The sequence below is a fragment of the Botryllus schlosseri genome, chromosome 14, assembly GCF_051294905.1.
Source record: "Botryllus schlosseri isolate E-star chromosome 14, Bs_hap1, whole genome shotgun sequence".
NCBI lineage: Eukaryota > Metazoa > Chordata > Ascidiacea > Stolidobranchia > Styelidae > Botryllus > Botryllus schlosseri.
The window spans coordinates 18,109,706-18,181,794 of record NC_137249.1 but is presented as its reverse complement, the minus strand read 5'-3'; the positions used below and the strand labels follow the sequence as shown (position 1 = coordinate 18,181,794).

At 40.2% G+C, this 72,089-nt stretch overlaps 2 protein-coding genes and 1 long non-coding RNA gene across 3 annotated transcripts; 2 read left to right on the top strand and 1 right to left on the bottom strand.

The window, feature by feature from the left end:
* The first annotated feature begins 24,018 nt into the window (after positions 1-24,018).
* Positions 24,019-29,107, top strand: LOC145455779 (beta-1,3-galactosyltransferase 5-like). The gene is made up of 5 exons (XM_080333780.1): positions 24,019-24,132; positions 24,370-24,471; positions 25,246-25,418; positions 26,932-27,157; positions 28,413-29,107. Exons 1-5 carry the CDS (start codon positions 24,041-24,043, stop codon positions 29,002-29,004), a joined length of 1,185 nt encoding a protein of 394 aa, XP_080189906.1. The 5' UTR covers positions 24,019-24,040; the 3' UTR covers positions 29,005-29,107.
* A 17,066-nt stretch (positions 29,108-46,173) lies between these two features.
* Positions 46,174-65,461, top strand: LOC145455861 (cholinesterase-like). The gene is made up of 11 exons (XM_080333883.1): positions 46,174-46,322; positions 52,917-53,037; positions 53,223-53,343; positions 53,766-53,964; positions 54,914-55,047; positions 55,105-55,322; positions 56,371-56,629; positions 56,896-57,050; positions 57,158-57,316; positions 58,877-59,025; positions 64,835-65,461. Exons 1-11 carry the CDS (start codon positions 46,229-46,231, stop codon positions 65,149-65,151), a joined length of 1,926 nt encoding a protein of 641 aa, XP_080190009.1. The 5' UTR covers positions 46,174-46,228; the 3' UTR covers positions 65,152-65,461.
* Positions 46,622-50,370, bottom strand: LOC145456299 (uncharacterized). The gene is made up of 2 exons (XR_013920563.1): positions 48,821-50,370; positions 46,622-47,992 (listed from the first exon to the last, which is right to left on the bottom strand). It is a non-coding gene; the product is annotated as an uncharacterized LOC145456299 (long non-coding RNA).
* Positions 65,462-72,089: the final 6,628 nt, after the last annotated feature.

Below are 72,089 nucleotides of genomic sequence, written 5' to 3'. Positions count from 1 at the left end.
CTTTGTAATAAACACAATGGAGTGGTTGAGCTTTACATCATCAAGCTGTCATTAATAAATCAAGATTTCGGTAAACTTGTAACTGTATCGTTTACCTAACCGAGTTGTATGCACAGTTTCATATTTTTATCATTTAGTGATTGCTGAACATACCAAACGATACACATTCACTTCCGAAATACTGCGTTGATCTCAATTCCCTTTGTCGTGATAACCGAAGTACATTTGTTTCGAATTCGTAACAGCCGACTTTTCTATGACACGATAAATTTTGACAAGTTATGCTTGGAAGATTGGTTGTATATCACGAAAAATAATTACCGCTCATATTGATACTGTTATCCCTTGTTCGGTATTTTCAAACGAGTAAAATTTATTACTTGAGTTACTCCGCTTACTATATTCAAATGTAAACACAGCCGTCTTTCAACATCACAAAGACATCGATATAAAGTATACAATCAAACGCAACAAGTTTTACTTTTGTAGGTTGTGTATGATTATCCTGCATAACTCATTTCTTACCAAAGGCATATGAAAAATATTTACGTCACCAAAATATTCGACGTCACTCGATACTATAGAATGGTCGACTACGCTTTCAAAATGTTTCGATACCTCAAGAACTTTATTGTCTGAATGGTTGGTCACGTATCTTAATAATCAAGTAGTTCAACACAGAACTAGTATTAACAGAAACACCAGAGTTGTTTACACAAAAGTTTGTATGTGTACAGTATGCGAATACCATGTGTAAGTCCAGCACAATTGTGGTATCCATCCCATTTAGTTAACACAATTTACGACACCGAGGTCGCCTCATCTTTCGTAAGACAACAAACCAAGCTTCAGGATATGTCCATGTCATAGCAATAAATCAGCTACTCCAACAACAGAGGACATATGTTTTCTAGTTACGGTGCTTACATCTTACACACAAATCAATCTACTTTGCTAACGAAAAGTGCTGAGTCATCACAACAATACAACTAAAACATACTATCATACAAAATGGCCGTTATAGTCACCAATGGTACATCGTACAAGTAACAAGTCTCGAGAATCCAGTTATTCAAAAAACGTGAAAGTATTTCTACACCAAGTCGTTATGTTGACGAAGACGTATATTGTAATATCATGATCGATTTGTATTCGTTGACCGCAAAATGTCACTACTCTAAATAATTATTTTTCACTCAAACACAAAAACCTACTTGTCGCCATTCGATTTCATCAAGCACGAGTTCAAGAAACTTACTTACTACGACATGAATTGTTATTTTTATGTTGTGTAAATAGGTAATAATTAATTCAAGTAACACTATATCAACATCATCGAGTTTTGCGAATAGATTTACATGTGGTCTTGTGGTTTTAATTGAAGTACACAACGCGGTCTAATGTAGAGTCATCTCTATTGTACAGCAACTTGGTAATCGAAATGCATTAACATTTAAACAACGATCTTGGTTCGTCACGCGAAAAATATCTTTACTGTCGCAACACTCTGATACTCTGCACAAGATGTGTAAATCCTTTTCACACTCATAATAATACACTAACGGGATACCGACGTCAAGCAACAACGTTTAACAACATCACTGACACTGAACATACGATACCTACCCAAGTAAAAATATCATTTTCACCAGGAGGTCAGTCGTTACTTGTGTACAATTACCATTTTCCCTTGGGAGTTTAGCGTTACCCGAGTAACAAAACCCTTTTCACTTGGAAATATATGTTTTCCCTCAACAACAAACGTTTTTCACTTGGAAATATATTTTTTCCCTGGGTAACAAACCCCTTTTCACTTGGAAATATATTTTTGCCCTGGATAACAAACCTTTTTCACTTGGAAATATATTTTTTCTCTGGGTAACAAACCTTTTTCACTTGGAAATATATTTTTTCTCTGGGTAACAAACCTTTTTCACTGAGCAACAAACCCTTTTCTCCCCAGGCAACAAACCCTTTTCGTTTGGAAAACTATCATTTACCTGAGTACCAATACCATTTTCGTTTTGAAAACTGACAACTACACCGGTCAATTTGATATTTTTTGTATATTGTTACAACAGACAGTGACAAAATATACACCAACAACGACTCCGATACATTTGTGTAATCGCATATTCACTTGTTCTGGTGCATCCCATCAAAACCCTCAGTTACCCACATGTAATGCGCTGTACACCGATGTGAATGCTTTGGAAAATTGGGCAATAGGCTTCGATAGTTCTGTGATGTCCGGGTTCGTGCTTTGGATTTTCCAGAGTCAAAATGTCTGAATAAAACACCTCCTCGACGATGGTTGGTACGTGGATAACGGTGTTCGGAAAACGGTTTGATTTATGTCACCCATCGCGATAACAATTCCGGGTCGAGATTTCTCCCACATGTTTACTATATTGTGTCTTTATTGGTCAATGTATGTCTCAACATTCAGTTTGAAATCGGAAGCCCTGATAAAGTATGTAACCGGATCCGGATATCAACTCTGAATCGATAAAGCAATGAACAATATTCAAAGTAAACATGTTACACCCTGTGTTTCCACGAAAGAATACCATCCAGACATACGTCGCGCTTGTTTGCCCACATCAGTATACGCGTAAATGGAGGTGTGTGACATTGCATGCAATGTGTTGGTATACAAACATCGGGGAGTAAGCCTTCGATCCACAGACATTATCATAGCCGGTAATTTTGATGCAGATCGAATGTCATCACACCCGATAACAATGTCATACCAATAAGCCACATTGCAATAACTCTGAGTAAATCTGAAGCATGACATACAGACACACAAACATGAACCGTAACATGGGTTATTCGCACGACGGTGAAAGTGAACTATACAGCAATAGAGCGTTCACAGTCGAATATGCGAACCGTGCACAATCATATACCCAGATCTTTGTTGGATATGTACGAAACCAATAAATCGATACATTTCTGTTCCTTCGACATCAATAATACTAGCGGCGTTCCAATGCATCGCTCGAATGTAAGGTTCGTCAGGTGTAAAATCCATGTCAAATAAAAACAAAGTGTCCCTTCCGTGTTTTATTATTTCCACCGAAGCTTCTTGTCTGTGTCGTAACACTATGGTGCAGGGACTTGAAAAACGGTACAGAGTATAACGGATTGACATGACCAACTGAAACCAACGTCAATAGCCTTGTGGTGGTGACAGTTTCAAAATACTCCGATATGACGAGCGCAACCTCGATCTCTTGTGGCGATGACCGTTTCGAAATGTTACCGGACGAGCTGGACCCTTACTATGATGTGTATTATGATTGCGTGTGAAATCACGAGGCAGTGTTCTATTGTGGTGTACGATTGCAGTCTTCATTCCACAGAAACACACCTTATTGGATTACAATATCAGTCCGAGATTTGCAGAATCACTAATCACGATATTTATCTGGAGTCGTTATGTGGGAGTAGCGACATCCATGCATCGTGACTGACAGACTGATCGCAATCACTTCGAGCACCCGTACTTCGATAGTTCACCTTGGTCAAACGCTGCAGTCTCAGCAGAAAACTTCGGTGTCGACAACACATTGATCGATGTATCCAATTGGTCTGGGTGATCTGTCCGGAGATAGGGTCAGACTATCTTGTGATGTTACGACGCGATAAAACCATCGAGTAAATCAGTGAACGGTGTCGAAATATCGATGTAATAGCATAGTGTGACATCATGAGAAATGGAAAAAGAGTAAGTTTGAAGCTTGGTGCCGTACCCATCCTGGAAATGCCGGAAAAATTCAATTCACCCAAACCTACCCCGCGAAAATTTCCACCGACACGATTTGAAACCCCGCTAAAATTGCAACATAAATGCCGTACTGATATTTGGAAGTCGATTGAAAAGCTGTCATCAAATGCAAAAGGTAGCCTATATGCTTACCAAACGCAATTTTGCTCGTTAATCCTGAGATGAGTTAAGATCGGCACTTTTCACAGGAAATTGGGTTTTCTATGACAAAAGACAGATGTTTGTAGCAGAACTGCAATGTAGCGATGAAGTATCTCCCAAGATTAAGTATTAATATTTCCATCCCTTGAGTTTGATATGGAGTGTTAAAAGTATGAGTGTGTTCAGGTTGCAGTTTGATGACAATATGCATCTCTGTCTGATGTCCGTTTATGGCTGGAATGTCCCCCTTGAGGCATTTCCATCTGGCGTCAACTTGCAACATCAGACTTTGAATGCGTATTTACGTGAGTAACAGCCTGTTTACAACTTCGCAGTTATGCCTAGGTCAATGTTTGCAGAATAGCTTGTTGGGCGAAGGGCTTTTTAGAAGAGTAAATTATATGGATAGTGACATGAAACTGATATTCATAGGTGTGTATATAGCTTCAGTAACTGCAAGATAATAATTAGGTAGCGTTATAATGATTGTAAACTTGGAATAATATCGGAGCGCACTAATAGGTCGTGGTTTTGTGAGGAGCTCGAGGTAGAAATATGTTCATAGTAGAGCATCTTGTGAGATGAGAGTAATGGAGGAAATTTGCTTAGTGAAAAAAATGATAGCCCTAGGTAAATTTTATTTTAAATAAAGTGGCGACTTTTCAGGAGATGTGGAAGCTATCACAATATGTGAGGGTACTGGAATGCCATACAAAGTAGAGAACTCTGTTGTTCATCCGGTGATTATGTTGAATAACGGAAAGCTTACAGTCCATGAAATGATACGATCACCAGAGTGCCAGATTATTGGTAATAGTATGTTAAATTTAAACCGTTTTGTGAGGATATCTTGACAATATGATCCTATGAATTTATTAGCTGGCTGTGTTGAAGACAACAAGTGTTGCATGAAATGTGAAGTCTTTGAGGGAAGATCAGATTCCACATTACTTGTTGAGGATTCCGTTGACGTTCAGGTGAACCTCACAGTTTGAGTTTATATTGTTTGATAGTGTTATGATTGTTTGATTGCTGGTTTTTAAGTAATGGTTCCGAAGTAGCAAGAGCATGTACTTGTACAGTATACAGCGTTAAAGCCATCAGTATTTTTCATTATGACTGCTCAACATTTAACCTGGCTTGAGATTTTTCAGGGAATGCAGGAACCTGGTATTGTACAACATAATGAATGGCAAGAATTATTTTTACGAAATCAAATTGAAAATTCATCGGTTTGCTCTACCAGAAGAAGGTACCATCCGGATGTGATTAGATGGGCTATTGAGTTTTATTGTCGCTCACCTGCAGCATATCACCATGTTGTAAACAGTAAAGCCCTCGTTTTACCTTCTGGCAAAACAATACAACGTTACAGGTTTGAATATTTCACGGTCTCGTTGAATTGTCATCTGGTTTACTTTTACACTTTGATAGGAATTGCATCAAGCCCCAACCAGGAATCAATGAAATGGTGGTCAGTGAGATCACAAAGGTCATGAAGCAGCATGAATTCCTTCCGGCTTTTTTGACTTTGGATGAAATGAAAAGTATTGTACTGAAATCTTGGTGTTTTATAATCAGAACATATTGTTGTTATTTTGCAGTCCGAGAAAATTTGGTTGTATCAGACGGAAAGTTGATTGGGTTCATCGATCCAAATTTTGTGAATGACTGTCAACTGGCTACTCACATACTTGGTAGTAACAATCTATGATATAAAATTGATCGTTGATTCAAGGTATATTATATTTACAGTGTTTTACGTACGAACGGTTAAAGGAGAGATTTCCTTGCCACTTGCATGGTACCCAACAAGCATTACACCACAAGCGGATCTTTGTTTAATATTCTGGGAAATACTTGCTCATTGTGAGCGTTTGAATTTGAGGATTCATGCTGTAATTGCAGACGGCATGTCAACCAACCGCAAATTTTTTAAACTTATTGCTGGAGTTGACTCAATTCCGATACGGTGTGCATTCACAGCTCCAAATCCATATGGTCGGAACAGACCAATTTTACTTTGTTCTGACCCCTCACACCTTCTCAAGGTGAGTATAGAGATTGCATTTAGTCGTACATGAAGGTGTTGAGTGATTGATGTATATTTTGCAGACTGCACGGAATGCTTTATATTCCTCGAAACCGGGAGGAAAAAGGTTCATGAATAGAGCTGGGAAGCACATTTTATGGACTCACATTGCGAAACTGTATCATAACGAGAAATACAGCCTGATGCTCCGACGATCTCGACTCACCGAAAATCACATAAAGCTGAATCCTTACTCCAAAGTATGTATCATTTGTGTGTTAGCGTGACCAATATAGTTCAGGCTCATTAGTTGTGGAATGTAATTATTGAAAGATGAAGGTGAATCTAGCAAGGGATGTCCTGAGCTGGGAAGTGGGCAAAAATCTTGAAACCATGGAGGGAGCCAAGGGAACCTCGGAATTCGTCCTCATGATGAACAGGTTTGAATTCTTTCATTATTTTTGTCATGAAGATGGGTAAATAATTCTACATTGTATTATTGAAGCTGGTTCGAAATTGTCAACTGTGGGACGAGGAATCCTATCCGCACTATCACTGACAACAGAATTACGAAATTGAAGGAGTTCGTTGAAGAGCTACTGCGTTGGAAAGTGTGTATTGGTTGCAATAATTCAGCCTTATATCTTCCAAGACATTGATTATTTTATAGGAAGAAGTGGACGGATTTGGGGAACAGATGCGTATACTACCTCAGCCGACTTTGGAGGGGCTAATATTCACCTCAAGAAACTTCGTGTTTTTGTGTGAGAGACTCCTTCAAGAAATGGATTATGTGCGGCTGCGAACTTTTTCACAGGATATATTGGAAGCATTTTTCGGAAACCTCGTTAGTATCCTTGGGGTTTAGGATCACATAATTTCATTTGTTCAGATGACTCAATTTAACAGAGAACTTTGGGAAGGTTTTCCCAGAATCCGGACATCCAAGAAGTCGGATATGGAATCCAGCACATCATTCAACGAAAAATAATCAAGAAAGTCAAAGGAGGGAATACAACGTACGGTTCTCGTAATGCTTGGACTGCAATATGTCATGAGCCTTTACCAAAGCGCCAAAAACCTGATGGTTAGCCGTTGACCGAAAGTGGTTTCGGAATGGTCGCTTATATCTCGAATCATTTTCAGAAATTCCTGAATCTTCCAACAGCGCCAACTGATCTCTCCACGTAAATCCACACTTCTACATCCTCCAGCATTGTGTTCTTCAGAAGGATCAAACTGGCCATATCTAATTCAACAATGTCGACATCAATATGGGCAACTATCTCTACCCATCACAAAATATTTCATTATTCGACTTGAGTAGCTTCAATTTTGGCAACTATGTCGATGCGAGAGAATAATGGAATACGTCCTGGTATGGTCGAGATAGTTGCGGACATTGATACTGCTTGATGGTAACAAAATGTTCCATTGGCAACATTGACAGAATAGAAACCCTGCTACTTGCATGATTAAATTGATTGATTTATCTGTTTTCAATTTCATGATTTATGCTACTCCGTCGAGCACAATAAATTTCTACTTGTGCTAGTACTGGTAGTAAGACGTTTGATTCTTTGTGTCTATAAAAATAGGTGAGGTGACTACATTGACAGCTTTATGTAGCATACGATTAGACCTATTTGAAGCAGGTAATACTTGGTCATATTATTGCATATATCCTGGTAGAAGGTTAAATAAACCAATGAACCTGACCAATAGGCGGCTAGCATACTCTATCACTATGTAAGTAGCTCCAGCTGGAAGCCTATTTTCTTCCTTGGATGATGTCTTATGACTGCTGCACTATTGTTTCGTTTGTACACAAAATCAAGTCCCATATATTCAACATGATGACTGTAATTCGAAAAAAAAGCTGCAAGACAAATGACAAAAATCTACTGCTGCACCTGTCGTTTGAGGTTACCTCTCAAGCCTCGTGAAAGGAGGCATTTGCTGCGCATACGTTGAAATAATTTCTTTGCAAATCCCTTTGTGAGAAGTGCAATGACTGTTGTAAAAATTTGTAACACAATCTGTTCAGTCAAATCATGGTCAAGTTGAGACATCTCTTCTAGCCTTTCAACATACGATACGTAATACAAATTGCTCCGAAGCTCTTTAGTGAAGATGGTTATATCTATTTCGTCAGGTCTCCTTCTGAAATGCTCACCCAGCATCAAGTACAATTTGTTCAAGAACTGTGCAAGCTCTTCAGAAGGGCAATACAGAGATCCTACTTTTTTTTCCATAAATGTGATGAAACTTCCCGGTTTTGGTTGACTCGTCAAATTATCCAAGAGCGAGTTTTTTCCGAATTTTGCTACTGCCTTTTTCAGAGCAAATCCCCCTAGGTATTGGAGTGTGTCTGTCTCGTATGAAGTTATTTCCGTTGCTGTGGTCAATTCTGATGCGCATTTATTTTTCGAAATTGTTTTGATAATTTGAAGGAGACAATACGCAGGATCTCTGACTTCATTAGCATCTTTAAAAAATGAAGAAGCTCTAAGGCAATGCTTGCTTTGCTGAGCGACAAGCTTGTCTTTATTTCTTGTCACAGCATAATCCTGTATCCACATTCTGATATTTTGTAGTCCAAATGAAGTCAATTCAAGTTGCCCATCTCCGCCCTGACTTTCATGTAGTAATTGTGTCACTTCTTCGTCAGTTATTTCTGGCACGGATCTTTTTTTCGAAGACGGATGGATGGGCAAAATATCTTCATCATCAAGCATCAGTAATTCTTGAATCAGTTCCGGAGAAAGCCACTCAACGCTATATTCTGGAATATTAGCCATTGATATTCAATCTAGAAAAGTTCGAAAACCACAAAGAATTTCATGTACGTTTTGCCTACCAGCAATAATCATCCAAGGTAAAGTAATGCGCTAACAGGAAATTGTGTGCCCACTATATCCACGTCGACTCCATACAGCAGGCACAAAAACATATAGCATGATAACGATAACATTACCAAGGAAGCTATGACAGGCTATACCGTACTCCGGTTGCAATGTAACACGATAACATGCCGCTGGCACTGCCTGAAAAACCCTACCGGCAGCAAAATTTGACATCTTAATCTACGAAGTGATATCTCAGCATTATCAATTGCGTACAGAAAACATACCGCACTAACCAATTAACCTCCTAGATCTGATTAGAACGCAACTTTTCCCTGTGCTCAAGCGGCAGAGATAGCATCTTGGCGACGGCCTTTCCAAATTGACGAAGCGGAACGATCGGTAGTGTCTACACCACCTTAGAACACTATGGTAATAGCGCGAGAGTCATTGCAATGTGGCTTATTGGTATGACATTGTTATCGGGTGTGATGACATTCGATCTGCATCAAAATTACCGGCTATGATAATGTCTGTGGATCGAAGGCTTACTCCCCGATGTTTGTATACCAACACATTGCATGCAATGTCACACACCTCTATTTACGCGTATACTGATGTGGGCAAACAAGCGCGACGTATGTCTGGATGGTATTCTTTCGTGGAAACACAGGGTGTAACATGTTTACTTTGAATATTGTTCATTGCTTTATCGATTCAGAGTTGATATCCGGATCCGGTTACATACTTTATCAGGGCTTCCGATTTCAAACTGAATGTTGAGACATACATTGACCAATAAAGACACAATATAGTAAACATGTGGGAGAAATCTCGACCCGGAATTGTTATCGCGATGGGTGACATAAATCAAACCGTTTTCCGAACACCGTTATCCACGTACCAACCATCGTCGAGGAGGTGTTTTATTCAGACATTTTGACTCTGGAAAATCCAAAGCACGAACCCGGACATCACAGAACTATCGAAGCCTATTGCCCAATTTTCCAAAGCATTCACATCGGTGTACAGCGCATTACATGTGGGTAACTGAGGGTTTTGATGGGATGCACCAGAACAAGTGAATATGCGATTACACAAATGTATCGGAGTCGTTGTTGGTGTATATTTTGTCACTGTCTGTTGTAACAATATACAAAAAATATCAAATTGACCGGTGTAGTTGTCAGTTTTCAAAACGAAAATGGTATTGGTACTCAGGTAAATGATAGTTTTCCAAACGAAAAGGGTTTGTTGCCTGGGGAGAAAAGGGTTTGTTGCTCAGTGAAAAAGGTTTGTTACCCAGAGAAAAAATATATTTCCAAGTGAAAAAGGTTTGTTACCCAGAGAAAAAATATATTTCCAAGTGAAAAAGGTTTGTTATCCAGGGCAAAAATATATTTCCAAGTGAAAAGGGGTTTGTTACCCAGGGAAAAAATATATTTCCAAGTGAAAAACGTTTGTTGTTGAGGGAAAACATATATTTCCAAGTGAAAAGGGTTTTGTTACTCGGGTAACGCTAAACTCCCAAGGGAAAATGGTAATTGTACACAAGTAACGACTGACCTCCTGGTGAAAATGATATTTTTACTTGGGTAGGTATCGTATGTTCAGTGTCAGTGATGTTGTTAAACGTTGTTGCTTGACGTCGGTATCCCGTTAGTGTATTATTATGAGTGTGAAAAGGATTTACACATCTTGTGCAGAGTATCAGAGTGTTGCGACAGTAAAGATATTTTTCGCGTGACGAACCAAGATCGTTGTTTAAATGTTAATGCATTTCGATTACCAAGTTGCTGTACAATAGAGATGACTCTACATTAGACCGCGTTGTGTACTTCAATTAAAACCACAAGACCACATGTAAATCTATTCGCAAAACTCGATGATGTTGATATAGTGTTACTTGAATTAATTATTACCTATTTACACAACATAAAAATAACAATTCATGTCGTAGTAAGTAAGTTTCTTGAACTCGTGCTTGATGAAATCGAATGGCGACAAGTAGGTTTTTGTGTTTGAGTGAAAAATAATTATTTAGAGTAGTGACATTTTGCGGTCAACGAATACAAATCGATCATGATATTACAATATACGTCTTCGTCAACATAACGACTTGGTGTAGAAATACTTTCACGTTTTTTGAATAACTGGATTCTCGAGACTTGTTACTTGTACGATGTACCATTGGTGACTATAACGGCCATTTTGTATGATAGTATGTTTTAGTTGTATTGTTGTGATGACTCAGCACTTTTCGTTAGCAAAGTAGATTGATTTGTGTGTAAGATGTAAGCACCGTAACTAGAAAACATATGTCCTCTGTTGTTGGAGTAGCTGATTTATTGCTATGACATGGACATATCCTGAAGCTTGGTTTGTTGTCTTACGAAAGATGAGGCGACCTCGGTGTCGTAAATTGTGTTAACTAAATGGGATGGATACCACAATTGTGCTGGACTTACACATGGTATTCGCATACTGTACACATACAAACTTTTGTGTAAACAACTCTGGTGTTTCTGTTAATACTAGTTCTGTGTTGAACTACTTGATTATTAAGATACGTGACCAACCATTCAGACAATAAAGTTCTTGAGGTATCGAAACATTTTGAAAGCGTAGTCGACCATTCTATAGTATCGAGTGACGTCGAATATTTTGGTGACGTAAATATTTTTCATATGCCTTTGGTAAGAAATGAGTTATGCAGGATAATCATACACAACCTACAAAAGTAAAACTTGTTGCGTTTGATTGTATACTTTATATCGATGTCTTTGTGATGTTGAAAGACGGCTGTGTTTACATTTGAATATAGTAAGCGGAGTAACTCAAGTAATAAATTTTACTCGTTTGAAAATACCGAACAAGGGATAACAGTATCAATATGAGCGGTAATTATTTTTCGTGATATACAACCAATCTTCCAAGCATAACTTGTCAAAATTTATCGTGTCATAGAAAAGTCGGCTGTTACGAATTCGAAACAAATGTACTTCGGTTATCACGACAAAGGGAATTGAGATCAACGCAGTATTTCGGAAGTGAATGTGTATCGTTTGGTATGTTCAGCAATCACTAAATGATAAAAATATGAAACTGTGCATACAACTCGGTTAGGTAAACGATACAGTTACAAGTTTACCGAAATCTTGATTTATTAATGACAGCTTGATGATGTAAAGCTCAACCACTCCATTGTGTTTATTACAAAGTATTTGACACAGACAAAATATTGAACGAAGGCCCACCACTTGGTTTCATTACAAGGTGAGTGAAAATTGTTTTCTGTTGGTCAGGTATGGTTTGCATTTAGTAAAACGATCTACGCCGATTAAGTGACGCTGTTTCATATCCGATGAGTGAGTGAAATTTCCTTATGGTTTGATTTAGTGGGTTAATTACCTGCGATTCAATCACATACAAGTAAGATCTTTTATGGGTTGAGTATTGTGACGACCTTTACTTTGACGAATGACAATGGGGAAAATTTCGATTGCATTGTCGGTGTATGTGTTGGACCAGTGATTCTAGTACACCTAACTATAGGATACATTTGGCAAACATCGTACAAATTGTTTCGTTGTGATGGTAACGACTTTCAGCGGTTTGGTTTCATGTCGGGAATTATTATTTGGAGGTTCAAAAACAATCAATACTACAAATGAACAACAATGCAAAACACGTTAAGTGAATTACAGTGTAGTAAGTACTTCCTTGATATTACGATTGTTGTGTACCAGACATTTCTAACTGAATTGAATGCATCTAGCAAACATATTCCAATTTACTTTTGTAATGATCAAAGTATGTGAAATGGTGCGAACGGATTAAGCATTAATCAAGCGGCGGTATGTCAATTCACCTAGTGTGATATCTTGACATCGGATAATGTGCGAAAGTGTTTCAATTCTCACTGCTGATTACGATGATAAAGTATTGTACCGGTTATTGTTTAACAAAGGAAATTGTTGTTTCATCTTTAGTCTTGGTTAGTGGAGACAATTACATTTGTAAAATATTTTCTGATATCCGCGATACGCTGCGTGGTTTTTACGAACACGGCTTAATCTTCCTAATCAAAACATTTCAGACATGTTAATCTAGTTCCACAAATCGATATGCTAATAACAATGTTTCTGTAAAGTTTGTTTGTATCGTAATAACCTTCAACACAACCCCGGTCTAATAATGTCGTAATTTAATAATCAAGTCATGATCGACTATTACAAAATCTCATATGTCAAAATCAATGTGTTAATAAGAATGTTTACATCGTGAAAATTTTCAATATAACGCCTGCGTTCGATTGTAAGAAATGAATTCTCAACTACGTTGGTCAGACATTCAAATCTCGTATACTCAAATGTAATATGTTAATCTCAAACCGCCCACCGAGTAGTATTTATTGTGGTTTATAAAATATACCGAGTAGTAATTACTTTATCTTACAGAATAGTAACGACTTTTACAGTTGAACAAAAAAGACGATTTGGTGGTATATGACTACAACCGAACTTGCTTAGATTGTAGCGATTGTATGTACTCGCATAATCTTGTCTTCTTTCTGTACGGGTACTGTATAGTTGGTTGGCCGAGTTACAAACGGATTTACTTGACAAGGTTTACGGATTTACTTGACAAGGTTTTCATGATTGACTCTTTTGAGTATGGTAAGATGTTAAAATTTCGAGGCGTAATACTATTTCCATTAACTCAATTGCGACAAAAAAAAATACCCAGATAACTTGTTCAAGGCTTCTTTTGTTTCAAATCAACATGTGAATAATCAGTTATTGTGACAAGTTGAAATATCGTACCGAAGTTGCGAGTGGAAACAGTACGCGATTGTGTAAGTGTGAAGACAGCGAGATGGTGATCGTGTGAATAAATTAATCTGAAACGCATTGGAGTGAAAGTTTACCCAGTCTGTCTGGCGATCCTACTTCAAATCGCGATTTGACAAAGTAGGTTGAAATATTCCGATTCAACTCATCGCATTGCAACTCGATCGTGTTATGTGCAAGCGGTTGTCAAGTGTGAAATATTTACAACAGGTGCGATTTCATTGATTGACTTGATTGTGTGTAGTAACACATTAAAATATCGCGATAGCATAGTGAAATTATTTACTGAAACTCTATTTGACAAACGGAAAACTGTGAATAGAGTTGTAAGGCTTCATTACTTGTTTCAAATCAATATGCGTATAATCTCTAACTATGACTGGGTTGAAAGTTGGTAGTCATGTTTTTCAAACATATTTCAATTCACACAATGTCAAGTTCAAATATTTCATTCTGGATTATTTGGATTTACCTTTAGTACATCTCGCGAGTGGATTTCCGACGCCGTACTATAACATTCTTAATAATACGGGTTCGAGGATTTTCATGATAGAGTTGACAAGTGATAAGATGTGTGTTTTTGTTAAGGGATTGATTTCAAGTTGATAAAGACAATAACTGTATAATGCACATACTTGTGATTCTTGATTCTTGTAGAGTTATAGTTGGTATTGATTCTATAGACGTGAAAACAGCAGCGCGGAATGTGCGAATAATCCGACGCGGCCGAATGTTGGCGTCAGTAATATTCAGGTTACGTTCGATTCAACAAAAACGCGTTTAAAGGATTTCTCAAAGGATTAGAGTTGTACCGAATTAAAACATTCAGATACGAATCAACTTGATTTGTAGTGAGTTTCATTTCAAGTTGACAAATTGACACATTGATTGAATATTCTCATGATTTGTATCACGCAACTAAAGTCAGCCACTATTCGGGAGGCGTGAAACATATAGCGATCGCGGGCAAGTGACAAATTGTTGGTTTTCGAATCACCGTCTGCGACGGTTCTGGGACAAACTAATTACCGAAATATTACCTTGTGAGCGGGCATGAGGGATTGCTATGTCTGAAGCATTATCCGGTGGGTGGTCGTTGGATTTATAAAATGATATCACACCCTTTTGAATAAGCGTTCACTTCACAAAGGATTAGGGTTAGAGCGGAAATAAGTGACAATTTGTCGCTATTCAAGTTACCGACACTGGCGGTCTGTTATTCGATACTTATTAAATCCTACGAGTGAAATCAAGCTCTGTGTCAAACTGCTTACGAAAATTTCACCGCGTGAGTGATCGATATGCCTGTAACACCAAGTCGCTAAAGATGGTTATGTCCGAGACATTATCTTGTGGGCGATCGCGGAGTTTTGCAAACTATTTCACAGCTATTTGAAGTGTTAATTTGTGACCGTTGTTATTGTTGATATTCGAATCGCCGTCTACGCCGGTTCTGTGGTAAACTTATTACCAAGCGACTGATTCCTAGATTTAGCAAACTATTTCACACCTTTTTTACTGAAAGTACGACATGCCACCGCGGGCTATACCGAAAGTACGAATCATCGCCGCATCCATAAGAATAACGATATATCATTGTCACACTCACCGTAAACGCTGGGATTACTTCAAATTGGTCATATATAATAATTTGGGATATACACAATAACTAAGTACCAATCACGTGACTATTTACCATACCTGATACATATTCAACACCGGTCGAGAGATGCCTACCCGAAAGTACGATATGCCGACGCACCCATAAGAACACATGGCGAATCACCAGAGATCGCGTAAGAATACATGACAGGTACATCATCGCCGCAGCCTATACGCGAAAGTACGACGTGCGACCGGAGCCTATACCTAAAAGTACGATGTGCCAACACGAGTTTTCAATATGATATGCGACAGATGCCTATACCCGAAAGTACGATGTGCGAGCGCACCCATAAGAACGCATTACGATGTGCGACCGAGAGGGGGGGTCAAAAAGTACGATGTGCCACCACGAGTTTTCCATACGATGTGCGACCGCACCCATAAGCCACAATGGCCCGTCACGAGCGATCATACTAACTACTGTCGTTACGCATGACTCGACTCAAGTCATTGACTCGGCTTATTTTATATGACTTGAAGGTGAAGAAAGCTGCGAATCACAATGGTTAGATCAACGCATGTGACGAATTCTGTCGACATCGCTATAAGTCACCACTGCTTTCGTTGCACTCGTCTGATATCAGATATGCGCCGCCGTAAAAGCAAAAGACAATGGTACATAGTAGCAAAGAGCAATGCATTGTACAAAATCATCCAGTGATGAAGAGGTAATAGATCCTCCGCCATCAAAGTACCCAAGACATTTCAATTATACAAGCAAACAATCGAAGCAATTAAGTCCAATTAGCGCCAAAGAAATGACTCAGATGGTCAAGTAGCCTACTTGGAAGAGACTGATAAGCTCATGTGTAGATATGAAGGCGATGATTCTTTGCATTTTGGTCGACTAGAATGGATGAGTATCTACTGCTCTTCAGTGTGGTTCAAAATTGCTTTTCAATTCCTGCATCTAATGCGCCAGAGGAACGTGTATCCAGTGGATGTGGATTATTCTAAGGCCATGCCGCCTCAACATATATGAGAATCTCCTTTCCACTTTAGTATTTTTCAAGTGTAATTCATTGATTTGATCTGCTGTCTGTGAAAACACACAATACCCTCCGTCCGTTTGACGTTTTGTTAGGTATGTGCATTTTGCACGTGATAATAATGAATGGCTAATGTTGTGTGATGTTTGTACAATAGGGCCGATCAAAAATACCTTCTTTTTTATTCTACTGGGTGGCTACTTGTCAAAATTGCTACGTTGCATAAAAAGAACACTGAATCTGGCCTAATTTGAAAAAGTGGAATCAATGAAATGAGAGAAGAAAATTTTAGATTTGAAAATACATGGAGTATTTTTAGTGAGAAATGATTTCATAAAATATAATTACATACTAGCAGTAAGTCGACTATTTTTTCATATCCAAAATATTCCACTCTAATAACCCCGCTTCTTCTAGTTGGAATTGAGCCAAATTTTCTATGAATCATATTTTTACACAATCTAACAATACCATGAGGTAGCCGGTATATTTCGAAAGTCTCTATTTGTAATTAATCCAAAATATTTTCTCTTAGCATTGCTCTCTACTGGTTGGAGTTAAGCCAAATTTAAGTTCTTTTAGATAATCTAACAATTTTAAGAAGTAGCCTACTTTTTGAGATTCTGCCCTCATTTTTGGGATTTTTTTGGTAAATGTAGGGCAAATTCGACTAAGACAACAGTAAATCAGCACTAAAGTAACGCTCCGGCGACTATTTCGGCAGCTGAGCAGGAAAGTTGACCTTTTTTCTGGTCAACCACCTGATATGATGTGAAAGCAAAACTGTACCTCTACATAAGCGCTTATCTGTTGATTCTTTACCAGCTTGTATCTAGCTAGACGTGAATTCGTAGGTTCTCTATCAGATAGTATGTAGACGTGAATTCGTTTATTCTCTATAAGCTATTTGTGAGCGGTCGTCGATGTGCTCGTAATAAAAACTGAATGCTTTTATTTGTGAAATATCAGACTGACAAGACAGATATTTGATTTAAAGTTCTAAGATTAGTAACGTTATCGTATTGGCGGCCTGTCTCGTCTATCCGTAGCATCGGTATATGAGGCCAGGAACTGCCTGTTATCTGCCTAACTAAATAAACTTGTGCCAAGACTATGATAGGGACAAAATGAGCATGTTTGGCAAGCAAGGAATTCGATATCACCCAAGCAGGATTGAAAACATAAGTTGAACATGACTTCAATACTGTGACTTGGACTCGACTCGAGTCATAACACTATGACTCGGACTTGACCCTTAAAACGGTGACTTTGGACTCGGACTCGAGTCGGTGATGAATTGAAAATGACTCGACTCGACTCGAGTCAAAACCACAAAAGTCAGATTGACTCGTGACTCGGAACCATGTGACTTGGTTACAACCCTGCTTCGCAGTAGTCATAACTCATAATGCTCAAGGTTCTATTTCGTAGGCTTGCCACATGTCATCTTTTGTCTTTAAAATTGAATGGTCCGAGGACCGTTATTTCCAAACCAGTGTGCACTGTAGCCATGAAACATGCTGAATTGCTGGTTTAAAATTTTTTCAGCAACTTGACCTACGAGCCTCATCTTCTTGATTTCTATTGCTAACATTACTTGACGTTCTCTGTATCACCTGGGCGATTTTACATGCAAAAATCTGTCGCAATTTTCCTGGCACGAGTTCGAACTCAACAGTCCTATTACTAGAATCAGTTTCGAGATTATGGGCGGTCGTATATGATGTCAATGATATTTCGTGTAAACAACCCGGAAAAATGATCTTTCCATATTGTTTTTGTAATCTTTACCTTCAGCTACCAAGGAAATGTAAAACATCATCAAACTCTAACGTAACAATTCTACTTTCATGTTACGTGCTCGCAAAAATGTCCTCTTTTTGCAGTTAAAAATATGGTATACCGACGGTTCGAAAGATGGAAGATGTCAGATTTAAGTGCTTGTTAAGCTTAGACCCGGCTATCGGTTCATGTTAGCGTAGGTATATATAGAAGCTTTATCCTGCTACGATGTGGACATGAATGTCATGTGCGTACACTGTACAGGTACACAGTGAAGAGAGTTTGTAGAATAGCATTGCATAGAGTCTCGGTACTTCTGTCAGACGATCGAGCGTATGTGTGATACCATATAGTGTGACAATCAGGGTTGTAACCAAGTCACAAGGCTCCGAGTCACAAGTCGATCTTACTTATATAGTTTTGACTCGAGTCAAGTCGTGTCATTTTGAATTCAACACCGTGTCAAGTCCGAGTCCAAGTCAGCAAGCAGAGGGTCGAGTCCGAGTCATGGTCTTATGACTCGAGTCCGAGTCCGAATCATTGCGTGGACTGCTCAGTTTCCAGTTAAATTCTTGTTTAAATCACTTTTTATAGTTCTGTTACGTGATATCGAACTGTTCGCATCTATAATATACTAATTTTTCTCACTTTTAACAGTTTCTGGTCGCATTTTCAAGTATCGCTACCGATAGACGAAATACAAATAGTGAGGTTACTTTACTATTCCTTGAAATTACAATGAAATGTCGGTCTTGGCCGCCTGAGTGTCGAGTCATATGATTTGGCCCGAGTCATATGAGATAATGACTCGAGTCAAGTCGAGTCATCAGAAAGCCGCGACTTGAGTCATTACAGCCCTGGTGACAATGTATAAATTCGTAGCTAGTTACGTATAGTCCACATGATCAATTATTGACTGAGTCAAGGGTTAAAACGGTAGGTATTTAAACTGGAGTTCGCGTGCCCCTGGGCGAGAGAATTTTCAGGGGTCAAGCTACCAACTTCATAGTTCTGGCACTGTCACTGTGATTTAATGTTTCTATGACAACCAAAGAAAAATTGTCAACATACCAAATGCAGCATTTATAAGGCTTAAACCACCATGCTTATACACTGCCGTGCAATGTTACTCGCCTCATCTACGTTAACTGTAGTAAATTTCTGTTTCTCTTCTGCTGCGGTGTCACGCGTCACGTGCTCATTATCATGGGTATAGTTAATTAGGGCTATTGTAATCGTTAGCGGTTTTATTGTGTATAGTTTATGGGACTGGTCTAGAATGGTAGAGTCGTATCTAGCAGTGTCAAAAGGGTGGCGAGTATTTTGCTCTTCCCCCTCTTCGAAGTTTGACTTGTGAGCAAGGTTTTTCAAGCATGAGGATTATATGATTAACAGTTTTCGTGCGAGATCGAGTGAAATGTTAGAATGTTTATAGGCATAGTTTGTTTGGTTTTGTCTTTCATTCATATAATGCGAATGGATACGGAGTTGAAGAAGGTATGATAACCCCTAACTTAAACAGTATAATCTGCGGCGTATTTTATTTTTAAATTAAAAGCAGTGAATTACATTGCGACACAGTAACAAGCTGCACGAGTCGATGTGTTAATATTAGGTAATGAGTAAGTGAGAGATGATTCCTCAAAAAATAATATTTATTCCATTGTCCTTATTCAAAACAATGAAAAACCTGATAGATTTGTTACTCTTTTAATCACACCAAAATATGTACAGAATATTACAAAAAAATTGGATTTGGTTGCAATATTCCGAGCTGTATGGCTTGGTAAAATTGCCTTGTTGCTGTGTATCTTCCGAATTCGCGCACACTCAGACGTAGCCGAAAGTCTGTATTTTTGCAGCTGCAGATAAAAGACTCAAAATTATTTCCATAACACACGTGCGATCTCTGTGGTATCGAGGTAACTCGCCATAGCTCGAAATTTCTGACACGTATTTCATCACTGTAGCAGTTTCTGAACGCGCTTGCGTCTTATATTCCCTTTTCTTCGGGTATTACGTGGAAAAGATATGATGCGTCACTCGCTTTACTGCCCCATGGTGCATGTTTGTGGTACTTTGCTGAAATTGTCAAGATTCTTGACCCGCTACTTTGTTAGGGCATTTCCGTATTGTGATTCGAAACAAACTGTAAGCAGAAACTCGATATATGTAGTTGATACGATAGCCTGTTGCTATCCGACAATGTATCAGTAAAATCTCACGGGATGTGACGTGATACATGAACACAAAACAGTGTCAGATACTCTCTATATCCACTCCACAGAGTCGGTATATTTAAACAGCCGAAAACGTAGGGTGACTGCTCGAGGATGCGGCAGCTTACCATGAATACCAAATGAACAAGAATTCGGAGTCAGGTTTGAGTTTCAGAGAAAGGCAGATTGAGCTGAAATGGTGGTGAGTGAAGTGAGTTGAGGCAAGACGTCTCGTTCTATCTATCATTTATCTAATAAGGTGCTTTAATTCTTTACAATTTCCTTGGTCAGAATCGGCCCGAATTTGTTGCGAATTTGCTATTTACGCTGCGAAAGTGCTGGTGTATAATGTATCGTAGCCTGTAGAGCGTGGGCTCTCAACTTCCCTTGTATAACGGGCCGCATTTGAACAGCCAAAGACGCCGCAGGTCGCACAACATTATTACAACGTATTTGTAGGCTACTATAAAATTTAGTCCACTGTAGCCTATTTACCAGTCCTATACGGGCATTTAGTACATTTTTATGCATTATAAAGCATTAATGGACAGCGTTCGTGAGTTTACAGTTGCTGTTTTTGTGAGGATATGTATCTTCCATCGGCGCAAGTGAAACCCTTCATTGAGCGTGCATTGCATTCTTGGTCGGTATATCCACCTTCAACTCTTTCCAACAGAGAATCGACATTCCCGTTTCAATGCGTGAGCGAGCAAGCATAAGATTATGGTCATTTTTTCTTTACAGAGGCAATTATCACTTTGAGCTCTCAGTGATATGGGAACAAGTCTAGCAGCGTTAGGGGTGATTTCTGAGCAAAAAATATCGACGTTCTTCTTTCCTTCCATGGATGGAGCCCTGCATCAATAGTTACAGAAGTCAGCTTTGTCAAGTTGATGTTTTTTCGCTGGTTCCCTCTTCAAATTTGCCTTGCCAGCATTTCCACTGTAAATATGTCCACTCTGATAAAATGCACCGTGATAACTAGCCATGCAATTCTGTGGAGTCGGTGGATTCGTCCAATGCTAGGCGGCTAAAGTAGTCTACTCGACAACGTGTTTCAGAACATGCGATAAAAGATCGATTGAAATTGCTGTTACTATTCTGGTCACGGTTGAATCAGACAACTGTAGCTCCGACATTTGTCAGGTGATATTGTCGTTGCTGCTAAGTTCCAGAACCAGGGAATATTCGCACAGTATGTTAAAGTTTTATTGAAATCACACCTTCTCTAGCAGATTTCTCGGGTTTAGCTATATTCCACGCAATTTTGAACGATATGCACCTGTAACGTCGTCGGCAATTTTAACAAGGCCTCGAAATATGGATTGCCGGGCTTGGCACCTAGCTAGCAACGTTTTCTGAGATCAGGCGATATATATGACTCCAGAACAAACTGTCGTGGTATCATTTTAATCTTCTACGCTTCGTTACGACAACTGTTCTTCGATAAATACGACACATCGGATCTCAATTTAGATCGAAGAAAGCAAAGTCTTTGTTCCACGCAGAGTTACAAACCCAGTTTTCGCAGTTTAATTTCCCGTTCCTTGTTCTTCTTTCCGTTCAAACCATTCGCGGTTAGTGAAACACTCTTTAAACGTTTACTACGCAGCGAGATACTCTTGAGCCAGAGTACAGCCGGATACCGATTCAAAACGATAACAACAAATCGATCATATATCAAGAAACCAGAACACATCAAAGAATGAGTAATCAAACGAAATAGAGACGGTGCGATAAGAGAGCCAAGTAGCTGAATTAATATGTAACAGTACCGTGTCAGTAGTAATTGCGTTCATGATGAAAGCTGCCGCGGGCCGCGGGCTGAGAGCCCCTGCTGTAGAGTGTAGAAAGTTAAGGCTGCACATTTGTGTCAGGCGTCGACGATGAAAATTTACTGTAGCATCACTAGTATCCTGATGTTGACATGATACCTGGAACAACTATATAAGGCTTCTATAAAACAGAAATGGTCAAAGTAGTCCTTTGTGATACTAAAGTACGCGTAGGAGTATTAGCGTAAATTTCGTCTCACTTACAACAGAAGTGTAAATAACGACTTTCAAGACATACAAAGCAAAATCAAGTCTAAATAGAAAACATAAGCACTTAAACTTACCCAAGTAAGTAGTTTATAAAAGGAAACTATGGGACGAGACGTTGCAGACTTTCCTCAATCATGTGTCAGTGGCAGCAATAAAAATGGTAAGAATCATTTTGCGGCGAATGCTGGCTGACGAATGCCGTCAGGACTAGGTGCAATAGGCATTAACTGTTTTTGTATTCTCATGTCTTACATGTACACCACTGTATATAATACTGTCTGGTGCAATACGCCGCATTGTTGCTATGGTTCAGTTTCCATTCATGCTAAATTCGACATTATTGCATTCCAAATCGCGAATTGGTTTTGAATCTAACTCAGAGTTGCCATACGTCCGGAATTTCCCTGACATGTCCGGATTTCACTGTTAAAACTGCGTCTGGGAGAAAATTCGAAATTACGCCGAAAAGTCCGGAATTTTGAAGGCTTGAAAATTGAATATTTTTTTTTTCGTAAATCAACATAAACGATATTATTTTGGGCAGATTTATTCCACTTGGTATTTTTCTTCTCGCTGTGCGCGATTTAGTGTTACAATAATTGATTTTAATTTGTGGACCACCACCGCCCTAGCAAAACATGCAATCAAGTTTAATAAGAACAACCATCATTTCCAGAGATAATTCTAATTGTAATCGCAATCATAGGAGACCGGTATATTCCTAGAGTCGGTTTAGGCCATTAAGATGCTTTATTCAGAGATAGTGCGTCTAACCCTGGGAATTGTTTGACTTTATTATGAGGTTCGCGAAGATGTTGAACGTAATCAGCTTCCAAAATAGGCCGAGGGTAAGTCTGGGCAAAATTGCTGACCATATCCAGTAATCAGCTCAGTAATTTTCAGTATAAAACCAACCTGCAACCTGCTGGAGCGGACCAGCATTCAGGCTCATAAATAGTCTTATCCGTACGACATCACTTTACGATGTATAATGCACCAACTCTACCGCTAACTATATGTTCATGTGCGCAGAGAGAGGATCAATATTTTATAGTAATATATGGAAGAATCAATATTATAGACAGATTTCAGTCGCAAAATTTAACGACCATATGCAAATAGTAACCCCCTCCCCCACCCCCTTCCCCGGAAGTTACATCGAATACCACATGGTGGAATCGAGACCGGTGTTTACTTGCATGGGAGAGGGCTGAAAAAATGTTGTTTCGGTCCTGGTTACAACACACAACCACATAAATGAACCAACGTAAGACGTAACATTATGTCGTCTCCTGATCCGGATCGTGACCACCTCTGGTCGATAGGCAAAGCTTTGCTAGTGTGACGTCATATTGACAGACAATGTGTCATACCTGATTTTAAAATCCGCTAGTGCTCGCTAAAGAGTGTCCAGAATTTGCCTCACAAAAATGTGATAACCTTGCTAACTCTGTTCTATGTCCTTTGTCGTGTTGGTTGCTCTTGATAAGACTTGCGAAAGTACTTCGAATATATAAACGTAATATCAACGTACTTTTGAAAGATATATCGTTTAATATTAGTTACGTTATATATTTATATTTGTTACCGAATTACGGAATATTCGTTTCAAATGTACTACGGTGTTCTGTACTGTTAAGGGTATCATTTTGTTTAAGATTAAGATAGTGTAGTGATGAGGTCTTTGTTGAAGCTACGTGTTTTACTGTTGCTTTTAAGTGCTGCTGGAGTGATTGGTCTGTACGGTGGATTATTGAATGCTGACAGGTAAAATTGACAAGACTACATTTCCTTGCTATAGATTTTTAACAGCAAGATACAGAATAGTATGACTAGTCATTTGAGGCTTATAAATCGAAATAATGTTATGGTGCTCCCAGTGTAATCACGCATCACTGCTCGTCAATGTAATATAAATAAAAATTATTTTGTTTTTTCATAGGCTCATTGCCTTATCCTCGCATTTATAGCACGTTAAATATACGTACAATACGTTTTCTGCAGGGTATGGAGTCATAGTCACAATGAAAAGTTTTTTGTACGTGCACGCAACTTTAGCTATCCGACCAAGGCTCATACTTGGAACACGAAACCAGTCAGACAAAGGTAGGATAGATATTGTGATACAAACGGCCGTTATTCATCTGGAATTAATCAGTTCGAAGTAACAACTCGTAATATTGCAAATCAAAGCTAATATTTGCAATCTTTATGTCTGTTATGACGTAGTTTCTGATAGGATATTCTGGGTAGGAATGCAGGTATTCATACACCAAACTTTTAAACAAAAACTGATATGCATTTTCCAATCGCACTTTAAAAATCTGTATTCCTATATATGTATTTTGTATGTGTCTTATTCGTCATTCGGAAAGGACAGCGAACACCAAAACACTGTTCATATGTATGACAAGGTGCGAAATGCATCATGACGAGGTAAAACGGAGTGGGCCTAAGACGGCTACTTAAATACGCTACTGACATACCTCAGCCACGTTTACATCCGACAGTTTCGTCTTGAAAAGTGGCAAAGATGCAGCATATATTCAGTGCATGCACGGAGCGGGCATCGATTAATGTACATATCAGTATATGCGTTATTCCGATAATATAAATAAATAGCAATCATAAATCGTAATGATTTCATTCGTGTTGAATTTATGTCAGTGAACCAATTAAATTTCTATACATCTGACATGGTGAAAACATATCGGGTCTCTCCACCCGAAAACGCATTAATAATAAAACTAAATGAGCTTTATCATACCCTTGGCGGCGTGCGCAACAAATGTCATGAGTCATGACTAGGGTATTAAGTAAAAGACCCGTAATTACCCGTATATACACTCAATATCTATTTTCCATGTATCTCCCATGCAGTCTCTTTGGTTCGCAAGACTCGCAAGGCGGTGTGAAGTCTCGTAACCTCTTCGAGATGTATGGTCTCAACAATGTGGAAATCTTGAGGCCATTGAAAGTGCCAAGACCCAATTTCGAATTTGTGATGACACCAGATATTACGGAAGATGTTCCGGATTATATCTCTGCGAACGGTGAGATGTAGGTAACTCAGGTAAAGCACTAGTTCTTCCATCCACTTGCGTTGCAGAGAAAACGTGAGTCCTCGAAGCAATTTCACTTTTGACACAGCATCGATATCTGAATCTGTGTCTCCATAATGAGTGTGTACTATCCAAACTGCTGTCTTCCTGGCTACGCCAGTATATGTACAGGTGTCAATATGTCACCCATTTCATTTTATTATTTTATTATAGTCTAGGCTTACCATATTTTGGAAATCTAAAAAGAGGACACTTTTTCAGAAAGTTCAGACATGCAAAGAATTCTCAAAAACCGGTAAATTTTTCCCACTTCGTTATCGGTTGACTAAACAACAAAAAAAAGGTCACCGGAGCTTGACTTCTGTGCTAATTTGCGGCATATCACTCGCAATTTCCTCTAAATCTGACCTAAATTTTCAAAAAAGAGGACAAAATCTCAAAAAAGAGGACAAAAGGGCGTCCTCCGAGGACACTTTCAAACAAGTCAAAAAAGAGGACAAATCCTCTTAAAAGAGGTAGTATGGTAAGCCTACTATAGTCCCGCATGAGCCCGTCACCTCCCCGTGACTACATTCACGCATGCATACATTGTAGAAAAGCATGTAGGCCTACGCAACTATGTGCAGATTTATTAGGATTGCTGGATATTAGCCTGCATTCTAGAACCCGCTTGTTGAAATTAGCACCAATCCGGATTGATGATTTCTAATATTCGATAGTTTAATCGTCAATGTCAAAGGGAGTAGTAGCCTACTGTAAAGCGCCTTTCGCCCGGGGTCCTCTCATATCTGTTTGTATTGCATACATGTGTTTAACATGCACAACACTTTACCGTAAACAATGATGCATTATCTTCATCACTTTCGGTAAATTGTCAATCGATTTGCTAAGCCAGCGCTGTTCGCTGACTACCTACATCTACCTCCTACGTGTATTATGTTCGCTAACAGCAATGAGCGCAGAGTATGTATTCTCAAATGGAAAGGTTGAATCACTGCAAATACTTTTCTTGCAATAGTCAATTTGCATTTCAGTTTACTGCCAAATTTCCAGCGCATTGCAGAGAGTGATCATAAGTTGAAATGGAAAAAATTCGAACTAACGAAGTGAAATAACTTCAAATATTGTACTTTCCATAAAAGGTTAACAGTGTAAAACCTACCGAGGTTCGTTTGCATAAGTGAACCTTAACCACCCCTACTTATCAACAATAACTTTTAACACCCCTGATCCCTAATGTTTGTCTTCGTGTAGCACCGACATCCAGCGCAACTTATAGGTATTGAAATGCATGCGTGTGGCAGTAGGCGATATTTGTGACATCATTTGCTCGCACTACTAGTCAAACACGGTACCCTTTTACCGTGTTTTACAATAGACTAGCTAAAATACGTCAAAAACGACATCTTTTTGCACATATTGTTCAAGTTTCGTTTGTTTGTTACTTACCGACCATCGTGGCCTTACAAAATCAAACTTAGTGATCATTTTTCTAACACGGCAGATATCCGACATACGATGGTCACGACAATAAAGTCGGATTATCGGCGCCACCGGGAACGCCAGGCGATCAGAGAATCGTGGGGAGCAATACGAGCTCTTAACGGTATGAGAATCCACGTGGTATTTGTGATCGCACTTCCAAACACCGAAGAAGAAGAAAGTTCTTTGAAAGCGGAAAGCGCCGAATTCGGAGACTTGCTGCAAGTTTCTATGAACGAAACATATCGGTACAAGATTTTTGTGTGTAGGAATACAGAAAAATACTTTTTATCTTTTGTAATCATGTTGTACTAAATGTAAACACGTTTACTCAACCAGGCAAGCAGCTATCTAGTATATATTGCTGCTAATTTAAATGCCTGACACATACGGCCATTTCCGGACGATGTAGAATCTTATTTCATATGCTCCTTTTGTCGTATATGTTAATTAACTTGTAGTATATACAGTTTGAATTTTATCACACGACGATAAGGCGTTTGCACAATGCACTCTTGCACAGCGCAGTATGATCGAACATACCGTTTTTCTATATGTTCTGGAACCATTTTTAAAATGAAATTTTCTGTATCTACGAAATATCTCGTCCTTAGTATATCTGCATACGCGCTTGCGTGACTAATTTTGTCGATTAATTGATCAAAAATGAAATGTATAGTCAGGTAGCGTATACCATCTAGGTCAGGGCTGGCCAACCTTTTCAGCCAACGGGCCACATTTGATTGGCGAATTTTTGCGCGTGCCACTAGCCGCGCCATGCGCGAATTTTTTTTTTGAAGTTAATAGGTCAATAATATTGTCACTTGACTATATTGTGGGCCTGTTGTATATCACTGGGCTAAGTTTGCGAGGATTGGGCTATTCGGCGCATGGACATATCGATATCAAAAGATGCGCCCAACATGCGTCAATCATTTCGTGCCTATAGGTTTCATAGTCGACGGTCTTACTCCGAGCGCAAACGCAATGTCGCATATGTTGAACGACACTTTGTCTCGTAATCGCGAATATAGTTAGACTCAATCTGATACATTAGGTGTTCTTCCATTTTCACAAAAGGGCAACGATATTAAAAACAAGAAATCGAGTGACAACATGTTGTGCCAAGCTTGTAGAAAATTTTTACCTTTGATAAATCTATCGCAAATTATCCTGCTTTATTGTAGTGTACCAATATGTGAATGGCTGATGGATCGGTCAATGCGTCGGAACTGATATTTTAGTCATCACATCTCAAGTGTTACGGCCAGACTAATCAAATTTTTGGTTGGCCTTGCAAGTTCACAATCTGTGCAATCCATTTTTGATGATATTAGAAATTTCGGAAATTACCTGGCGGGCCACTCAAAACCTTCTCGCGGGCCATATGTGGCCCGCGGGCCACGGGTTGGCCAGCCCTGATCTAGGTTCCCATAACGAAGAAGTATTTCCAGCATTTTTTCATCAGACATTCAATTCTCTTATACGACTTTACATTCTCAGAGGCGTCGGACTAAAAGCTTTGGCGGCTATGCAGTGGGCAGGAAGTCATTTTCGAGACGACTGGTTGTATTTTTCCGCAGACGACGACATTTTACCAGACTTTCAAGTTTTATTCCCCAACATTGACGCTTTAATAAATGATTCGAAGAAGATGGGAAGCTTCGAGATGAGTTTTCCGATGTATTGCGTCTTTGGTTACGACGCATCTCCGGAAGTGCTGAGATCCGGCAAATGGGCTGTCTCGGAGTCCGAATACCCACACAAACACTATCCCGACATATGCTTAGGAGGATTTTACGGCATGACAATCAAATTAGATAAAGCGATATACAACGCTTCAAGATATTATCCTTATTTTCGTCACGACGATGTTTTTATAACAGGATTTATGAGGCTTGCGGTGTGCGATTCCTATCTTGAAGGTGAATTTTCTTATAGTAATGACAAGCTGTGCGCGATTTCCACTATTCGTAACTCGAATTTTAAGCATCTCAAAGTCTCTCCACATGCTTATAAAAGTCTTTGGAGGAAACAAGAAGCGGCCTTGCTGTCGAACGGTGCTAAAATAATAAAACAGAATTTCAAATCGTGACACCTTGCGCTTAGAGGTCATTGCTGAATCAACAATCTCTGTGCGACTTGCATATTGGTTCAACTTTGGTGACTGCGTGTAATGGAGAAATCTAGTGTATCTGTAGGCATAGCTAAAATGGGACCGTCAGAGAAGCATTCGCTTTTTCAGAAATGATGATATCATCGCAATGTTAGGAATCGAAATTAGTGTGACACTCGATATTTTCGAACGACGCGTTAGAACAACGGTCCCCAAACTCATGGGGTCCGTTGGGCAACTGGGATTCCTACAGCAGTTTAAGGGGTCCGCAATGAGAAAATACTGCTTGATATTCGATGGTGTAGTGCGTATATCACTGTTTCATTGCTATAGGGCTCCGCAATATAATAATGATTGCAACGGTACACCAGGCAATTTTTTTATATAAAAGGTTGGGGATCGCTGCGTTAGTGTTAGAAATTTTGATTGATGCGATGGTCTTGGAAAAGTGTGTTGGTAAATCGATATTTTCTTGCTCCACTGCACAGGAACTTGAATATTATCCAAGCAGATCCTGCAAATCAAAACGTGGATGTCACGTAAATTTATTGTCTTTCTGGGTCAGTGGTTCTCAACCTTTTTGTCTTCGCGGCACCTTTTTGGACCGTCACGGACCCCCGCGGACCCGAAAAGTTTTAGTTCAAATATCGTGCAACCGTCATCCATCTTGTGCAAATATGAACTGCGGTAGGCTAGTGATCAGCAGCAACATAATGTATTTTATTGAAAATAACATAACAGGATACTATTTATGTACATTGAGTAGAATTTTTTTATTTCGAAGCGAATTTTGTAGTCGCATTTCTTAAAATACGTGATCGTGTCTTGAAAATCATTGCCTTTGATTTGTTTTGAACGAGTGCCGAAAATCCATTTCATGACGAATGTGATAGTAACGCGTAACACTTCCGACAACACCTTTGGGTATGATTGCAACATATCTGTCAGCAAAATTGTGAAACATATTTTTGATGAGCCTATAACGTCAAGTCTATAGCCATTTTTATCTAGCAGCTCACCTTAAAGTTGTTCTGCCATAGTGCTCATATAGGCTATAGTACGGGAGAAAATAGAAATTTACAAAAATTTGGAAATTTGGAATCCTTTATTACTCCAACTTTTTGATTTTATAAACCGTAACAAAATATCTCTAAACAACAACATGATTGTATCAGTAGGCTATTGACAATTCTGCAACGTTCGACGTTTCACGGACCCCCTGAAAATGCTCCGCGGACCCCCGGTTGAGAACCAATGTTCTAGGCTATCTCAATTACATCTTGAAGACAGTTAATGGAAATTTCTAGCCAGTAGAATCGTCCTGACGTATGGTGTTTAATAAGATACGTGTTCTTTATTTTTGGCACTGTTTTACTTGAAGTCTTTCTTTTTTTGGTGAAATCGCTATAATCAACATTTTTCAATTTCTTTTTCTGGTAATAAAATTTACTTCTTTCAGTAGAATTGGTGTCAATTTCATTTCATATATATCGCCATATCTTGATTCCAAGCACTTGTAGCGATCAAGATATCTAAGTTAGGGTTGTTCAGAATTGACCAACTTTCAAAAAGTTATGGTTTTCAGTCCGTTTCCCATGCCTTATGCAATAAAAACATATTCTAGCTACTTTTTTCGGTAACTCATCCCTTGCATCCGTGTGCATGTTGAGCTGGAAGAATATCGGCTGAAAATGGAAGATTCCCCTAAAATGCCATATATGTCTGGGTTTGAGCAGTTGTTGTGTTTCGGGGTGATACAAAACCTCACTGTGGATATTTTTCCGAGTTCAGGACACCATTTTCATATTGCACACTGCTTTGGAAATCCTCAAAGTTAGCTAAAACTGAGCATCATTTTGCACGGTTCACCATGTAAAAGAATACAACTGTCAAAACACCATCCATAATTACCCAGCGACATTGTAAATATCTTATTATTCGTTGAAACGTAAGAACATTACGGGTAAATGGATAAAGAAGTGACACAACATAACAAATGAATGAATTAGATTCTCCAATGCCAATCAGATTGATGGGTGGATCTTTCAAGATTTTGAACTCTTTGCCGGAGATCTTCCACGGCTTGCAAGAGACATAGGCTTGCTGTTTTCTGTCGTCTGGTATGTACATAGCGTGGTCGGTATTTAATTTTATCGTACATTCTGCTGGATCTTTGAGTACTTGACCATTATTCACGAATTCCCCACACTCATGAAATGCGGATACCCATGCCACAATTTTCTGCTCTCTTCTAATCTTCTACTCTTCTCTACTTCACTTATACAGGTTGGAATCGAGTCAAATTTATTTGCAGCTCGATCTGGGCTTTGGAGCCGAAACTGGAGCAAGGAGCCGGAGCCCTGGAGCCGTGTATTTTCACCGGAGCTGTAGCCGGACTCGGAGCTGGAGCCAGTTATTTGATGAGTAGCTCCGGCTCCGACGCATTTCATAAGATGCTATTATATTAGCAACAACCATATCTGCTAATCTCACATAATTCAACAGCAGGCCTACGCGAAATTAAGAATATTTGCCTCTTTGGGACTACCTTTTCTGGCTAACCAGCATGTTCCTGGGGATTTAACAACAGAGCAGTCATAAGTTGACTGTTCAATTTTCATACATGAGCGCAGAACCTCGGTATGCTAGATATGCCTGTAAATATTTTGGGTATTCGGCATACCCGCAACGTCATCATCAGCACAACCTTGTTGGTCAATTATACGGTTCGACAATTATGATCACTATGTATTCCGCGAAATGGGTCAGAGAATAAAAGTTGATTTCGTTGCACATGTAGGGTAGATATGACGAGCACACGTCGAGAAACTCCATCTCATCGTTGCTATGAATCGGATGAGCAAATACTCGTTCTTTCGTGATAGTTTTATAATCGGGCGCGAAATTGGACAGTGTTATTGTGTATGCCACTATATGCATGCAAATTAGAATTCATTGCTGCGCATGATCGTCATCCACTCCATTAAGGATTTTCGAGCGTAAATAGAGGTGGCAGAAGAGTAGCCCAAAACGCAGTTACACTTGCAAACAATTGTCGCGGTGCAAGCTACTCAATGTGATGTCAGAGCCCCATGCTATTTTATGTTGGATACTGATTTAATGCGCGAATTCCAATTTGTAATTATCTGTTTCGTGTATTCATTCTTGATGTCTGCTCGATGCTCTAGTATACACGAATTATCGCGCACTGTGCCGTGTAAATGTGCAGTGCATAGATTAATTCGTTACGGGCGCGGCGCAATGTGCATGGCACAGTGTTTAATTAAGTTGCAACATTAATCAAACATCAGATCCGTGGCACCAATTCAGATTTTATTCGATTCGTTTCAACGGGAAAATTATTATACTCCGATAACTTGATCGACACCGAATGGACTGGTAACGAGTGCACCAATATCGAACGTCAAACCATTGGCTATTTGGTACAAATCGGATTTCTACTGATCAGGTCGTGATATGCGCGCATATTGCTCTTAATGCAGTTACAGTTGAATAATGATTGCACATCGAAAGATTGAATTCAGCGGTATGGCTTACTGTTAACGAGTACAATGAGAGTATTAAAACGCCGCCTCAGAATTTTAATACTGTACACAGGTATTGCATGGCGTAAAGTGCGTCCTAGTGTAACTATGATGTTATCGACTATTGACAAGTATTGATTATGACGTCACATGCCGGCACTGCGTCGCCTATATCTTCGTTGCTGCATCCGATGTTACTGACGGCTGACAGACTCTAGATTACTATAGGTAACAAACCTATGGATAGACTAGTAATCTATATAGACCAGGGGTGGGCAACCTTTTTCGGCTAACGCTAAAGGGCCACATGCAATCGACGAACGGGTGCACGGTCCACTTGCCGCGTTAAGCGCGTAATATTTTCAAAGTTTATAAATGAGCTAGTGCAATAATAATATTACTTGAGTATATCACGGGTCTACTGTATACCTCCCGCTGGCCTCAGTTTGCAAGGAAGGATTATTCGGCATTTGTACATATCGATATCGAAGGTTTGCGCTAATACGCGACAGTCATTCTTTGCCTATTTCATCGTCGACGAGCCTTCTGCGAGCGCAAAATCGAAGAGACTTTCGCTCGTAATTGCGAATATAGTTAGACTCAATCGGGTTAGGCGTTTTTTTTCTTCATTTTCAGGAAGGGTAGGCTGCCAAGCAAGAAATCGTAAGACAAGTAAACACGCGAAGCGTAAATAAAAAATTTACTACTATTTAAGGTTATTGTAATGTACGACAATTTACTAAAAATGTGACTGGCCCATGGATCTGCCAATGCGTCGGAACTGGTAATTTAGTCATCAACATCCCGAGTGTGGTGGCAGACTAAACAATTTTTTGGTTGGCCTTGCAAGTTGACAGTTTGAGCAATTCATTTTCGATAATATAACAAATTTAGGAAATTACCTCGCAGGCCACTCAAGACTTTCTCGCGGGTCACATATGGCATACGGGCCGCGGGTTGGCCACCGCTGATATAGACGGACCCACTCGATAGTTTTTCGGAGCCGGAGCCAGAGCTGGAGCCGGAACTGGAGCCGGAGCCGGAGCAGTGGTAATAATGCGGCTCCGGAGCTGGAGCCGGAGCTAATCTATGATAGAAGAAAGCTCCGGACCCGGAGCTGGAGCAATTCAACATTTACGGCTGCTCCAAAGCCCTGAGCTCGATGAGCATTTCGGAGCGAAGCTGGGCGAAGCTGAGAAATAATCAGACCTTTCGGGGTCAGTGAAAAACGTATTTGTGATTTTTATTCAGATATGTACACAAAGAGAAATAATTTCATGAATGCAAATCTTCCGGTTCGGATCGTCTCGTCGTTGGGTCATCTATCACATCCTAGTCGTTGTCGAAGTCGAATTTGTAGTCGAAGTCATAGTGAAGGCCGCCGCTAGTTGGCGCTCGTATGCGTGTTACATTCATACGTAGGTTTTGGGAAAGCGAGTGGCGCAGTGTGCTAAGCGACGCCGTCACGACACCAATGGCTGTTGTTTCGAGTCTCGGCTCTACCAAGCTTCTTGCCAGGGTTTTATCTCGGCTGACATCGCTGACATCGCTGCGATTGCAGTGACTTAATAAGCCCAAAAAGTATAGTGAGCTTGAAAGCCACAGCATGCAAAGATCCGATGAATGATGAATGACTGATTCATGGATGATGGAGTGCAAGAAAAAAAGTCGCCATGGAGAAACTGCATTGATCTGTTGAAACTGCCATTGTAGTCCTGTAGAATTTCCGGTCAACCTAGAAAAAATTCTTATAAAGACGTATTATATACTGTTGGAAAGATAATTTTATCAGCTTTTCAATGATGGGTTTTGTCATTTTTTTTTACCTTGGGGAAAAAAAGTTATGGGGGTAAACGTGCTAGGGGGTAAAACGCTATTTTGCCTTATATTTATATACAATTATAAGCTAAAATACGATACCTTCGTTAAGAGAATACAACACCATGAGTTGAAATATGACTCTCAGCAAAGCATACTAACAATCGAACAGCAAAAAATGAAACATAACTTTGATAGGGGGTATTTATCATACGTTAAGGGGGCGAAAGTTGACCGAGACGGAGATAACACTGGTTTACAAATTTCGAAAAAAAAATTGCGTCAAAAATTTTAATGATTGATTTTAGGCTAATTTATGGTTGCTGAATTCGATCTGTCCTATAATAATGTCTCCATCACGTCAGATTTTTTCCGTATTAAATTTTGTCATTTTCATAAATTAATCAAATTTCAGCTTTCGTTAGTGACATCAGGGTTAGCGTACAATAGCAACAGATCAAATATTGATATTGAAATCATCTATCATGAAACCTGGGTTGTTGTAATACAGAATGAGTGAGTTTTCGGTGAACTTAAATACAGTGATTATCTATCATCGTTCAATCAGAAGTTCTTTTCGATCCATAAAATTACAGTGGTCAACAAATTCAAAAAACCACACCAAATTCCATACTGGAACAGAGGCAGAGATGTTTTAAATGGGTGTCGAGGCTTTTTGTTTGTGTTTTGTAATATTAAACGCCAGTTCTATTTACAAAAATCTTAACATTTTTGGCGGTTTCTGATTTGCCGTAATATTTTACTATGAACTTGAGCAGTGGTTCTCAACCTTTTTGTATTCGCAGACCCTTTTTGGACCATCACGGACTCCCAGCATTCTATTTATGTAGAAATTGGATTGACTTTTATTATTTCAAAGCTGCAACTGCATTTTTTGAAATACGTGGTCGTGTCTTTTCTGCGCCTTCGATTTGATATCAACGAGTGCTGAAAATCAATTTAGACAAAGAAAGATGGTGGCGAATGTAATAATAAGGCACAACGCTACCGGTGACACATTTGGGTATGGTCGCAACAATGATGACGCCAAAATTGACAAACAATTTTTTTATTGAACATATAACTTCAAGCCTGTTAATTTATATCTAGCAGCTCATCTTGAAGTTATTAGGGAAAATGGTTATATAGGCCTATATCACAGAAGAAAACGGATTTTTGCGAACATTTTGAAGTCTGCGTGATTGACTTTACTAATCCAACCATTTATTTTTTAGGCAATGCACAACAATACATCTCTATACAGCCAAATATTTGTATCAGTGGGCTATTGGCAATTTAGCAACTAAAATGAGTCAACACAGCAGGATATTCCATCTCAGACAGCCATCCTGTTGATGTGTGTTCAACTGTGATGAAGCAAAACTGCCTCGTGATTTTCCTAATTTGAAAAATATAAATTAGGTAATCAACTATTTGGTAAGTTTAGAGGCTTCGCGGACCCCGACCCTCGGTTGAGAACCACCGAACTAGATTTTGTAGAAGTGATTGTCGTTGCTACTCAAGTAACTTCCTATATTTTCTACTCAATTAACAGTATAAGTAGTAATTTCTAAGACATGTGAAAACTACTTCATGTGGCAGAAATAACTAAGTATATTTCGTCGGGGGGAGGGTGGTCGCATACTTTCGAAATTTAGTCGGAGGTGGCTACATACGAAATCGCAACATGTATCTTGTCGGCTAACGCAAAATGTTTATAATGACACAATACCCATTGGTAGAATATTCAAAAATATATTCAGTTACCGCGCTTTAGGGGCTGTTAAGGCTACTACATTTATGAAATCATATACAGCCAACATCGTTGCGGAGCGGACCTTTGTTTGGAATACACTCGTGTTAAAATTAATTACTGGGTGCAGTACCAAATCCAAGGTGGGCAGATATCTCCATGACATTCCCAGCTGATTTACTAATCACACAGAGCACTAAAACAAAACCCAATACAAATAATTTCCCGTATTGCCAATCACAGATGGGAATTCGGATTGCGTACATCTGATTCGAAGCACATGGTGTGAACCCTTCTCCGATGGCTGATATAACAACCTTGATTTAACCCTAATATGCCACATGCAATTAATATATATATGGGATTGAGGCGCAAAATATTTCCAATAGTAAAATCACAACTAGAAAACAGCGACCGGACTTTGACCTCTAACCAGGACCGTAACTGTCGCACCCCAAATCGTCCAATTGGGGGTCCCAAGCTCGAAAAGGGCCCGAAATTATGTCGGCGAATGAACATAAATTATTTATAGGCCTACATCACTTATTGACAATTTCGGCAACTCATTTCAACTTTTTTCGCGCTGGACGCGATTTAATGTTGCCAAATTTTTGAATATTGAGTACCCTTCCCCCACGAAAAAAGCATGATTTATAGAAAATAAAAATAGGCATTTCGGCATCGACCATTACCACGCCGCGATGCACGAAAACATACGAAGTATTTGCCAATATGGTACTCCGAAAAGTGCGCCAATAGGTCGCCTGCGAGAAAACCTTGACGGTGGCAATCTGAACCCCACAGGTCAAATAACATTTCTCAGAGAAAAATTATTTGCCAGTTAAGAAATACCAATTCTCGATAAAGCCACCACAAACGTTTCTTTGATCTCGCATGGTTTCTCAATAAATTACGGCATGTTGTGTGGATATGGCCATTTTCCTAATTTTCTGATAAGTTGCGATCAGCGTTTCACAATCCAGTTTCAAAGCATGACCAATTATAGTGTGCAAAGTAGGGTTGCATTTAAAACAAACGGTGTTTTAAAATACTTTATTAAAACATATTTTAAACAAAAACCTTAAGAAAAAAAACAAAATTGTATTTTTTCAAGTTGTAAAATTATACTATAATTGTGTAAATACTTACCAAAAACATCTTGTATGAACACACGGACAATTACCACCCAATTTAGCCGACGCATATCGTTATGGGATGGTTGGAACCCTCAAAATAGTCGGTTCAAAAGTTGCAGTACATATATTTTGTCAAAGGGGCTATATTTACCCTATATTTTCAATGGTCAATTTCAATCCATTATGACGTCACAATTGAATATTCGTGACGTCGTGGCTTAAAAACAAAAACAAAAAACAATAAAAAACATGTTTTAAATTAGGGCCTTGTTTTAAACATGTTTGTTTTTAATTGATTTTTGTTTTAAATGCAACCCTAGTCTAAAGGATGTGTAGTACTATGACTCTCGCAGAAATAAGCTCCAACATGACACAGTGAATCCCCGGTCCGATAGCCTTTTCTACACTTAACACAAATTGCTGTTTCTTTTTGACTAAGCACTATTTAAAAAAACAAGCAGGGTAAATGGAACAAACCATAGTAAGTAAACAATAACATAATGAAGTTATTACGAACAACGACAGCTCAACTGGGCCCCCTCCCCCAACGCCCCCCCCCCTCCACTTTGCTAACTCTTTCTCCCTGAAACAGATATATCATTCTACTGTCATTTTCATTGATAGCTCCTGCATCTATATCCTGCTCTTCTGTTAATAATTCATTACTTTCTAGCCTTTTGTTCATGTTTATGTCAATTTTTTCCCTAATTTCAATTTCTACCCCTTCGCACGTTTTTGGTCATAACTTCTTTCCCTCAACGTAAAAAAAATGACAAAACCTATCATTGAAAAGCTGATAAAATTACCTTTCCAACGGTATATCATACGACTTTATAAGAATTAACACAATGAAGTTATAACGAACAACGACAGCTCTACTGGTGCCCCCTCCCCCAACGTCCCCCCACCCCGTCTTGCTCACTCTTTCTCCCTGAAACAGATATGTCATTCTACTGTCATTTTCATTGATAGCTTCTGCATCTATATCCTGCTCTTCTGTTGATAATTCATTACTTTCTAGCCTTCTGTTAATATGTTTATGTCAATTTTTTCCCTAATTTCAATTTCTACCCCTTCGCACGTTTTTGGTCATAACTTTTTTTCCCCAAAGTGAAAAAAATGACAAAACCTATCATTGAAAAGCTGATAAAATTACCTTTCCAACGGTATATCATACGTCTTTATAAGAATTTTTTCTAGGTTGACCCATTTTTAGACCAAATTCTACAGTACTATTGTGCCACTATCGTGGAGCACAAAGCCTAATAGGGCAATGAGCACCACTGTCGTACCTTATCAATACAATACAATACAATACACAGATTTAATAGTCGTTACTGTTATCGGTTATGATGTTAAGTTTGATGGTTTGTTTGGGTATGGGTGGGGAATTGGTATGTGTGGGGTAGAGTTGGAAATAAGGGGGAGGTTGGGGTGTTTGGGATAGGTGTGTGGGTGAATTTGTTGGTTTTTTGGGTCGATAAATCCAAATCATCGCGTAGCATCGGAGTACTCAGTTGATTGGGCACGCTTAAATTTTGCGGTATTTTACTTCTTACTTCGTTGATGCGTTGGTTGGTGTCGTGAGCGTATTCGTTTGGGATGTAAACTGCTCTTTTCGATTCCATACTTGGGTTTTGACATCCATGAAAGCTTTTACTATGGTTGGTGATTGCAGTCCGTCGTCGACGTTTCGCATGATTCCGTCGATTGCGGCGACGATCGTTGTCTGTGGGTCGTTCTCGAGGTCCTGTATGACATGAGAGAACTGATTTTGTACATTGCACATTCCACATTCCATTTCGTACTGGCAAAAATTGCATTTGTTTTAGATTGTTGTCTTTCGGTCGTACGCAACCTGCTTTGGTCTTTCTTGAGCCTGTAAAGTAACTCTCAGAGTACGTCGAAGATTTCCTTTTCCCTCCTCCAGTCGTCAGTCAAGGTGTTTCTGTGCATATAGAAGTTGTGTGCAAACGGATATTTATGTCTCTCGCCTTCTTTGCCAGATTGTATGTCGCGTCAGAGTGCCAGATCTCTGTCGGGCTATCAAACTGGCTCAGTCGTTGAAGACGTTTTGGTCTCCTTACATTTGTTTCGGATTCCATATCAGTCATTCGATACCCCCTCCTGGCTTGGGTTTGATCAGTTGCGATCTGCTTTTGTTCAAGTTTCGCATGTCTCCAAAGTAAGCTGTAGACGATGCGTTCAAGTTGCTTGAGGTACACCCGTGAGTATCGGCCTTTGGAGCGAAGCGAGGCGAAGCGAAGTCTGGTGAAATGACGCGCTCAAATTTAAAATAAATAAACAGAGCTTTCGCGTTCAGTGTAAACCCGAGTCCATCAGCCTTTACACAAAGGAGTATATCAGTACGAGATGTATATTGGCCGACGGATACGTCGAATATGTTTAGTTTCCGATACGCAATGACTTTGCAAAACTTTTGATACCACTTTAGCAGAAAATATCTTTAGAAAGCATGGGACTAAATATGGGTTAGATGCCAGGTGTCAATAGTTGAGCGTGGTAAGTTGTAACGTCGTACAGAGCTAAATGGTTATTCCCTGCGAACCCCTCTGCTGGGTTTGAGACAATATTAGCAGATAAGGCAATTGGACTCGCTGAATAAATTCATGAACAAATCTACTAATAACGGTGGTCAAATCGAGAAAGTATCATTCCAGAGACTGTTGGAGGTGAAGAAATTCAATATACAACTGAATAGTAGTCCATATTCATATTGAAATATACCTGAATATTTTCGAGTGATACTTGTCAGTAACTTTTTAAATCTATACTACAGCTGCCGACGATTACGTATTCGTTAGTTGTACATGAGCTTTATGTTTGCGTTGTACGTGGTGTCCGGTTGGAGAAATGGTTACGGCAGCAGTGTATTGTATCTGTCAAGGTCCCGCAGAGCACCAGAGCAACTGACTGTCGGAACCAATATTCCATCTCATTTTTCACGAGTCTGCGCGAACTAGGGTTACCATACGTCCTCTTTTAAGAGGATTTGTCCTCTTTTTTGACTTCTTTTTGATGCCCTTTTGTCCTCTTTTTGAGGTTTTGTCCTCTTTTTTGACTTCTTTTTGATGCCCTTTTGTCCTCTTTTTGAGGTTTTGTCCTCTTTTTTGAAAATTTAGGTCAGATTTAGAGGAAATTGCGAGTGATATGCCGGAAATTAGCACAGAAGTGACGCTCCGGCGGGTATTTCGGAGTTAAAAACGGTGAATTTTTTTGAGTCATCCACCTAGCAATGTGTAGAGAAACACGGTATTTTGAGCTCTGAGAGGAAAGATGACCTTTTTCTAGAAATGTGGAGAGTAAAACGGTATTTTGAGTTCTGAGCGGACCGGTTTTGCAAGTCTCAAATTTCTGAAAAAGTGTCCTCTTTTTAGATTTCAAAAATATGGTAAGCCTAGCGCAAACAGACGAGCTCACTGCGCGGTCCCTTTGACAACAGTGACACCAGACGGCCAGACTTGTACAAACTACCCGTTTAGTTAGTGATGGTCAACTAACTAGCAGTTTTTGAATAGTTTTAGTTCCAAATCTAGTTGCCAATTTCGAACATTGAGTAATTCTAGTTCTAGTTCTAAATGCCGGTATCGAAAAGTGAGTAGTCGTAGTGAGTAGTCGCAGATTTTGAAAATTCAGTCGTTGTTCTAGTTCTAGTTCTAGTTCTAGTTGCACATTTCAAAAAATATTACTTGCCGAACAACTAGAAAGCACGTATAGTCGTTTTGCGTGAATTGAGATACCGGTGTGCTGTTGAATGAGATTTGCGCACTGCAGCCACTGCTCGCTCAGAGCCATCACTGCTAACATTGGCGTAGCCAGCGGGTGGGTTTTGAGGTCGGAATCTATCCCACTTCAAAATCGAATCTCCGTTCTTTTGAAGTGTCGATTCATTCTCTGATATTTCCGAAAAAATTGGTGTGTTGCCTATAGGACAATGATCTCCAGTTCTGTACGGTTCTAGACCTTTAATGACTTGGGAACCCCTACGTTACAAATCGGCATATATTTGCTGAGAACGAGAGGCAGGGAATACGTTGGCGAGCTAAAAAGTCCAAAGTTTGCACTATATTCTGCGGTGTATAAATTTCTAATAATTTATAAATTGAAAGCACGGAATTACGTTGTTAACACAAGTTTCTGGGTGGATGTGTTACTATTAGGTAATTAGGAAGTTGGAGTTAAAGTACAAAAATAATGTTTATCTTGCGTAATTATTCAAAACAATGCTAAATAAGAAACATTGTTAACTCTTTTTATTCACACCAATCCCTACACACGTCCTTCTTTTAGGACTATCCCGAGCGGTGAGTAGTTTATTTGAAAAATCGTCCTGTTGTTTTGGTATTTTCACTGGCAGGTTTTCCGAATTCGTCTTCTCGCAGCTTCATAAGAGTGGCTGCTTGCTGGTGTCATAATCCCGACTCAAATTATTCCATGTTATATCGATTTTATTTTAAATATAGATTACGCGTACGACGAACGTATGCTATACGTAACCACAGGGAACAAGTAAACACTAAACAGCCTTCAAAGTAAACGCACTTCCGGTTTAATTCATATACAGCTAATATTTTTAGCATACATGCAAATATATAATTCCAAATTCCAAGAAACTTATCACGGTTCGTATTTGGCCCGCGGACCGTAAAATGCCCTGGTCTGCCCTACGCTATTCTACAAGTCTTCGGGGAACCCCTAATTTTCAGTGATCGGGTCGCAAAAATAAAAGTCTACCAAATTACACAATAGCTACACATTGAATACATTACTTTGTGCGCCCGGAAACACCGGTCAAGAAACACTGATATAGTTAATAGTTGTGTTTTTGTTAGTGGCGGATTTTTAAAGGTTGTTAGTTCTAGTTCTAGTGGCAGATTTTGAAAATTGGTTAGTTCTAGTTCTAGTTGCGGATTTTAAAAATTGGTTAGTTCTAGTTATAGTTATAGTTGCGCTTTTTGAAAAACCCAGTAGATTGTGCATTGTACAAGTCTGCAGACGGCGTGTATCCATCCAAGCCACGTACCCTCCAATTTTTCACCAGTTTGCGCAAACACACCAACTCACTGCGCGGTCCCTTCGACAACAGTGCGCGACACCAGACGCCGTGTATTCAATTCAACCCACATGATTTATTGATAGAATCAAATTACAGCATTTACATTTCGTTTTATTACACGACACCATATAATCACATTATGAGTGATGAAGGGTAACTGCGATTTAAGCATGATGTGGTCTCAACTTGAAATTAAGCCACTGAAGCCATTTTCTTCAGAACGCCACCGTATTCGAACTGCAGCTAAAAGATTATCAAAATATGGACCATAACATACCTTCGATCTGTGGTGTCGCAAAGGGTTAAGAAGCAATGACGCGCGTCGATGATAAACCGCAACATCACGGATGTTGCGCGTGTGCTATGGTGCATACTTTGAGAAACCTTTCAGGCGCAGTTCGAATACGGTGGCATTCTGAAGAGAATGACTGCTGCCAAAAATGTGTCACTTTGTTGCACGCTGTTGTTTCTTAACCTCCCATCAAGATTGTTGGTGGAATCGCCTAAACGTGCCTGAAACAAAATGTATTTCGTGATAAGCAAATGATTACAAGTTGGTATTTATATAAGGGGTGCATCATCTTCCTCCGCTGTTTACAACTGTTGTTTCAGCTTTTGTTGTTGTTGTTGTTGTTGTTGTTGTTGTTGTTGTTGTTGTTGTTGTTGTGTTTATATTTATGGTGTTTCGACTACATTGATCATTTTACACCACGCCAACTTTCTTCATTATCATTCCGTATTTTCCAACTAGTAGCACAGCCCACTTCTAGGCTTGTGAAGACACCGCTTACGCGGATCAGATGGCGAGGCTAACACTTCGACCTCAGTCGACACGACCTCAGTCGGACTCGAGCCCGCAACTCAATCTTGTTGCAGCTGTGGAACGTTCGACGTACCACTACGCTATCTCGGGTTCCATAATAATACCGAATGCTATTACCAAGATGGACACGACCGAGAATGGACATTGGGCTATTACCGAGAAGGACACTACCGAGAACGAGAAATATATACCTGATATTTGATACTGAATGTAAACACATAGGGTTTCGGTAATCTCAATATCGGGATCCAAATTCCTTGAATGTGAACTTACTGTCACTGGTTGTGTCAACGTAACAGTAAAAATAAAGTTTTACACATAGGCTAACTGAGATGGAGCTTTCGTCATCGAGACTATAGTACTGACTTCAAATATACTTTTACTTTATCCCGCTCTTCTGCTTGTGGATAATAATATGACTCCTCCCCGTCAGCGCTACAGTCTTAACCAGGAAACAGGCTGGATTTAGCAGCTCTGTCGTATAGGCTAGATACGATAACAATTCGAGTTACGACAACACCCGCCTATCTTGTTAAAACGCACTTGCTCTTATTAACGAATGCTTGCGGATATACATAACCCAGGTATATTAAAATATGTTCCAGTGTCGTACGTAACTGGTTTTACACCTCCAATTGCGGATCCCGAGTTACGACGAAGTATATACATATAAAAGCAAAGAAGCAGGATATCTCATCAACCTCGTCTCGATATCATACCTGTCAGACCCCGATTTTGCGGAAAATGATATATCCTATAGGCGGAATCTGTTATATCGTGATCAATTTTGAGATTATTTAATTCGCATTGAAGAGTAGCGTTGTCTGCCCGGCGTTTTTATTTTATTTTCATACTGATCGTCCTGCTCAAATATATTCGGGAACCCATCATATTAGCGCAACAATGGCGTTAGAAAGCAATAACGCACGAATTTCCTTATGGACGCAGGTTGGCCACCCCTACTTTAGGCCTACAGCGCTAAAAACTGTCGTCCTAGTACCGGCAATGCACTAATTCCTATCAACACGTACACTGTACAGTCAGATTAAAAGTACGATTGTTCAAGTGTGACTGAAGCAAGAGCTATATGAGCGTAGGCTATGGCTATTGAGCAGGGGTTCTCAACCCGCGGCCCGCAGACGTATATTTTGTGGCCCGCGACATCTTTCATTATAAACGCAATTACTAATGACACGGTATTGTTAAACATTAATTTAGATACTTAGCTCTTTTATCGCACCGTCTCTGTTTCGTTTGATAACTCATTCTTGAAGACAGTGGTTCTCAAACTGGGGGCACGCGCCCTCTTTGGTGCGTGAAGCATCTGAGGGGCGCGAAGGTGCGGTCAACTGAAAAAAATTTTGCGCTGCGCGCAATTTATCCCTAATTCACTGTATTTTTCTCTGTGTATAGTCCGAATTTCATATTTGAGAATTCTCTGATCAACGGCTATAACCTTCTCATGCCATCAAACTAGCCGTTTGTGTTGCTAGCATTCTGGTTGCATTTTGTTATATGACGATAAGGGGGCACGAAATTTTTCCCTATCAAAAAGGGGGGGGCGTGATTAAAAAATGTTTGAGAACCACTGCTTCAATGTGCTCTCGTTTCTTGATATATGCTCGACTTCAGATTGTTATTGTTTTGAATCATTATTCGGCTGGACTCTGGTTCAAGAGAATCCCGCTTCTTAGTAGGCCTACACTTTTAAAGAGTGTTTGACTCAATGCGAACGGTTGTTGAGATTGCCGACGACGTTACAGACGCATCGTTTAAAATTGCTTCGAATATCGCTAAACCCAAGAAATCTGATATAGAAGGTGTGATTTCAATAAAATCGTAACATACTTTGCGAATATTTGCTGTTTCCGGAACTTAGCAGCAAGGACAACATCACCAGACAAATGTCGAAGATGCAATAGTCTGATTCAATCCTGACCAGACGAGTAACATCAATATCAGTCAATCTTTTATCGCCTGTTCTGAAACACGTTGCCGCGTAGACTACTTTTACGCAGCCTTGGATGAATCCACCGACATTGTATAACTAATTATCTGGTTGAATTTCATCAGAGTGGACATATATGCAGAGAAATACTGGCTGGGCAAACGTGGGGAGGGGACCAGCGAAAAATATCAACTTGACAAAGCTGTAACTATTGGTACAGTGCCCTAGGCATGGACGGAAAGGAGAAATGTTGATTGTTTTGCTCAAAAATACCCCCAAACACCAGATTTCTTCTCATATCACTCATAGCTCAATGTGATAATGGTCTCTGTAACGCAAAAGTTATAGTAATTTTATACTTGCTCGCCCACGCATTGGAACAAAGAGTTCGGCTCTCTGGTGGAAGGATTTGAAGTTGCATATACCGACTTGACAACGAATGTAATGCACGCTCCATGAAGGGATTCACATGCGCCGCTAGAAGATACACATTCTCACAAGCAGCAGCTGCAAACTTACGAACGCTGTTCATTATTACTTTATAATGCATAGAAATGTACTAAATGCCGGTATACGACTGGTAAATCGGCTACAATAGCCTAAATTTAATAGTAGCCCATGAATGCAAGGTAACATAGTTCTGCGGCCTGCAGCGTCTTTTGCTGTTAAAATGCGGCCCGTTATACAAGGAAAGTTGAGAACCCCTTGCTATGGAGTATGACCTTATCCGATTTCTGCCTAATTCGCAATTAGTTGAAATTTGATATTGGTGCATATAATACCAGTCTGCTAAGCGGCGACCAAGTTAATTGTAGCATCTATCTTACCATTGCTGTACTTGTACAACTTGGCAACAGCACCGCAATTGTTCAGAGTTACACGGTATGTAGGCCTATGCCTCTTGCTAACTTACGGACGCAATCGAAATCAGATGCTGTTTCGAGTGAACTTGTTACCTATAGCCATCATATATGCGCGGTTTCCGATATGTGATTTTATGGTATAAATTCGTGGCCGTGATACGGTACATGCATATGTTGCTTATGACCTAGTGATTAATGATCATGTTTTTTTAGGTCATTGGGTATATATAGTATTGTTAAATGACTAGCGTTTCATTCCAAATGCGGAACAAAAGCTTCAAAGAGATAGTCCGGTATTTCCAAGTATTCTATATATTGGTGGGACCAGTAACAAGTACGATATAAATATAAAACAAATATACTTATATATCTTCGATTGTTCAATACAGTGAATTATGACGATGTTTAACGTGATGCTTTTTCATCACTTTCACTAGAAACGATGTGTAGTATCAGTGGCGGCTCGTGACAATATCGGGTGGTGGGGCAAGGGCCGCAAGCGACTTGTTATCAATATGACGTCACAGTAGCGTTTTTCAACGTTCATGATGGCCACATGAATTTCCCGTAAACAATGATTTTTAACGTAGGTGCCGCGAGAGGTTTGCCGGTGGCGTGACTTGAAGTGCGGTAACAAATGTTTTATTCATTGTTTTTTATTCAAATGATTATTTTACAAAATGTACGCGAACTAAGAATCGTTCCCATGCCACGAATCAATCATCAGGTTATCCTTAGTAGCATGCGTTATGATTTCGTGGTAGAGATTACGCAAGCGCCGAGTAAGACTATACCAAAAATACACAGACCAACTACCTACAAAGAGCATTCACATGACACCTTGTGGTGTTTTAATCGTTCCATGCTCAGCAATTCTGTAAAGTGCTGCAGCGCCTCCGACCCGATTTGTATATGGATTCTCGTCCCGAAAGCGAGTCAAATCGATTTGCCCTCGTCCGAAAGTGTTTGGTACACGATCCTGATGCGTTACGACCAGGGGATAGGCAATCAAAGCGGTGGCACCCATAAACGTAAAACATTATAAAAAGCCAGCTGTTATCCATGGAAGATTAATTACGAGTCTGCCTGCCATCATTCAAGCAGGAATCAAAGCATTGTGTTAAATTGAAATGCGAGCACATATCGCATTAAACAATATCATGAATAAATTATTTCATCTTGATGAATTTTTCACTTTTTTTCCATAGCCATAATAAAATATATCGGTAAATTAACTGTCAGTGTGCCTCGAGTAATAAGGATGAAAACCACTCACTTTTCCTTAGCCATAGACATGGTTGAGTTACCTGGGCTCACTTGATTGAAATTATTCGGAAAGAACATGATGTGTACAGTCGTCCGCCCACCAGCATTAATTTATGTCTTGTATAAGTATTGTGCGCGACGTGATTTCTTATTAGCAAAATGTTCAATAACGAGTTTATTGAAATCTGGAATTCCCAGAACCACGTCGTTGTGAATCGAGAGAACAGCCAACGCATTAAGCCTATCTTGGCCCATCCTGTTTCTGAGAAAGGTCTTGATACGTTTCAATGTGCTGAAACTGCGCTCGGATTCTGCGGATGAAATCGGGGTGGTCAAAATGATATTCAGAAAGCTAGTTACTGTAGCAAAGTTGATCGAAAGCGAATTTTCAACTAGGAATTTTGAAAGTTCACTAGTGGTTTTAATTTCCGAAAAGGATGTGTTAGAATACAAACAAGTCAACTCGCTCTCCAACCGAGCAATGTCGATCATCGGGTAATAACGAGGCACGCTGCGCAGTAGTCCAGAAGGAAAATGAATTTTGTAGGCAGGGAAATTTCTCGGATTTAATAGGGCGAAAGTAACCAACTGGTCACTATTCAGACGATGTTGGATTTGGGACATCAGTATATCGCAACATTCGTAAGCCGCAACAAGCAGGTTTTGCACACTTATCCCACGACGTAAAAGCGCTGTGTCACCAGCGAAGTGTACATTCGCCCGGATATGCGAAATTGCCTCATAAAAATGTGCAATACACAATTGCGCAGTAGTACCATCGGCCATACGCGACTGAAAAGTGCTGTACAGTGTATCGACGTGCATGAAGATGTCACAAAAAAGCTTCAAAAAGAACAAAAATTCTTCGTCTTCCAGGAGTCGTTTAAGCCCCGCCGCTTCACGTATGGAAGTATCATCCCAGACAGGAGAGCTCTCAATCACTGAGAAGCATTCCAGAAGCTCCACCCTACTCTCTGACACTCGTTGCACAACTCTGGATTGGAAGTTCCACCGTGCATGTTGATACGCATCTAGGTAACCGGTGCTTGCATATGTCGCGCAATAGATCAGATCGCTTTGGCGAAACAGAGAAAAAGGAGGAGAACCCTGAAAGATTTGCAAAGAATATCTTGACAGAAGATATTCCTAAGCACATTTTTTTCACTACAAGATTGAGCTGATGCGCGTAGCAATGCAAAAAATGCGCATGCGGGTAAACTTCTTTCATTAAAACTTGTACGCTATGTCGCGATCCGCTCTTGACTGCTGCGCCGTCGTAGGTTTCCTCCGGCGTACGATTGGATCAATGGGCAATTTCTAGGCTGATACGGACCTAGTCGCTTTACCTCTAATTTTTGCTCTAAAGGCAGCTGGCTAAACGGCGTACGGAGCAAAGATTCAACACGATTCATGTTCGCACTTGACCTGACTACTTATCTGCAGAAATGGAAATGACTATAAATCGAGAGATTGCGTATGCCTAACTGGAAAGGTCAACGAGTTCGGACACATACGCAATTGTTATCTCATAGATTGGACAAGGAAATGTCATATTGAATCCAAAACATCATTCTGAAGAACTACGGATAGCAGCCTCGGAAATTCGGTCCCGGTACAGCTTGGGAGATTCTGGCCTTGAGGCTGGAGACTGTCACACGACACATACGGCTTACGGTCTATAGTGTCTATATGTCTGCTGCAAAATCGCCTTCGGAAAATATATTACCGAATAAATACGTGGATGAAAGCCGAAAACTTGGTACACTGTTACATGAAATCATCGAGAAGTATAGCCTCATGACCGTTTTCGGTATGGTACACTGTCAAAATTAATACGAACAGATCAACGCCGAATTTTGCGTAATATTTACTGAGGAATCGGCTGATCAAGCGATCAGCTGTTAGCCGCCATCGAAAACGAAACAGCTATCGCGCTTGACAGGGGTTGTAATTGTGAGCAAATGGCCCGAAGGCCACCATTCCACGGTGAAATTGACATTGGAGAATATAAAATAAAACTAAATATTTGAATGCAAACCGAGGATGTTAGTAAACTGTTTCATGATATCATCATCTCATCACCTATCTCAGTATGGAACACAGATACACCGGCTTTTGCGTGAAATCCGCAATGCGTTAGGTAGGCTAAGTGTCAGATCAGCGCACATCTCTACCATACTCGAACTTAATAACGAAATTGCTGCCCTAATCATTGAGTGTCAACCTTGAGACTTGGCACAGCGTTCGATACTAAAATCAAGACATACCATGTAAAAGTTCATGACGGATCTAGCTAAGGAGCATCGTTAAAATCAATGGAGACCAATACCGGCTTTGCGTGAAATATGTTTGCGATACATGACCGATCAGCACACACTCGACTTTGGAAACGGAATTACTACCATAAACTTTGAGTAGAAACCCTGAAACTTAGGACAGTGTTAAATACCACCATCACGACATGACATACCAAGTTTCAAGAATTATCATGGTGTGAAACACCATCAAAATCGACCTGTACCAGCAACGCTCGACTCAACGCATATCACGGTATCCGAGTTCAGATATAGATACGATTGTTACATCACACCTTAGGGGCGAGCAAGCATATTTGCCCCGGTTGCTCGGCCATTTTACGAATAGGAGAGAGTAAAGCAACGTTTCTTAATTGTGCGCAGCTTTGAGAGAATAGATAGTGAAAGCTTGTTATGAGCGCTACCGGGGCAAGCCCCGGCTAGGCATTCACAAAGCGAAAACACAGAAGAGAATTCGATTTTCGCGGAGACTTCGCTATGTATGGGCATTTGCAAGCGAAAGCACAAGAAGAACGCGGGTTTCGCTGTGATCTCGATATATATTGAGCGCTGTGCGTCTATAAATGGTTAAATTGTTATTGAACAGAATTTTAGGTGGGGCAATGCCCCAGTTGCCCTATAGGACGAGCCGCCACTGTGTAGTATTAGTGGTGAAAATATATAATCCAATAACAGTCTGTTTGTATGAGCCCGTCTTTCTATATCTACAGGGGATGTGACGTTCTTATCAATGCTTATTGTCGACTCACAATCCCAATGCGTAAATAGCACCGAATGACCTGTCTGATGGAAAGCATATAGCCTTTCATAGCCAACAGTTTGTGAGATCGACGGGTGTGAAATGTTGTTCCCAATACAGAGCTTCCGAATCTCGTTGGCCTATACCAGGGGTCGGAAACCTTTTTCGTCCGAAGAGTCATATTGGCCCTATTTTTTTCCATTTTTACTCCCAACGAGTCATACATGTAAATCAACTGCTACGTCACAATTGAAAATTCATGACGTCATGGTGTCACTGATTCGAACTATCTACATGGGATTCGTGGTCTGCGCCACCTTTTCTCTGTAAAAACTCGTACTAATCATGCTGGTTGTTGTATTTGAACATGCGAAACGCGAGGTAAATAGATCTTGTGCACGTTACATCTTTTTAATCGTATTATAGTGACAGCCATATGATCTTTTTCGAAGCCTAAGACAATCATTTCCAACGGTCTTAGATAACAGCAAAAGTGTGAATCTACTATTCACAAGATTTATTCAGTTCATGCGTGTTTGGGTGTTGCATGGTATGACCGATGTCGTTGTAGTCTTGCTTGGTAATGGTTAAGATACGCTTCATATAAAATCTGTGACTTTCCTCAGTTATATGAGGACATCTGATCGTCGTGATGTCACCACAACAATATATAGCCTACCCACTGTAAGGTGTGATACATCAGGGACGTGCTGGGGTCAGTGGTGGCAAGTGATGCAGTGCCTCACCTGTCGTCAGGATGAATGAACAATGAACAAAAATGGTGAAACCTTAAATTACCATTGGTATTTTCCATCGATGTTCATCAATGTCTAGTGTTTGAACACGCAATTTGCGTATTTATTGTTCGAAAATAATGCGCGGCACAGATGGGCCAAGCCTCGCCATTGATAGAGCAATTCATCGTAAATAGCTTAGAATTTATAATAACTGATATTAATCGAATGTAACTGTTGCACTGATTCCGGAAATCTAAATATCGGTCGACTTCTCAATTCTCAAAGTATTCGGCGGTAACATAACGTTGCGCTACACGCCTACATTTTATCGCCGATACTACGAAGCCATATACTTACCAATCAAGAACGTGGATACTATAGCTATGGTGTTGTTTGTAATTTGAGTTTGTAATTGTGCATGTCACTTCCACGGCAGTTCATTTATCAACGTAGATCAGGAAGATAATGTGTGTAGGCTATTTGAAATCTGCATTGTCAAACAGGCGTCACCACGTCTGCTATTCTCTTTGATCAATCAGCGTATCGTGTAATCCATGATTCCGAGTCGTGCACGTACATCGAATTCGCGAGTGATACTGATATTGGACGCCGGCGCGACAGCAACTTAAATTTGAGGATTTTGAAAAGGAGGGTCCGACCCCCTAACCCTGAATACGGCATTGTCTTTACTACTCAACGGCATGTTTTACTAGCACGAGAATAATAATACTGGCAGTCATGAAAATTTACTAACAGGCTCCTGCAATATTGATCGATTCTGTACAAAAATAAAAATTTGGTAAAGAGTCATATCTTATACCCAAAAAAACATATATGGCTCTTTTGGGTATAAGATATCGCTCTTTGACAAATTTTTTATTTTAATAAATTTATCAATATTGCAGCAACTTGTTATTAAATTTTCATAAAATCCAGAATAATTATTCTCGGGGTAGCCTAAACATGTCTTCGAGAGGTCAATCCAGTGGGAATACAGGGTTAGGTCTTGTATCCCCTTTTCAAAATCCTCGACTTTTCAAGTTGCTGTCGCGCCTGCAACTAACATCACTCGCGAATTCGATCTACCCGACATCGCATGCCTTGAAATTTTGGATTGCTCGATACCTTGATAGATCATGGAGAATAGCAGACATGGCGAAGCTTGTATGGCAATGCAGTTATCCAATACACATTTTCCTCCTGATCTACGCCGAGAAATGAACTGCCTGAAAGTGACATCCACAATCAGAAATTAAAATTAAAATCAACGCCTTACCTATCTATGTTATTGATTTGTAAGTACCTTTCTGGTACTGCCGTTAAAATTTAGGTGTGTAGCGCAACGTTTTGTTTGCCGAATTCTGGAGAAGTCGATCAATATTTAGATATTCAGAATCAGTGTGTAAATTGCATTCGATTAATATCAGTGATTAAAATTCTAAGCTATTTAAGATGAGTTGCGCTATCACAGGTGAGGCTTTGCCCGTCTGTGCCCCCAAAATCTAGTTATTCATAAACGTCAATAGAACATACAAATAATCATTGAAGGTTTCAATATATGTACTGCGCTGTAGTGACAATGTTTGGCTCCACCTACGCATGTGAGCAGAGAAAATACGCTGCACACTACGAATTCCATGTAATAGTGCTACCATTACGTCACAGATTTTCAATTGTGACGTAACATTTCATTGACATATATGGCTCTTTGGGAGTCACATTTGAAAATATTGGGTCAATATGGCTCTTCGGTCGAAAAAGGTTCCCGACCACTGGTCTATACTGTACTTTGTGTACGATTTCCTTACTGCATTTGAAAAGCGATAATGCTTGCTCTTGCAAGCAAACGTAAAAGCTACAACTACATTTAGCGTCACCTATTGACTCCCAAGTCGTGCAAACAACTTCGGGAGCTGCGATTGGCGTGACCACCGACACCGCACATTCTTTTTACGGGATACATTATGCTCAAGCTCCTGTCGGGGACTTACCGTAACTTGCTAACTATAAGTTAATATTCGAGTATATATCTTCCTTCGTGTAGTGATTGTGTAACAAATGTATCAGCACACGATCATACAATACCATTCCAATAATAGGTATGAGTTTACTCTCGCTGATGTCTGATATTGACTCAATGAACGACCTTCACGCATTGATATCATTTCTCATTACAGATGGAAAGATCCACAACCAGTGGTCACACCTGAGTCAACAATCAACGCGACGGTCAATACTCACGTTCAATGCCATCAGAGCCCTAACCCATTCCAGCTGTTAACCGATGATGAGAGTATCGTGAGTATATGAGTAATGAGTATGTAACACGGAGGTATGAGCCTCATCTCAACATTGCATAGGCCTCTACATGGTGGATAGTGTCTGATCATTGTTCATGCTTGGATGAACCCATATTTTCAGATCATAGCATCGTCACGATAAAACAGACTAATGTATAGGTCTGTATCAGGACTCTGAATGAATCTTGTCTATACCTTATCAATACCACAGTTATGAATATGCACTGAAACGCGGGATGCGGGATCAATATTCGCATATCTGAATGAAGGATATTGTCTATGTTTAGAATAGAAGGCTAATGTATGAATATTTCTATATGAATGGCAATATTCTGTCATAAACACAATAGTTTTACAGCCTGACCTGACGTGACTAAATCATCACGCTGTTTGACGCTCTCAGTTTTGTTATAATTGAAGGAAACAGAAGACTGTCTGGTGCTGAACGTTTTCGTGCCCGGTGCCATCTCCCTGCAATACTCCGATGAATCTCTTCCGGTGATGTTCTACATTCACGGCGGCGGGTTCAAATTCGGATCAGGGACTTCCGATGATATCGACGGAGGGAATCTGGCGAACGCTACCAATTCCGTCGTGGTGACCATCAATTACCGCTTGGGTGAGTATCGAGAAAAACGCATGGTTTCAAAGTTTTGAAGGTTGAAGATTTCTGCCTTCTTATGCATGCAACTTTCAATTTGATGACTATGTGTGAAACAGTGAAAGCCCTCTCTATATAGCTGACGATTACATATACAGTGCTTGGCTTTCAGCTGGGACTACACTCGCTACTTTACCAGGTTTCTGATTCAGAAATGAGAATGTCGGTGATGAGCAAAATTCTGGTCCTGATTGGATTCGAAAGTGGTGATTGTATTCGGATTATACGGGATGGGTCCGACTTCGTATATTTTTGTACACTGTTGCAAACTTGTTTCCGAAAGTAAATCCATCACTATTATTCTGATCTCATCACCACCCTGATACCCATAGGCCCCAATGGTAAGTAATGCTTTGATATTAGAGACTTGGATATGAACATCTCGAGATATTTATACCGTAACTGTGAATTTCGGTATTGAAAAATTTTGGAAACCGGGTCGCATTCGGATTCAGAATCCTTTATGAAATTTTCAGCTGGCATTACTTTTACATTATTTTTAGGTATAAATCAAATGACTGTAATATTTTCCAATCTGAATACAATTGCTGATTTGGTCTTCAAATCGAGAACGCATTTGATCCGTATCATGTAAAGGTCCTTATCCGATACCGACTCGATTATTAGTTCTTATTAAAATTCGGCATCAATCCAAACTCCATGTATGGGTCCCAATCCAGGTTGCTAAAACTCATAGATCGAAATCCGCTGTGACATAGGCCAAGAACTCAGTGATAATTTAATTTGTTCAAGTTTGAACACATCTTCGACTCCGATGTACGAGATGGAAATATCAAAAAGAATTTACGGCTACGGCAGGAGAATGAACAGGACTACTCGTGCCTTGCAATAGTGATAATGTCTTATTGAAATTGATTCTTTTACCCACGCCCGTGTTCCTTTTAAGGCCCATTAGGATTCCTCACACTTAGCGAAGAGGGTAGAGAGTACATACGTGGCAACCAAGGCCTCAAAGACCAACAGCAAGCACTACGATGGGTGCAACAGAATGTCGCCAACTTCAGTGGAGATAGTACCAGGGTATCATACCACACTAGCTTCAAATCAACGGTACGTGTAATTGTTGTACTCGCGCAGGTGATGATCTTTGGCAACAGTGCCGGGGCGCAGTCGGTGATGCTTCATACCATATCGCCCGTTAGCGATAATTTATTTTCGTGCGCCATCCAACAAAGCAATCCAGTCAATTTGGCATTTATTCATCCGGATGTCGATGGAGCGCTCCGGATATCGAAGAGATTATCGGAAGCTTTAGGATGTGATGCGAATACGACTTCGGAAAGAGATTGTCTACTGTAAGTATCGAAAAATAAATAGGAACTTTCGAGGTGTTAATAGTGTCGTTTCTATATATAATCATGGCGTTTGACATCTATGATCAGTTGGTCTGTGTAATAGGCCTATACTTTATTGTTTCTGAAATCAATATTGCCGACGTAAATCACCATCCGAGCTTCTGTAAGACACTGACTATGCAGATTAGGTTGTCATGAGGAAATCATGCATAAATACAGCACTAGCAGGGATTACATAATCAACCAGCACTGTCCTATAGCCCGACCCCGCAGCCTATAGCATTGGAGTTGGGGTAGCATTTAAAACAAACGGTGTTTTAATGCACTTTTCTTAAAACAGGTTTTAAACATTCTTTTAAACAAAGGCCTTTTAAAAATAAAGTTTTTTTTTCAAGTTGTAAAATTATGCCATAATTATCTATATACGTTCCAAAAAACGTATTGTATGAGCCTACGGACAATGACCACCCGATATAGCCGACGTATAAATCGATATGGGATGGTTGGAACCCTCCGAATAGTATAGGTTCAACATTAATGGTAAAGATCTTTCGTTAGGTCAGTACCCTGGCCTAAGGTGTACCAGAATTATTTAAGGGTTCAACACTTTGCTAGGGTGTACTATGGGGAGCTAGTAACGTTCGATGGGCAAACGGCCATTCTGCTGATGTGAACCATGAAGTTGTAGCAGTTATGAAGAAAATACTGCTTCATATGATCTACCCTATATAGCTTATAAAATACCAAATTAGATTATAATCATGTTACAAATATAGAGGTTTCGCGGACGCCCTGAAAATGCTTCGTGGTCCGCCGATTGAGAACCACTGTGTCGTATCGATATCCGGTAATCTCAAACGATGATTAGTATTTAGCATTAGCATTTCCTATACCAGCCATATCGTGATTTACATTAGGATTACTACGGATTCGGTGTATTATTTGAACTGGGATGTACAGGGTTTGAGTAAACGTTTACTGGGTGTTCCGAAAAAGGCTGATGAACACTGCATTAGGTCATAGTACCTGACTGATATTTCCCTGCCAGAAACATGACTGCGGAGCAAATTACACTACAAACAGGACCGATAGAATTGTTGACCGCCATGGAAGAAGGGTCCAGTCTATACGTAGACAACACGTTCTTTCCTATCCTGGACGGTGAAGAGTTCACGGACTTGCCTTTGAACATGATTCAGTCGGGAAATTGGAACAGCCATAAAAATGTCATTATCGGAGTGAACACGGAGGAATTCGTGGAATATCAGTTCTTTTATCCGCAGAAATGGAATGAAACACGTTTTCTGGTAAGCTGTCTGGTTGTGGTTCGTTGAAAATGGGTCAAACATAGTTTCATAGCGAAAGAATTTAAATATCAAAAGATACTCATAAAGAACAGTGAATGGAAGTCAAAGAATGATTTATGAAATTCAGCAGCTCCGTCACCACATGGGTGACGACTGTTGTCTTCAATTCAAAGTTTGACAGCATTGGAACACTGCAATATAATTCAAGATGCGAGAGATTTAGCGCAATTGCATCATTTTTTCCATTTCTTGCTCACCTTGTTTAGAAAATGAACCAGGATTTTTACGGACCCTATTACGGCGAAATCATTACCGACAAGTACGTAGAACTATACCCGCCGCCGTCCGGTGATTACAGAATTACCTACGGGGAAGCGTTTTCTCATTACTACATGGACTGCCCTAATCAGAAAATGGCCAAGTAGGTGAAATCTCAGTTGTACGTAGTACTTTCCAACACACCGTAAACCTGTGGTATCTATTTTACCGCGTTATATCTTAATCGATATTGCTTCTTCGCCATCACAGATACGCTTCCCTCTCCAACAAGTCATCCGTGTTTTTTTACACCAACTCGCACCCGAAATTGTCGGATATTTGCGTGCAAACAGGTGGCAGCAGGGAGGATTGTAAATACGCAACCCACGGGTCTGAAGTACGTTACGTATTCCGAACGATGCCCAATAAGTAAGTTTGTGACTGTAACGATTATTATTTCATGTTTGCGTTAGCCACTCGTTGTTGCACCATTATTTCAAATATTTAGCTGTTCCCACTTTCTACCTAAAACAACAGCAAACAATAAAATTCACTGAAATTCACGAAATTACGACGACTGCATTGGTATATTATTCAATGAATCATGCAATTAAGGAGGTCATTGCGAACATATTAGTCAGTGCGATGAGCATGCAACAATGGAGCACGCGGCTTTTGAGCATGGCAATATTATTATGACATATTACGATATTTTATGACTTCATAACAGTAGTAAAACTTGAAAAGGTAAAATATGTTTCTTTCGTGTTGTCATAAGGAAAATGGTACCAGTCACACGTCATCCAAATAGATTCGTATTTATGGCCCATGAAACTACTTGAAGCACTTTGTGTGCGATTTGATGATCGAACACTACTTGACAGAAATATCGTACCATGAATATTGGTAACCTTGCGTAGTACATTATCCGTTGCATAGATATGCGGTCAGTTGACCCTTCGAGATTCCAACGAATAAAGCACTGAAACAATATTTTCGTTGATAAAATATTACTATTGGGGTGAAGGCGTAGATTACTACTCGAAGAATCGATTACTCGATTCGGATATTTACAATTGATTCGGGGACTGGAATCGCTGTGCCCAGTACTACTCGCGACTCAACCCCGAGATTTCCAGACAAGAAGTGTGACGGTTTGGGTTAGCAAGAAAATGAATACATGGCCGAGTTTTATGCACAACCGTGTATGCATTACCTTGGCAGACAGATAAGACACCTATTCCGCTTTGAGCTATTTGAGTGTGTTTCATATTCTCAGCCTGTATGGTTTTCTTCACCTGCGCGGTTAAGGCTTACATTTAATTATAATGTTATGTTCGATTTGGGATGGTTATTTCACTAGATTCTGTAAGCTTATTATGTTTTTCACGCACAGTACAAGGACATTTGGCAAAATATCCATACGAATATATCATAGGGTTACCATACGTCCTCCTTTAGGAGGCTTTGTCCTCCTCTTTCAGGTTTTCGAAAGCGTCCTCCAGGGACGCCTAAATATTCTCGTTTTATGCAATTCGTTCTCCTTTACAGCTTTTAGAGCTAAGACAAGGAATGGATTCGAGTGAAAATGGGCATAAATGACGCTAAATAGGAAATTCGTGGTTCAATCGAGAGCGACGACCTTTTTTTAGTCAACACTACTAATTTTAAGTAAAATTTGTGTAAATCGGGAGTCGAACGAAAGTGATGAATTTTTTTTTGTCGACCCACCAAATTTTCCCGCAAAAGTAGCGAAAACGGCTGATTTCAGTTTTGATCAACAAAATTTTCAGATTTCGTAAATCTGTCCTCCTTTCCTGATTCCAAAATATGGTAACCCTAATATATGAATATTTGTATATTGGATGATTTCCTATAAATCAGGAATATGCAAAGTTTGTGTTCGAGCAATCTATTTCAGTTGGTATTATCTTTCAACATTTCAATCCGTGATCATATGTCATTCACGGTTTCTCTGTCATCTTTTAGTGAAGATTACCATGGAGATGACGAAGTGGTGGAGAATCAATTTGGCTCATATTGGGGTAATTTCGCTCATTCATGTACCCCCTCGTCCGGCGCCGTAAATTTAGGGAATTTCACTGCGTGGCCTCAATATTTTCCGAACGGAGCTGCAGGTAATTGCAGATATCTTCATGGAATCATATCTGATGTCAGATCAGATCCTAACAGTTAATTGTGAAGTTCGAATAATATGGGTAGTAGCGCCCTTTGCAATCTCAGCCTCACGGTACATATGCGAACAGCAGGGGAATGGTACGCCCTACATAGCAATACCAACTTGGAATCACGTGCTTCTCACGAAAGAAATTTGTTTTTGGTACGTTGGCACCTTCATCGACTCACCCCCCAGTGAATCTGATCACATGGGCTGATAACGTATCCCATTAATTATTCAAAACATGGCCACTAGTGATTTCGGTAAGCCGTTATATGAAAGTAGATTAGTCGGGAGTTCACCGGAAATGGACCTGGACCTGGGTATTTGGCGCCCAGGTATTTCATTACGGCTTATGCACTGGAATGCGGCCGTAGGCTACATAAGTAATTGAAATGCGGGCGTAAATAGCAAAAGGGTTGCCCACCCCTGCTATATATAGCTATAAGTCTATAGAGCAAAGTACGCCGTATCAATCATAGATACAAGTCGCTGCTTCTGTATTCAAATTGAAACCTTCTTTGTTGCCATTGTTGTATTGGGAATTACCATTTACACGTGAATAGGGCGATTTTTTTACCTAAAAACCAGGGCTTTAGAGCAGCTGTAAATTTGCATTGCTCCAGCTCCGGCTCCGGAACTTTTTTCTATCATACACTAGCTCCGGCTCCAGCTCCGGAGCCGCATTATTACCACTGCTCCGGCTCCAGCTCCGGCTCCGGCCCTGAAAACTATCGAAATTGTCTGTCTATATCAGGGGTGGGCAACCTGATGCCTGCGGGCCATCTGTGGCCTACGAGAAGGTTTAGGGTGGCCCGCGAGCTAATTTCCCATTATATTATCAAAATTGAATTTCTCAGATTGTGAACTTGCAGGGCCAACCAAAAGTATGATTATAGTCTGGCCGCGATACTTGGGATGTTGATGACTAAAATATCAGTTCCGACGCATTGGCAGATCCAGGGTCCAGTCACATTTTTAGTAAATTGTTGTACATTACAATAATTGCATACTCAGTAACACAGTCCAATTTCGCGGCCCGATTTAAGAACTATCACGATAAAACGAGTATTTGCTCATCCGATTCATGGCAACGATGAGATGGAATTTCTCGGCTCGTGCTCGTCATATCGACATGTGCAACGAAAATTCATAGTGATCATTATTCTCGAGCCGTTTACAATTGGCCAACAAGGTTGTGCTGATGATGAAATTGCGGTAATGCCGAATACCCACAATATTCACATGTATATTTCGCATACCGAGGTTCGGCATTCATGTATGAAAATTGAACATTGAACATACGACTGCTCTGCTGTTAAATCCCCAGGAACATGGTTAGTCGGAAAAGGTAGCGCCAAAGAGGAAAAGATTCTTAATTTCACGAAGGCATGCTGTTGAATTATGTGAACTCAGCAGATATGGTTGTTTCATATATAAAAGCAACTTATGAAATACGTCGTAGCCGGTGCTACCCCTCAAATAACTGGCTCCAGCTCCGGCTCCGGCTCCGGCTCCGGCTGAATTTTATGTCGAGCTTCTGCTCCGGCTCCATCTCCGGTAACAATGCACGGCTCCGGGGCTCCGGCTCCGGGCTCCGGCTCCGGCTCCAAAGCCCTGCTAAAAACGGAGGATTTTGACCTACATGAACTTAATTTTGACAAAATTTTGCACACATGAATGTAAATTAGATGTTTTCGCGCATAATGTTAAAATTGTACTACTTATCTTCATTTCTGGTCGGAACTGCCCGTCCTTACAAAGTTGTTTGACCTAAAAAGACTTTTTGACTGGGAAACTGACAAATTTCTTTATAAAAAAGCTTTTCTTTTGATGAAATCTGGACCTATGAAGAATTCCAGTAATTTCATCACGCATTAAGGTAGAAATAATTAAAATTTGTTGCAGTACAACGAAAGATACTTTCCTGCATTCTCGGGTAGAATGCATCTATCCCTAGTAACAAGCTTGCCAAGAATGGAGAAAGAATGTTCAACAGCAGCTTGTGTTGGCTGGCAACACTGACGTTGTGCGTACACTGCCGGTGACACACCGTGTTGCTTCATTCTGACAATATTGTCTACACTACATCACAATTTTTCATCATGCGCCTCTTGATACAAGAACCAATGCCCACGCAATCTTGCTTCAGTTAGGATCTTGCGGTACTTTGAGCATAACACCATGTCAACCTATTGTTTCATTTAACCGTTTTGATTCACAATGAGCTATAAAGTCGGCTATACACCAGGGGTCATCAACAAGCGGCCCGCGAGGTCATATTTTTTCGGCCCGCGACCTGATCTGAAATTTCGGAAGAACGCTTAGTAAAGCCTTTTGAAATGCTGAAATTGATTTCAGTTTAAACATATTGTTGTTGCTGTTCAAAGTAAGTCATTCTCCTTTGCCCAATATCACTATTCCTCACTTGCTGATACGGCTTCGGCGATGGCAATATCATTTCATGGAGGAAGAATTTACTGATATGAATGGGAATGTTACCTTGACGTGCAACGGCCCACCACTGCCAAGACCAAGTCGCTTTAAAAACGACTTCATGCTTCCCAAAAGAGCGAGCTTTAGGAGGAGATAATTTTCCAGCCAAACACCGTGACTAGCTGACCCCAATATTGATTTTTCAGTTCAGGTGCCGTCGACACTATATTCAATTAACATGTGTTGGCGACTGTCATGCTGACTGACTATGTAAATTGAATTTACGAATTGCCTCCCTAATTAATGAGAGGTTTGAATGATTATTCTTGATATTTTCTTCGCTTTACGCGCTGTTCAATGCGAGTTGATTTTCGATTTTAATATAGTAATGTCCTTTGTAATCTGAGCCCGACAGTACAGATGCGAACAGCAGAAGAAAATGATGCGCCCCACCAATAAATGCAAATTTGTTATGTTGTTCTTATCATCACGAAGTAAATTTGTTTCTGGTTCGGCCTACACTTGGACGAATCCAACATCTTTCCACTATACCGACAATCCTGGTGGAAGGTCAAGAAATCACATCATGCAACGAAGGGGGCTAATAACAATGGGCCCACCGAAAGATGCAGCACAGCATTATTAACTTCCCTAGATTTTCGAAGACACCCTCTACTGGTGAATCTGATCACATTGGCTCAGAAAGGATAAATATTTGATAGTACTATGACATGTGAAGCTATACTAATATTAATGGCGAAATACTAATATTAATGGCGAAATAAACTCATAAATATGATAAAAAATTTCGCACTTCGCGTGACTACAGAACGAATCCATGTACGTATTCTTAATATGACTATACTCACGATTTTGGTGCGTATATAGTAGGCCGATATGAATAAATAGATTGGTCCGGAGTTCATCGGCAATGGACATGGGCAGTTTAACGTGGGTATTTGGTAATTCGGAGCACGGACTGGATTGGATATCCGGCCGGATTTTTTCAATTTTGGCCGGGACCAGTTCGGATCCGGATCAGTACTTTTGGATCCGGCTAGAATATTTACTGATAAGCATGACTTTTGTAACTAAATAACTACCAACCAACCACACGCAAGTAACCGCCAAGCAATTGCGAATATAAACGAGCTATATTTATAAAATTCACGCAACCACCGTACCGTGTAGGGCGGAACATGGACCGTAGCCGGATTGGATATCCGGCCGGATTTTTTTATTTTTAGCAGGAGCCGGATCGGAGCTGGATAAGTACTTTTCCTGATACGGCGGGAGCCGGATCGGAGCCGGACCATAGAATTGAAAAACAGGATCGGAGTTGGACCAGAGAGTTTGTCGATCCGCTCCGCACTTATTTGGTATCCAGTTATTTCATTACGACTATGCACTGGAATACGGCCGTAGGCTAGGCTATACATAAGTAATCGGAACGCGGCCGTGAATTGAATAGCAAAAAGTTTGGCCACCCCTGTTTTAGTTGCTGAGGAGTGTTGTCAGGTATCGCGGGCAACTCATAGTTCAAAACAGAATGAAAGTGATGATCATGATTTTTTTGTATTTGTATTTCTTCAATAACATATTATTACTTTTGTGGTAACTATGCCCGTCGCCCATGTTAGAGTGCACAGCATTGAAATGACGTAGAGTTATCAAAACATGGTTGTGAAACTGCGTTGCCTATTTTTATCTCGGTATTGAAGTCGTGCGGCCCGCGGCCTCTACGGATTTTGAAAAGTGGCCCGCGACCCATTTTGAGTTGGCGACCCCTTCTATACAGAGTACAGACTGTCAAATGTCAAATGATAAGTTCACCGACTGTGCTAACATCTACGATACAAACGAGATGCAGGTTACAAAACATTTTTGACCTCGTAAACAATTTTGTCAATTTTTTGACGTAACGTTACAATTTTGACAAAATTTTGACTTATTTTGACATGTCAAAAACAAACCACTCTACTCATAAACCATGGTCCATGGTAGGTCAAACAATAAAAGGTGCAGGCTGAAGGCCGATATTTCTGTACGATTTGGAGCACTAAATATTTGTTTACTGAAGTCAGCCGTGAGCACGAACTTTTAGTTTATGATGAGCACCGAGCACGTCTCCGTGTCTAAGGAATATAATTAGACTCGTCATCATTCAAAGAAATACCTACAATCGTCTGAGACGTAAGACCGGCTGACGAATCTAGCAAAACTGCAAGGCTATTTAACCAGCCCCACACAGCACGGGATGTAGCCTAATAATTACTTAAAAGCATTTGTTAACAATGAAATTCAATTTTGGAAATAAAACTGCTCACCACAGAATATAGTCTAAACAAACTTTTGTCTCGGTCCGCGAACGTATTTTCGGCATCTGCCTCAATCGCCCGCCCATGGACTATTTGCTTAAAAAGAGCCCCGCGGGACCGCTCAATACTGCTTTAGAGTAATACAACGGGACTATAGGACACTGTGAAATAGTTTTGAACAAACTATTCGTTGGAGGGCGATTTAGGAAACGCGTTGGCGGTCACATTCCGAGAAATGAACCACCTTCGCGCATTGTCCAATTCTCCCCGCGCTTACAAGTAGGCCTAATGCCACTATACCACATATCCATCGTCTGGGCATATTGTGATCACATTACTAAAAGGAGACGCTATAAAGGACGGGCAATTGTTAGGCAACGACTTGCAGATGTACAAAAGCATTGCCAATTGACCATTTTCAAATCTCACTGATCCATATTTCAAAATTGGTGACAAAAGTAACTCTACGTTGCATTCATCCGGCATATACCTTCTAACTATGGGCGGGCAACTTCTCCGATCGGCGGGCTGGATTGCAGAATCGATACAATAATCGCGTATTTATTCACCTATACAAAGAATATATCATATTTAATGCAAACTTTAGGTTTAAATCATAGAGAGACCGAAACAGTATTTAATGAATTTAGGTGTTGAAGTCAATCAGACATCTGTGGTCGATCAAAGTTGACAATAAGTTCTTTGAACTTGGGTTCCCTGTAGTATGTGGAAACCCTGAGTAAAGTTATATTGGAACGCAGCCTTGTCTTCTTAATGTTCATGGTCGAAAATGTTTCTCGCAAATGTATGTTGTACACCCGAACGGAGCAGGTAGTGCCATGGCCATCTTTCTCATATTGGCGAACTTGGATTCATTCGGTGGCGCATAAAATTTGTCAATACTTTTGGATTAGAATTTCACTTTCAGGGTAGAAACTCTCTGCGGGTCGCTCAAAATCCCGTCGCGGGCCGTATGTTGCCCGTCCCTGTTTTAAACTATTTTCTTATATGAAGGATTCTCGGGGACATGGAACTACTTGAATATCGGTGCACCGATGAGTGACGTACGCGATCAATACCGCACGGAAATCTGTCAGTTTTGGGATTCGATCAATTACGGTTTTCCGACACATGAACAAAGTTCTAACACCACGACGACTGTCGGTCAATCAGTGTCTGATACAGTCAGTCTCGAAGTTAGCACGATGCCCACGGAAAGTTACGAATCAACTGACTTTACCACATCGAACAGCATCTCCGTTACATTGACTGTGCCTGTGATGCGGATATGGATTGCTTGCACCTACATGTGCGCCGCGTTGTGGAAATGAAGCAGCGGCGTATCATACTGTATACGAATCATACTATGACGATAACATAGTCTAATTTTTACTAATACTATGTTCATCCTCAATGCGTTATGTGACTCTAAAACAGCGGTTCTACAAATCGCGTGTAACGCTTCCAAATGCGCAAGGATATTGATATGGCGTTATAAGTTGATGGTACATGGGTATAGGTTATAGACCATATATTGCCGTCCTGATATAAAATCAAAAATCTTTAACGTATACTAACGAAATGTATTTTGAATGGATGATTCTCCTGCGTATTAAAAACTGCCTATCGTTTTTCGTTTCATATTGCGTCGTATTAAATGTCAGGTAGCCCTAATCTAGCGGGTTAGCGGGTGTCTACGTCCAACCAGCAAGCGTCATAATGTTGGCCGTTACGGAAAATATATACATAAAATAGATCATCAAGCATGTCGGTCTGTAATCATGACCTCGATTAATTTACGTGAGGCGGCCTCCATGAGGCTGCAACCCAATCATTCAAGACTCAATGTTAAGGCATGCATTTTGAGTAAATGTAACCTACTTTCGTGTCGAATGCGATTCGGAACAGACAGCGAATGTGAATGGCGAGTGGTTGGTATTAACAGTGGGTGATATCAAGAGCAACGCAATTGACTGGCGTTATGTGTTATACATCCGTTTCCATGCCAAACCCGCAACGTTGTGTTCATGCGGTTTGTAAGATATTATTACTAATTGTATGCCGGAAATAACACTCAAAGTATGCCATTGACGGCAACCTGGCCGAAAGTACAATGCGTTTGCAAAAAAACTGTCTATATGAGCTATACTGGAATTATACAATATACAATAAGGAAGTCAGAGTGACTGTCAGTCAGCTTTCTTGGAAAATAAACGAAAGGCTTGCAGTTGGGCATCATTTCAATGATATGCAAAGAATATCTGGCGTCAGAGCAAACTGTCTGTATGTTCCCGGGTGTGCCATACTTTAGTTATACATTACTGAGTCACACGCTTTTGCAGCTTCCGTTTTACACAGAATGCGCACTTAAAATTGCTTCACACCCGTAGGTATTTTTTTCCTTTCGTCGACTCACCAGTTCTAAGAACAGGTCCAAAATTTCTAAAACAGCGGTGTCAAACAAGCGGCTAGCGGGCTACATCCACTCCATGAAGAAATTATTAGGAGATTGAAAAATTATTATATTAACCAGCACATTTCCAACAGATGTTGGAATTTTTAGTGAGAAATACTTCCATTACATTAAAATCCCTCAATACAGCAAATGTGAACATTATAACCATCCGACGGCAGTGTTGCCGGTTCACTCTGGAACATTAGGAATAATTTGGTGACATTAACACCAAATTGCAAACACTGACTTCATAGATTTTTTTTAAAAAATGGACCAAAAAGTAGTTATTAGCAGAAGCGGAAACCACGATGTGAAAACGGCACATCAGTGATTTTCAAGCTGTGTGCCACTGGCATGTACTGCATAAATATTTGAAATGAGGGATATGTAGACATGCATATAGGACTTAATATCATTGTTCAATAGCTGATAAATGTAAGGTTTTATGACGATGAAACGCTGTGCCGCAATGGACGCGGTTTGCCTGTCTGCTTCCAAATCCAATTCCAATTACCGGTGCAGTGGCGTGGCGGCCACTATGACGGATCTCTGCGCCAGGGGTGGCAGGCTGCAAAGGGGCGGCAGAAGTAGGCTGCACAGTGCACAGTGTACACAGCACGCAGAGATAGCTATCATGAACTAATTTTTCAAAATCAAGATTCCAGTGTTGGGATCAAGTCACTACCTTCGAGTCACGAGTCATTTCGAGTCATTGCACATTTTGACTCGAGTCAAATCAAGTCAATCGATTTTCGAAGATGACTCGAGTCAAGTCAAGTCAGTCGATTTTTGGAGGTGACTCGAATCAAGTCGAGTCAAGTCAAGTCAAGTCACGAGTCAAGTCACAATTCAAGTCAAGTTGCCTTATTGGAGTATGAGGCATGATTACGTCATTGCAATTTGCTAGCTGTCTGAAATACAGATCGAGGGGTCATTGATTCTGAACCGATGAACTAATATAGAGTTGAATATACACCCAAGAAGGTGCTATATCGCTCACATATACGTAGAACTGTTAAAATACGTAAGTAATTGCATAGCCTCAGTTTATAGTTACCAGCCAAAATAGAGAATAGAGAAATGAATTCATGAGATGCAAGACATAACCCATTTACATATTGATATGATATAATGGTTGAGGAGTGCATAAACTATATTCGAATTCAATTTCAATAAAACAAGAGGATTGGTTAACGTAAGAATAGAGAATAGAGAAATGAATTCATGAGATGCAAGACATAACCCATTTACATATTGATATGATATAATGGTTGAGGAGTGCATAAACTATATTCGAATTCAATTTCAATAAAACAAGAGGATTGGTTAACGTAAGAACAGATAACAGAAATAGATATTTTGCTATTATATTTCTTTGCTATTAGTTTACGACAAGGTAAGCTGTAAGCTTCGACTACTTCGTTTGTGGTCAATTTAATCGTGAGAGAACATTGCAGGCTTAGTAAAACGCACGATCATTAAATGATTGGTCGCTCTCACGGGTTACACCAGCGTTTCCCGAACAATCCGAACATAAGCAAGATACATTGATTATTATCGACACCGATTAATTGATGACTTGATATTGGCTCGTGAATTTCGCTCCGAGTCACGAGTCAATCCACATTTCTGATACGCCGAGTCAAGTCAAGTCGAGTCATTTTAGCATAGTGACACGAGTCAAGTCAAGTCATACGAAAAAGGTGACTCGAGTCTGACTCGATATATATATATCGACTTTTCAATTAGATAAAATAAAAATGGCAAAAGAAAACAGGAAACAAAAGAACATCGAGATAATCAGTTTTGGGCTCGTGTTAAGCGTCTCCAACGTAGGCGGTCGTGGGCGTCTTCAAGCGACAGCCCGCGTTGCGCTAGACCAGTCTCCATTGTCGAGCGCCATGTTTTGCGATTCCAGCCACCTCTGCGCCATGGCTCCGTGGGAATGTGATTGATGATGGCGGCGGCTGGTTGCTCGTCTTGATGGCGCACTAGATGGCCGATTAGGCGGAAGCGTCGTTCAGCTGCCAGCAGACGGCATGGGACCGTTCCTGTGAGTTCTCGCAATGCATTCGTGGATATATGCTCCGGATGGTGAATGCCGAGTGCATAGCGGAGGAGTGCGTCGTAGTTAGCGTTGAGCGTCTTAGCCAGCTTCTCTGTCAACGTGAGTGCCTCTATTCCGTAGAGAAGAACCTGCTCGACAGTGGCACGGAAGATACGGGTCTTGAGCTGGGTTGAGGCACTTGAATGGAAGAGGCTATGTAACCGTTTTGTCGTGCCCCAGGCCTTTGCTCGTCTCGCCTTGGGCGCTTTTCCAGAGTCAGCGACGTCAATACCGAGGTATACAAAACTCGTTACATACTTGAGATCGATTTCTCCCAGTTGAATTGGTGTCGCGTTCTCCGGTAGAGCTGGTATGGCCAGAACCTCAGTCTTCTTGGCGTTGATCTGGAGGCCAACAAGAGCGGCGGCGGCCTCTAGCTGGTTAATGAGGCGCTGTGTCGATGCGGTGTTCGGGGCAAGCAAGGCTAGGTCGTCTGCGTAGGCAAGAATACCTACGTGGATTGCCTCGCGAGTCATACGCGTGCGCGTTCCTTGTCGTGGCCGCCATTCAAAGAAGTTCGTATTAACCGGGAAGGCCGTTCGTAGCACGAAGTCAAGGATGACCACGAACAAGAATGGTGCCAGGGTATCACCTTGAAGCACACCAGCCGAAGTGTTGAAATCTCCGCTTGGGCCGTCATCTGTTCGGACTCGCGCTCGTGTGTCAGTGTAGAGGGCCATAATGGCGTACGTTATCACCTCAGGAATTCCATAGAGTCTGAGGATCTCCGCCATGGCTGGGCGCGACACCGAGTCGAAGGCTTTAGCGAAATCAACGAAGACGGCCACAACATTCTTTTTGTGTGAGCTGCAGGTGTCAATGATTGTGTGCAGTGCCAGGATGTGCTCTGTTGTACCGCGAGATGGTCGAAATCCATTCTGAGCATTCAGGAGCTTGGTAGAGAGTTGCTCACGTATGCGAAGGAGCAGTACTCGGTCGAACAGCTTGGCAGCGGTCTGCATCAGGGAGATGCCTCTGTAGTTCGCTGGGTCACTCGCAGCTCCTTTCTTGCAGAGAGACTCGAGTCATCCCAACACTGTAAGATTCCAGACTAGAATCGGTGGTTGTTTTCGACACTTTCTTGCGCATGGAAGAAGTTTTTTTGTGAGAGGAGTTTCACAAACCTCGAAATCATAAAGTTGTATTTACATTCTGCTATGAATGGTGATCGACTATCAGCTCTATCGATTTTCTCTGTAGAGAGAAACTACGTTCAAAAACTGGATTTTGGAGATATTACCGCTTAGTTTGCTGCGACGAATGCTCAAAAGTTCAATTTTGACGGGGCTATTGATTTTTTATTTGCCTAATATATCTGTTGTCCATTTTTTGTCTTTTATTTTTGGCCTTAACGCTGAGACAGTGTGGATTCTTTCTCAAGCAACATAGAACGTCTGAGACGCCAGGGTGACAGAATCTGCTTCTACGCTACTCGACCGGTGCAAAAGCAATCGAAAGCAGATTGCTATACTTGCATGTTTATGGCTATATTTGAACATGCCTTTCCTGTTTTGGAAAAAATTAAAAGCTGTAAACGAGAGGAATTATTTGGGATTGAAGACGAAATACGGATATGCATGTCAATATTGCAATCTCTTTTAAGCAGTATCTGTTTGATAATTCGTATAAACAAGCACATTCATCGCATTAAAACGTGAAAATATTTTTCAGGAGCAACATTTCTTCTCTTATATATGTGTGCTGCGAGTGAATTTTTTATATTTCTGTTGTGCCATAAGCTGAAAAAGTTTGGGAACAACAATGCGTTATATGTAAGTTAAATGGAGAATATAATAGTTGCACAAAGCATATAATTCAAATATCTGCGGTCGCACTTATGCATCATTTCTGACTCAAAAGATCCCATGCCACCAGAGAAACCCGAATGAGAATTAAATTATAAAATGAACCAAATTCCAATGTCCACGTTTACAATTAAATCTCTTTTATTCCTCACAACACATACGCAAGGCTGACGTCACATTACCACTAAAACAAAGGGAGCATAGAAATATGCTAACTTATATCGTCGTCAGAGCCACTATTTTAGCGGTTTTAGCGGTAACTGTATTCAACCGAACAATCAACGCATTTATGCCGATTGTTTGCGGAAAAGGCCCATGTATTGCTAAAATAGATCCCCCATGATCCGTGATATAATATAATATACTTCCATGTAAAAACTAGGCTTGATTATAGATTGTAGAATTGAAAAACAAGGTATGGATTTGGAGGTAATACATTGGCATCAATTGATTGGTCCGGCCCGCGCCCGATCAGAAGGTTTGAATCCGACCCGCGACATAAGTTAAGTTTGACCCCCTTGCCCTAAAAGCACAGAGCGAAATGGATACTTAAAGTAAAGAAACGGTATTTCCTTGACAAATGTCTGATATAAGATCGATTCAGATTGATTTTCGAGAAGCTAAATAGAGCACGCATATTGGATTTCAAAAGATTTCCTTGACTTCAACAGAGTTGAATCGGACTAATAATTTGAATGTACCCTATGCATTATTCTTTTCACTCACGAACATAGGGTTGCATTTGAAAGAAATGTTTGTTTAAACACTTTGTTCAAAACATGTTTTAAACAGTGTCTTAAACAAAGGACTTCTAAAACAATTGCGATTTTCTAAGTTGTATAATTACACCATGATTGTGTAAATACTTTCCAAAAAACATGTAGCATGAGCCTATAAGGACGATTTGCACCCGATATAGCCCACGTATGCGATATGGAATTGTTGGAACCCTCGAAATAGTCGGCTCAACAGCTGTAGTACGTAGATATAGATCATTGGTACGGAATCAATGTTCTGATGATGATGACCGCCGACCGTAAAAATGTCGCACGACGATGTAGTCCTAGTTAAGAATATTTTGGTCCGTATATGACAGGTGCTGCTGCCGTCACGGTGACATGGTGTGATTGAATTTCCAAGAACATAATTATCATATAATGTGTTCGGTTATTTATTTCAGGGGTTCTTAAACGGTTCTCCTTGCAGCAGTAGGAGTTCCCTGAGCCAATCTCAGGGGTTCCCTGTATGTCAGAACACACACTCAACTCATGTACATGATTTGTGAGGCTACGCCAGTCTCAGACCCGATCAGTATTCGAATTTTGATCAGTGTTGGGATCAAGTCACTACCTTCGAGTCACGAGTCATTTCGAGTCATTGTACATTTTGACTCGAGTCAAGTCAAGTCAATCGATTTTCGAAGGTGACTCGAGTCAAGTCAAGTCAGTCGATTTTTGGAGGTGACTCGAGTCAAGTCGAGTCAAGTCAAGTCAAGTCACGAGTCAAGTCAAAATTCAAGTCAAGTTGCCTTTTAGAAGTATGAAGCATGATTACGTCATTGCATTTCGCAAGGTCTCTGAATAACAGATTGATTGGTCATTGATTCTGAACTGATGAACGAATATAGAGTTGAATATACATGCAATAAGGGGCTGTATCGCTCACATAAACGTAGAACTGTTGAACTACGTAAGTAATTGCATAGCCTCATTTTATAGTTACTAACCAAGATAGAGAATCGAGAAACGAATTGAGAAGATGCAATACAGTACCCATTTATACATATTGATATGATACAATTCGAGTCTGCGCCAATGGTTGAGGAGTATATAAACTACATTCGATTACAATTTCAATCAAACAAGAGGTTCGGTTAAGGTAAGAACAGAGAACACAAATATA

Excerpts from the sequence above, each read along its gene's own strand:
- LOC145455861 (XM_080333883.1), top strand. The coding sequence starts at position 46,229 with ATGACTAGCGTTTCATTCCAAATGCGGAACAAAAGCTTCAAAGAGATA. Across the intron at positions 53,038-53,222 it reads GCTCCTGTCGGGGACTTACC|ATGGAAAGATCCACAACCAG; the intron begins GTAACTTGCTAA and ends TTCTCATTACAG. Across the intron at positions 57,051-57,157 it reads CCTAATCAGAAAATGGCCAA|ATACGCTTCCCTCTCCAACA; the intron begins GTAGGTGAAATC and ends TCGCCATCACAG.
- LOC145455779 (XM_080333780.1), top strand. The coding sequence starts at position 24,041 with ATGAGGTCTTTGTTGAAGCTACGTGTTTTACTGTTGCTTTTAAGTGCT. Across the intron at positions 24,472-25,245 it reads ACGAAACCAGTCAGACAAAG|TCTCTTTGGTTCGCAAGACT; the intron begins GTAGGATAGATA and ends TCTCCCATGCAG. Across the intron at positions 27,158-28,412 it reads TCTATGAACGAAACATATCG|AGGCGTCGGACTAAAAGCTT; the intron begins GTACAAGATTTT and ends TTACATTCTCAG.